Genomic DNA, 72,089 nt, shown 5'->3' on the forward strand with positions numbered 1-72,089 from the left:
ACTCTGGCGTCTCTGTAGTGGTTAAACATAAGATATAATTCGTCTTGTGTATATCTAACGGGCGATTTTTGGTCTCGTGAATCTATCATTTGTTCCCTGGCCAATCGTTTTGGCTGAGGGGAAGTTTCATAACTTTATAAGCTATTTAACTTTACCGTTGTATGGTTAGAGAGCGCTGACTTTGTATGTTTGACTGAATTGTTTGCTTTATTTGTATAGCTTCTTGTACCTTTTACTTATACTTTTATAATAGCTAATATTGATAAAACTGAAGTTTAACAAAAAGAGACTGGGTTGAGTTTTGTCATTTTAAATTTTAATACAACGAAGATGATCTGTAATGTTGTTTACTGCAACATCTGTTGTTTAGTACAAATGCACATATTGCCTGGACCATATTAAAATGTTTAATATTTTTATATTATATTTAAAACGAAAAGAGGCAGGTTTGTGTTTTATATTTCGTGTTGTTATAAATAGGCAAATATGCAGTGAATATAATCAATACGCGTTGCCTGAACCACATTTGTGTGGCTATAATGTTTAAGATTTCTTTAAATGAAAACGAAAAGAGTTAGTATGGTGTTTTATAACATATTTCGTTGCCTAAAATATACAGAGATAACCGGAGTAGCAGAGCGAGCTGAGTGATCCTTTACCCATATATGGATTGGCCAGAAGGTGGGCGGGGTTAGGATTTCCCAAGATTTTCCAAGATGGTGCCGCCCATACCCCCCCCATAAACGGCTTCAAAACCGTTCTTCAGAAAGTCTATGGGTGACGTCACAGACGCTTTGTCCATATTTTTTACAGTCTATTAACATAACACAAGATCTAACACAAACCTTGGGCCAACTATCTCTAGCTAGTCCCGAACTTGAGAAAGCGTCCGAACGGTCAATAGGGCGATGGCTCGTGGACGTTGGTCCGCGGACGGTGCGCGCCGACCCCCCGAAATTTTTGGGGGGTCGGCCGACGCCACGAGCCGACCCTCCCCGGGCGGCCGACCCACACCGGCTCGACAGGAGGCCCCCGAAGTCCGAGTCCCCCCAATGCAGTTCGGCCTTCATCCTCAGTGTGGCGCCACATGCCCCCGTCCCACTAACCCACTATTTTGTCCGATTGCCCACTAAAGTGACCAAGTGTCCAGTTGCCCCCCCCTTGACCTCTAAGCCACGCCCCCGTCCCACGAACCCACTATTTGTCCAATAACCCACTATATTGGGCAAATGTCCCGTCGACCCCCCCCACCCCACTCCCAAGCCACGCCCCCGTCCCACGAACCCACTATTTGTCCAATAACCCACTATATTTGGCAAATGTCCCGTTGACCCCCCCGACCCGTCCGAAGCCACACCCCCGTCCCACGAACCCACTATTTGTCCAATAACCCACTATTTTTTTTTTATGTTTTTCCGCCATTCATTCAATAAGCTGCAATTGGACACAATCCCACCTGCAATCTATTGAATGGGATTTCAGACAGTTTCTTTGGTAGACATTTTAATTAAAGTTCCTGTCATGATAAAAACTATTTCACTGGGGGGATCACGTGACCCTTCGACGGCGATGCAGGTTTAGTCTTTCGCTCTGCTCACTTTGCCATAATTTGTATGATCCTGTAAGTAAAATTTGAACCACTCTGCATTGGACCCGTCATGAGTGCTAAGGCAGACAAAGGGGATCGGAAAAGAGAGATTCAGCAATCGCCAATTAAGAAAAAATTCAGAGATTCCGCCATCCCCAGAGAAGACCTCGACGATGCTATTGCTAGCCGCATCGAACTAGCATTTAAAGAGCAGCAAAACACGTTGAATTCGGTTGTGAATTCGGCAGTAAGAGACGCGATGGACTCTGTTTTGATTCCAGTGTTACGCAAACTGCGTGAAGACATGCAAGCGACCAACAAGTCTGTTAAAGAGCTAAGAGAGGAGTTTGAGGCCAGAGATACCGCGGCGAAGCAGACCTCTTAAAACCTCTTTCTGCAAAAACTATTTGGAACAAGGAATTATCTGACTTTAATTTATCTGTCGACTGGGAGAGGGTGTGGTCTAATCTCAGTTTAACATCTAAAAATCTGGCTCATCGTCTTATTCACTTCAAAGTCATTCATAGAGCATACATAACTCCTTACAAAAGATTCAAAATGAAGCTACAATCGAATTTCAACTGCCATATATGTAATACTACATCATCAGGTACCTTTCTGCATATGTTTTGGGAATGTCCTATCACTTCCAGTCTATGGACACATGTAAACCTGGTTTTATCATCCTTACTGCAAATTGATTGGTCAGTTAACCCATGTTTATGTCTTCTTAATGATGATTCTGGTCTTTGTATAAGTTTGATGCAAAAAAAAAAAATGTTGTTTGCTGGTTTTACAGCTGCTAAAAAGACCATAATACAGAACTGGTTTACACCGCATATGTGTGGGAAAACATATTGGATCCGTAGCCTCCTGCAAATAGTGTCTTGTGAATATACAACAGCACGAATCAATGGGGCCAAGCCTTCTACCATTGATGCTTGGCAGTGCTTTCTCTTTGGAATACGTGACTGTATGGAGGAGTGACTTCTGTGGTTTTTTTTTTTCTTTTCCTTTTTCTCTGTCCTCCCCCTTCTCACTCCTTTTGATTGGACATTGAGATGTTGAGTATGTGTCTGTTGTTTTATTTTTATTTATTTACTTTATTTGATTATTTTATTTATTTATTTATTATTATTATTTTTTTTTATTATTTTTTTATTATATACATATATGTTGTGTATGAAAAAAAAAAAAAAAAAAATGTTGATAACAAAAAAAAAAACTATTTCACTGCACTCAGCAGGCCCCCCAGAGTCCGTGGCACCAAGTTTCATCCCGGAATTCCACTGTCCGCGAAACCACTGTTTTGCACAATGGAACAAATGCTACGTGGGATCTCCATATCTCAGCTCAGGAGAGGTGTAGAGAGCCAGGACTCGCACTCCTGTCTGCGCCTCACCGCCCTCTATCAGAATCCAAATTTCGAGAAGATCCGAGAAACTTTATTTTTCGACCCGAAAAATCTATAATAGTCGGTTTTTTTGGATCGAAAAATAAAGTTTCTCTGATCTTCTCGAAACTCTGGATTCGGATAGAGGGTGCTGAGGCGCAGACAGGAGTGCAAGATTGGAGGCTCTAGAGCCTTCCAGAGCTGAGATATGGAGATCCCACGTGCCATTTATTCCATTGTACAAAACAGTGGTTTCGCGGACAGTGGAATTTTGGGATGACACTTGGTGCCACGGAATCAGGGGAGCCAGCTGAGTGCTGATAAATGGGTTTCATCAAAATATTTTGAAAGCTAAGCTTAAAAACCACCGTGTCCGCGAAACCACTGTTTTCCCGCCAAATAGTGGTTTCGTGGACACTGCATTTGTATGCAAATTAAGCACTGAAATGACTTGAAGGTTAGATGAATGTGTTCAGTTGAGTGTGCTTAGTACAGTAGAGGTCGTTTAATTAACGAGAATTGATATGACACATGACGGGAGAGCAAAAACACATAAATGTCCCAGATCCAACCTATTTAGTGGCTGCCAAATAGTGGTTTCGCGGACACTGCATTTGTATGCAAATTAAGCACTGAAATGACTCGAAAGTGAGTGTGACGTGCTCAGTCGGGTGTGCTCGGTACAGTAGGGGTGGTTTAATCAAGGAGATCAAAAAAAAAAAATTCAGTCACCATCCACATTCTTCAGTCACCATCCACAGTCTGTGGTCTCGTCGTGAACGAGGGATGGGAAAATGCTTAGAAAGCGGCTAGGGCCCTCAAACTCTGGGGCCCGACTCGAGGGCACGGGACGACGGAACTCGCCGAGTTTCGGGGTCCTGCGACCTTCCGTCTCCTTACGGACGCGCGTTCCGTTCATTTGACCTTTTTGACCCCTGTCAGCGTATGACACTTTTGAACGGGGCCTCGTTCGTTTTAAGTAATGAGAACGTGTATTAAACCACCCCTGGTGTACTAAGCACGCTCAACTGTACACGATCCACTAATTTTCCGGTCATTTCGGTGGTAAAAAAAAAAAAAAAAAAAAGGTCCCGGAAGCTAAAAACAGTTAAATGAACACAAATGAATACATTTCTGTTCTTTTGTCGTACGTATTGAAAATCAGACGCCGAATATCAAAACTAGGTGCTGTGAGCTTTCAAACGACATATAGTTTGTCAACGTCACTTTAGGTTTAGACTGAGAAAAGACTGTTTTAAATGTGAAACGCCAACATTTCTGCTGTGACTTTCCGGGACCTCGTTCAGTGCAAAATACAAAATGTGTGTTTTTCACCCTTTTTCGGCCTTTCGACCCCTGAACGAGGTCGCAGGTCCACCAAACTTTTCAACCCGCTCCGGGGGGCCGTGACGAGAAGGAAAACGGCGCCCCCTGGTGGATCGGCCCTTTCCAAGCGGTGTTAGGGTCGGACAGTGTGCTAGGTCCTAAACCTGAATGCATTTTTGTGCAAAAGTGAGCACTGAAATCGCTTGAAAGGGTTAGTGGAACGTGTCCGATTGGTGGTGTGAGAAAGACAAGAACACAATGGACACAGACACCCAACTTCAAATTTCATTTCATTTATTTATAAAAAAAAACACAGAGAAAAGACAAACAGAGAAAAGACGAACAGACAAATCAAAACAAACAATCACTCCACTCATCATCAAAATCGGGGGCAAAGCTCTCGTCTGAAAAACAAACAGAAAAATCAATTTAGTGGACCACCTATCGAGTAACTGCAATCTTATTGTGAAGATAAACGGATTCATACACGTGAGGGCCCCTGGGTCCTCCTCCTCCCCGTCTGCCGGAAAGGGCTCGTACTTGGGCAGGAGCTCATCTGAAAAACAAACCATCAATTTAGGTCACCACACTTATCGAGTAACTGCAGCACCATTAGGATTGTGATAATAAAAACGGATTCGTACTCAGGAGGGCCTCCAGGCCGTCAGGGCTCGACGGCCTGCCCGGCAGCAACTCCTCAAAGACGGGAAGAGGCTCCGCCAGGCCCTCAAATCTTTCAAAAAGTTAGTCTGATAAAAAATAACATAAAAAATGTAGCTGTTAATAACTAATAATTAATTTGAGTTACTGTTAGGATTGTGACGATAAACGGATTCATACCAATTATGGCCTGCAGCTCCTCATCCTCATCCTCGGCTGGTGGTGGCAGGGCCGCAGCTGGTTGTTCCGGCTCGGCTGCTGAGGCGAGCACTTGAGGCGGCAGAGCCGACACCTGAGCCGGTCGGGCCTCTGCCTGGGAGAAGTCGTCGACCATAGGGACGGCTGGGTCGCTGTCGCGAAGGAGCCGCAGCTTCCCCACGGTCACCGACCTCTCCAACGCCCGCACTGCCATGGACCTCGAGCGGGTCTGAAAACGTAATAAAAAACACGACCGCACACGTTAAATTGACAATAAACAGACGGCTGTTTCACACACTGATTTAAAACAACGGGTCAATCACGATCGTGTCAGTTTTAACAGTGGACTTACCGTCAAGTCCCGGTGCCCATTGAGCAGGTGCTTCTCCGGGTACTTGACGACCTTTCCGCAGAGCGGGCAGGCCAAGTTGGCCAGCTTCACCCTGCGGCGGGCAAATTTGGTCGGACACCTGATAGCTGTAAGAAAAGATGTGTCAAAAAAGTCCAAACACACAGTGTGTGACACAAAATGATGTGATGTGCAAATTTGTAACATTTTGTGATGGCATAAGGAACTACGATCAATATATATCGATCAACTCACCCACTCTTAATTCGTTTGTACATCTTTAAAGAATAAAAAGATACGAGTCAGCTTCTGACATGTTTGAATTCTTGTTAAATAAATAAAACAATTGCAATAAAACAATTCCTGTGCCCTTCCGGGACCTCGGCCTTAAATGACTACCCTGGATGGATACATTTAGGCCCGAAAATATAGCCCACAGCTCATTAATTATGCAAAATCACGGTGACCCCTGGGCACGCCCCGATCGACATACCGAAAGCACCGGTCTGTAGAGCGAAGGCAAAAATATTCCCTAACCCTAACCCTGATGTAGTAGAGCCTAATATAATTTTTTCTCAACGCCCAAACAGGCGTGAGTTGGTCTGTTTTAATTTTTAAATGTCTCCCTTCGTCCAAACAGACGTGGGTAAGTTGTATTGATGCCCCTCTCACTTTCTCACTAACACCTACCATCAGTTTTTCTTGCATCAAGCCCTCAATGGCGTACCCCACGGTGATTTAACCCTCCTTTTATATTTTTATACATCTCTCTGGACATTATTTTGGTCCATCCTTGCGTGTCTGTGTTCGAAGCGGCCAGTTGTGTTAGGGCCCGTGCATAACCAGACTCAGACCTTAGGTTTGGGGCTTGGATCTTCATTTCCCCTAATCCAGCCAGTGCCTGATACTCTGGACTTCGTTCACGGCGCTGGGGTGTTCCGAGTGATGTTTCTGAGTGTATGTGTGGATTTATAAAAAATAAAAAATAAAAAACAAAAAGTTTTATAGCAGAAAGATGATTTATGACGCATTATTTTATGCTGAAAGGTGCTTGTGTGACAGTTAGAGGGGCCACGCCCCTTTTTGAAAGCCATAAAGCTGAGGGGATTAGAGACAGTCATTCAAAATCGCCTGATGAGAGCTGTGGTCGAGCTCGAAACGCGTCGCGAGATGTCCCTGAATGACGCAGACTGTAAAACATAAAATGGCCTCCATCATTTGGTGTGTGGTGATGTAGTAGAGCCTAATATAAATTTTTCTCAACGCCCAAACAGGCGTGAGTTGGTCTGTTTTAATTTTTAAATGTCTCCCTTCGTCCAAACAGACGTGGGTAAGTTGTATTGATGCCCCTCTCACTTTCTCACTAACACCTACCATCAGTTTTTCTTGCATCAAGCCCTCATTGGCGTACCCCACGGTGATTTAACCCTCCTTTTATATTTTTATACATCTCTCTGGACATTATTTTGGTCCATCCTTGCGTGTCTGTGTTCGAAGCGGCCAGTTGTGTTAGGGCCCGTGCATAACCAGACTCAGACCTTAGGTTTGGGGCTTGGATCTAAATTTCCCCTAACCCTAAAACTGACATTTTCGGCCCTCTAACATTAATTGGCGAGTTGGAGTGATATAGAAAGGTCCCAGGGGCCCCAAATTCGGCACGGTGACCCCAGGGCCCACCCCGAGCGACATACCCGAAAGCGCCGGGCTCTAGAGCAAAGGCTCTGAAATTATTTAATGGGCAATTGTCATCCATAATCGCCCTACGATCCATCAGGGGCACTATGCGTCCAATGGCAGCTTATTTGTATGGGCGTTTTTCCACGAACCCCCTATTTGGACTACCTTCCCCAGGGTTCTTGAGAGGCTTCTGTATTTGTCTTCAGTAACAGTGGTTGCACCTGGTTTTTCCACCTTCTCATGATACCGTCTCTGCTGTCGTTCTTGAATCTGTGCTCCATAAAATTCAGACAATTAGGCTTTGTTCAAACAGTGCATCATCTGGTTTGATTTTCAGACAAGAGAAAAAAGTTAAAACCTTATCTGCCGTATTTTGACAAATGAATGTGTTTGTTTTGCTCTTCAAACTACAAATAAACTAAATGGAAGAGTTGGGTACGGGGAAAATTGCTGCCTACCTGAATGAAGCCTTAATGTCAAATAAGTTAATGTCAACCTCTGAGAAGAAAAGTTCAAACTTTCAGTTAACCACTTCTGATCGTAACCCTGATCTGCCTCTAGATTCCCTTTACCTTTGGAAATAGTATAATAGACTGCTGAAGTTCTTGGGGAACTCAGTAGCATTCAAGGCCATCCGTCTTCAAACCCCTTCACTGCACTATTTCAGACTCAATGATCTTGCAACCAGGCAGTTAAACAAACATCTTTCCAGCTATCTGATATATCTTTCAGTATTAAGTTCCGAAGATGAATGAAGACTAAAATTTAATCTATTAAATTTATAATTTCATTATTTAATATTATGTATCTGTATTATTATTCTTTATTCGTATTCATAATCAGTTCTATTATCTTATGAAGTTCAAAATACATGAGTTAGACTATAGATTGCATGGACACATGTGTTTAAGGATCATATTTTAAAAACAAGGAGGGGAGCTGGGAGAGTTATATATTTTGCTTAGAGGTATGTGTGCAATGCAACATTCACTGAGCAGAGATGTTCCACTAATGATGATACTTCAGTTGGCATGTTCTTTGGAAAAAGGAAAGGAATGTTTCAACTGATGCAAATGTACCACTAATGTATACACAGAGGGAAAGTGGATTGTACCACGTGTAAGCATGACAGGGTATCTGCACAATTTTTAAAGTCAAATTTAAGGCTTTTTAAGACCTTTTTAAGACCTGAAGAAATCAAAATTAATACCGTACATTAGGGGTGCGCAATATTGACAAAAATATGTCTATATATTTTCTAAGTTTTGTTGATAATAATTAGATGATATTTTTCTGATTGTGTTTTTGTACTGGTATCCCGGCTGGTTTAGGCCTGTTGTTGAAAGCAGACTCACGAAGATATTCATAATTTTTATATTCTATAGTGGTCAGTTCACAGCATTGACAGAAATTAACATTTTTATTGAGGGGCAATATTTGCCACCTTAAATTGATTTCCAGGGGCATTTTCACCTATATATGGACATTGTTTCTAAACGTATTTAGAGGTATGCATCACCTTTTATGTCAAATTCTAACATTCAAATTAAATTAATTATTTAATTTGACATTGGTACTGTGTTATTCTAATTTAAATTTAAATCCATCCTTGCAGTGCAGAGGTGACACAGAAGCGGCATCTAAACTGGCATTACTATATTTACACTTCATTTACAATTGCATAAATAAAGCTATTCAATATTTAAATATGAAATGATTTATAATTTTAACATTTTAATTAAAGGATACTTTAAATATGAAACTGAAACCACCAGTAGGTGGCGGCAAGTCACTGTCTTAAGCGAGTTGTTGGAGTCAACTGATTTGTTCAAAAGGCTGATTCATTCAGAAATTGATTGGTCATTGAATCGTTGAAAGGATTCGTTCAAAACGCGGATTTCAGTAAAAAAAAAACAACAACAACAAAAAACAACATCGCTGTCTGTTGGACTACGGCTTCATTATGAAATTCTCGTCTGCGAAATAAAGTGAAAATTGACAATATTGTGTCCAAAAAGTAACTCACAATATTAACTTTATTTTTAATTTAACTGTTGTATAAAATAAATAGCACATTTGCAGTTGTGCAAAGGAAAACGGCACTCTTGCTCATGTGATATTCTAATATAACAACATAATATGATATAAATATAAGACAAAAACTCATTTAGGGACATCTATAACTACACTGACACATCACGCAGTGAAAGCAAGCATGAGAGAAACGCGATGTCAGCTCGCACTCGCAGTGCCTCGTACATAGTTAAAACAATGATTACAATATCATCATAGTTCACAGACAACATCGCACACTCCTAAGCACATAAAGAATGAACTTAAATCAAACTGACATTTACTCGTTTTCTTCTCTCCTCTCGCGTGCAGGAGACAGACGTAGGCTAATACTGCCTTAAGTGACGCGAATTGTCATGTGAACAAGCAAATCCACCAAGATAGATTTAAAAAAAGAATACGTAGGCCTACGCTAATTAGATTTCAATTTCGAAAGCATTTAGATAAGTCAAAGTGTCATCTAAAATTTAAGACCTTTCATAAGTAAAAATAAGACATTTTTAAAAAAAACATGATTTAAGACTTTTTATGGCCTTAAATTTGAAAAATCTAATTTACGACCTTTTAAGACTTTTTAAGGATCCACGGAGACCCTGCATGAGGTATGCTTTCCATTTTTAAACATAAGCAACATGTTTTTCTATCTTACAAGGAAGTTGAAAGTCACTCAGTGGTGTATATAAGCTCAATCTTACTGTACTACGGCAGAGAAACATTCGGAACACATAGACCTGACACGAATACAACATCTTCTCAAGTTTCTCTCCTAAGCTGACGAATAAAGATTTTTCTTGGCAAGATAACTGGTGTCCGGTTCCATGAATCAAATAATAACGGGGGAAAAGGCTTAATTCTAAGTCTACAATGAACAAAAGTCTTACAGGTTTTGAAAGACATGAGGGTGAGTAATTATTGACAGAAATGTAATTTTTTGGTGAACTAACCCTTTAAATGACTTAATGCTTTTGGCTTGTCCCATGTTGTAGTTTTTGATTTTCTAAACTGTATATAACTCTGTACAAGCCTAGAGTGGCTTCGTTCCCTCCTTGCATAGTTTTGTACTTGTACTAAACATGTGCTAAACAAAATAACAATTAAAATCCTACAATGTACAACATACAGGTCATGTAGTCATTTAATTTATTAAATCATTAAATGTAAAGCTGTGTAACCCTGTTACTGATAGGGTAATTTAAATAATTAATTTGGACCCTTTCTATGGCATGACAATTAAAAAACCTCATACCATAAAATATTGTGAAAGTACCTGCTGCTTAAGGGCTTCCTGATAGCTAACCACACTTTCCTTGGGCTGCTGCAGCCTCTTGGAAGAAAAGAACGCTGGTTCTGAGGGAACAACTCCAGCACGGCTGATCGGTCTATGGAGAGACAGAGACGAGCATTATGTTATTCGATTATATTCTGGTATATCTGAATAAATGTTTCCCCAACTGATACCTCAATTTACCTTGCCATTAAAAAAGCAACTAAAACATTATAAATCTATTTAGAAATTCATATTTCCACAGTATTTATTTTGTTTAGTCATTTCAATATGGAAGTTAAGTATGAAAACATGTGTCTACTGTGTAAGGCCTCCAGAGGGAGGCTGCAGAACGGGCCAATGTGCTTCTGGAGGGATGTGTGACTGTTGACCCCCTGCTGGTCCATCTAACACACACACACACAAAAACATCATATTAAACAGGGATTCAACAGCTAGATTTATCACAAAATAGTCAGGGAATCCAAGCTAGAACGCTAAAGCAAATATAGGCCACTCACAGTAGGCCAGATTGGGGTCTAGAGGATTTCTGGCTCCATAATAGTAATATGCATTATCATAAGGCGTTTGATAGGAGTCAGGGATGGAGGGACCCAAAGGAGGATGCACACCTGTAATTCTGACATCAGAGAACAGAAATATTTCATTAAATATGCAACAAAATAGTGCCTATAGTATTATTGAGGCATATTATAAAATACTTTCACTTTTGTTATTTCTTTTATCTTTGTTTTTTCAGTGCAAAATCTAAGAACATAACCAAGCGGCAACATTCTAATCTGAAAAATGAAGCCTACCTGGAAGTGCGAAAAACTGCAATACATCGAAAATCCGCTAGAGGGAGGTCCCAAAAGGGAGCAAATGTCCATAGACCACCATATTAAAATGTCCGTTTTCACAGCATAAATACATGTTTTTACAGGTTGGTCCCATGGACTTTTATTGTATTTTTCGATAGGTTCCGAGGGCCTGACAACTGTGAGGGGGGTGAATTTTTTTCTAACTCGTTAGTTTAGATCGTATTTAGATATAAAATGTATGACAAATAAGGGCGTGGTTAACTTTGATTGACAGCTTGATTGACAGCCTCTAGATTCCCTTTACCTTTGGAAATAGTATAATAGACTGCTGAAGTTCTTGGGGAACTCAGTAGCATTCAAGGCCATCCGTCTTCAAACCCCTTCACTGCACTATTTCAGACTCAATGATCTTGCAACCAGGCAGTTAAACAAACATCTTTCCAGCTATCTGATATATCTTTCAGTATTAAGTTCCGAAGATGAATGAAGACTAAAATTTCATCTTTTAAATTTATAATTTCATTATTTAATATTATGTATCTGTATTATTATTCTTTATTCGTATTCATAATCAGTTCTATTATCTTATGAAGTTCAAAATACATGAGTTAGACTATAGATTGCATGGACACATGTGTTTAAGGATCATATTTTAAAAACAAGGAGGGGAGTTGGGAGAGTTATATATTTTGCTTAGAGGTATGTGTGCAATGCAACATTCACTGAGCAGAGATGTTCCACTAATGATGATACTTCAGTTGGCATGTTCTTTGGAAAAAGGAAAGGAATGTTTCAACTGATGCAAATGTACCACTAATGTATACACAGAGGGAAAGTGGATTGTACCACGTGTAAGCATGAGGTATGCTTTCCATTTTTAAACATAAGCAACATGTTTTTCTATCTTACAAGGAAGTTGAAAGTCACTCAGTGGTGTATATAAGCTCAATCTTACTGTACTACGGCAGAGAAACATTCGGAACACATAGACCTGACACGAATACAACATCTTCTAAAGTTTCTCTCCTAAGCTGACGAATAAAGATTTTTCTTGGCAAGATAACTGGTGTCCGGTTCCATGAATCAAATAATAACGGGGGAAAAGGCTTAATTCTAAGTCTACAATGAACAAAAGTCTTACAGGTTTTGAAAGACATGAGGGTGAGTAATTATTGACAGAAATGTAATTTTTTGGTGAACTAACCCTTTAAATGACTTAATGCTTTTGGCTTGTCCCATGTTGTAGTTTTTGATTTTCTAAACTGTATATAACTCTGTACAAGCCTAGAGTGGCTTCGTTCCCTCCTTGCATAGTTTTGTACTTGTACTAAACATGTGCTAAACAAAATAACAATTAAAATCCTACAATGTACAACATACAGGTCATGTAGTCATTTAATTTATTAAATCATTAAATGTAAAGCTGTGTAACCCTGTTACTGATAGGGTAATTTAAATAATTAATTTGGACCCTTTCTATGGCATGACAATTAAAAAACCTCATACCATAAAATATTGTGAAAGTACCTGCTGCTAAAGGGCTTCCTGATAGCTAACCACACTTTCCTTGGGCTGCTGCAGCCTCTTGGAAGAAAAGAACGCTGGTTCTGAGGGAACAACTCCAGCACGGCTGATCGGTCTATGGAGAGACAGAGACGAGCATTATGTTATTCGATTATATTCTGGTATATCTGAATAAATGTTTCCCCAACTGATACCTCAATTTAACTTGCCATTAAAAAAGCAACTAAAACATTATAAATCTATTTAGAAATTCATATTTCCACAGTATTTATTTTGTTTAGTCATTTCAATATGGAAGTTAAGTATGAAAACATGTGTCTACTGTGTAAGGCCTCCAGAGGGAGGCTGCAGAACGGGCCAATGTGCTTCTGGAGGGATGTGTGACTGTTGACCCCCTGCTGGTCCATCTAACACACACACACACACACACACACACACAAAAACATCATATTAAACAGGGATTCAACAGCTAGATTTATCACAAAATAGTCAGGGAATCCAAGCTAGAACGCTAAAGCAAATATAGGCCACTCACAGTAGGCCAGATTGGGGTCTAGAGGATTTCTGGCTCCATAATAGTAATATGCATTATCATAAGGCGTTTGATAGGAGTCAGGGATGGAGGGACCCAAAGGAGGATGCACACCTGTAATTCTGACATCAGAGAACAGAAATATTTCATTAAATATGCAACAAAATAGTGCCTATAGTATTATTGAGGCATATTATAAAATACTTTCACTTTTGTTATTTCTTTTATCTTTGTTTTGTTGTTTCAGTGCAAAATCTAAGAACATAACCAAGCGGCAACATTCTAATCTGAAAAATGAAGCCTACCCGGAAGTGCGAAAAACTGCAATACATCGAAAATCCGCTAGAGGGAGGTCCCAAAAGGGAGCAAATGTCCATAGACCACCATATTAAAATGTCCGTTTTCACAGCATAAATACATGTTTTTACAGGTTGGTCCCATGGACTTTTATTGTATTTTTCGATAGGTTCCGAGGGCCTGACAACTGTGAGGGGGGTGAATTTTTTTCTAACTCGTTAGTTTAGATCGTATTTAGATATAAAATGTATGACAAATAAGGGCGTGGTAACTTTGATTGACAGCTTGATTGACAGCTGATAAAGAGCATAGGCTCGTTCCAAGGAGAATGACAACATAAGCAGCGCCATTTTTTAACACAGTTGAAATATAATACTACTGTTTTTGAATCATGAAATGTAGTTTTAAGAGTTTTTCAGGCGAGAATGTAGTTGTTTAAAGCTCAAATCTGTGGTTTATTTATAAAGATTTATGAAAATTTTATCCAGATTGTGAGATCCAGCAATGACCGGGCGCTCGGCGCTCATGTACCCCGCCTGGAACAGCCTTTCCTCAGCTAGTCGTTCTGACGTTTGCCGCCGACTCTGGCGTCTCTGTAGTGGTTAAACATAAGATATAATTCGTCTTGTGTATATCTAACAGGCGATTTTTGGTCTCGTTAATCTATAATTTGTTCCCTGGCCAATCGTTTTGGCTGAGGGGAAGTTTCTTAACTTTATAAGCTATTTAACTTTACCGTTGTATGGTTAGAGAGCGCTGACTTTGTATGTTTGACTGAATTGTTTGCTTTATTTGTATAGCTTCTTGTACCTTTTACTTATACTTTTATAATAGCTAATATTGATAAAACTGAAGTAACAAAAAGAGACTGGGTTGAGTTTTGTCATTTTAAATTTTAATACAACGAAGATGATCTGTAATGTTGTTTACTGCAACATCTGTTGTTTAGTACAAATGCACATATTGCCTGGACCATATTAAAATGTTTAATATTTTTATATTATATTTAAAACGAAAAGAGGCAGGTTTGTGTTTTATATTTCGTGTTGTTATAAATAGGCAAATATGCAGTAAATATAATCAATACGCGTTGCCTGAACCACATTTGTGTGGCTATAATGTTTAAGATTTCTTTAAATGAAAACGAAAAGAGTTAGTATGGTGTTTTATAACATATTTCGTTGCCTAAAATATACAGAGATAACCGGAGTAGCAGAGCGAGCTGAGTGACGCTGCGTCCTTTACCCATATATGGATTGGCCAGAAGGTGGGCGGGGTTAGGATTTCCCAAGATGGCGCCGCCCATACCCCCCCCCATAAACGGCTTCAAAACCGTTCTTCAGAAAGTCTATGGGTGACGTCACAGACGCTTTGTCCATATTTTTTACAGTCTATTAACATAACACAAGATCTAACACAAACCTTGGGCCAACTATCTCCCCCAGGGTTCTTGAGAGGCTTCTGTATTTGTCTTCAGTAACAGTGGTTGCACCATTGCCCCCAAACCCTGCTCGAGCTTCCAGACCCAGGCCTGATGTGTTAGCCAATCGGCTTAAGACAGTGCTGTGGTTCAGAGTCGGGGACTGGAAAGCAACACGAGGTCTCTCGGGAGCTTGTGGAAGTTTCTCTTCTTTGAGCCGCCTGGCAGAGTCATCCCTGAAGACCCCAAGACCCAGCGATGGTTGGTAAGGCACATCCCTTCTCCTGTCCTCGTATTCCTGGGTCATGGCACCAAATTGTTTGATTCGGTCTGCCTGTGGGAAACAAGGTGATATGACTGTAAATAGGAGCACAGCAGTTGTTGCATAGCTATGGGTGCAGTGAAAATGTGTGTCAAAGCCCAGGACACTGGGTCAATCTCAAATTCTGTCAAGTTCCGAAGTGAATAGGGCTGCACAATTAATCGAATTTCTAATCGCGATTATTGCAACGTTGCACGAGAATACTTTTTGTGCGCAAAAACAAACAAAAATAACGACTTTATTCCACTTTTCATTTCCTTCTCTCTGGGCCTCGGGTCTTTTTGCGTAGTGTTTAAGCGTAGCGCGTCTGTGTTGCACGTCACCACGTATCACACATGACAAGCGTCGGCCAATAGTGAGCCAACGTGGTGACGTGCAACACAGACGCGCTGCGCAAAAACACTACGCGAACCAACTAGAGGTCCAGAGAGAAGGAAATAAATAGTGGAATAAAGTCGTTATTTTTGTTTGTTTTTGCACACAAAAAGTATTCTCGTCGCTTTATAAACTTAAGATTGAGCCACTGGAGTCACTTGGACTATATTAACGATGTCTTTAATACATTTTCTGGGCCAGCAAGTTTCGGTTCCTTAGAAGCCTATGGATGAGTTAGACAACTCTAAGATTTAATCAAAAATATCTTAATTTGTGTTCCGAAGATGAACGAAGGTCTTACGGGGTTGGAACAACATGAGGGTGAGTAATTACTGACAGAATTTTCATTTTTGGGTGAACTAACCCTTTAACTTTTTACTGATGATCACATAAAAATGTTTTGTATTATTTAGAAATGTTTAAATATTAATTTGGAAAGAGGGAGAAACCTGTTTTTAGCGGGAAGGGAGAATGGATGGGGTGGGTTAGGACTGCATGATAATAATGGAACTAATAATCACAATTATTTTGCTCAAAATTATAATAGTGATTATTAATGACCATTATTCTCAGTTGAGAAATTGCAGAAAAAGAGACAGTTAATATAAATTAATTGCATAAATAGCCTATCAAAAGGGGTAAAACGGCCATTTTGAGGTCTGAGATGGTCCACCTTAATTTAAAAAAACTACGATAACTTCATCAGAGGATTAAAATCTATACAAAATGCATGGGTAGATAATTCTTAACACGCTGAATGTGGTCCAATTTTTCCATGTCTGTCTGTCTGTGCGATCATGGGCATTGTTACATTTATTAGTAAAACTAATAATACAGCAATAAATAACGCACTATTTATAGAAGTCAGAAGAACACACCTTTACTTTGAGCTTGTCTTTATTCCTCAACCATTCTCCTCTTCCTTTTTTCAGCTCCAGAAAGATGGCGTTTGGATGCCATTTCTACCACAGTTTAACATATTATTATTTCAATTAACTAAAAATAGCATTGCTGTATGACTACGACTCTGACGAGACTTCGTGACGTTATGACAGACAAGAGGCAATCCAAATATGTGAAGTCGATATTACCATAGAGATTATAATATTTGGTATTTTATTTTTGACAGCACATTTTCTGTCATGCAAAATACCTCATATAGGCCTAAGAAATTAAGCATTACTAAAGGGTATGAGCACCACAAAAATAAATAAAAAATGTCTCTTGTTTCTAAAACGTGAGCATTTTGGAGAGAAGTGTGGTGGAATCCGTGTGTGTGAATACTGTGATAATTACGGTACTCGAGGTCTCCCACTATATCTCGGGCGGTATTATGCAAATTAGCATGTGACGAGCTACTGTGTATATTTCTTATGTTTTCGTATTTTATTCGTTCTATTGTTATGTATTTATTATCTTTTTCGGAAATTTGTCATGTTTGAACTATACAGAGCTATCCTTTTTATGTATGTTGTAGGTCTGGGTAATTTATTAGATACTCACCGTCTCTGTGAACTGTATCATGATTAGTCAGGTCCATGCAATGCGTCGGGCTAAACTGCCTGCCAAAGTCGAGATGCACGCACTCGAGTGAATTCTCAATATTATGCTTAATTAACGATTTATAAAATATAATATATATTAGTTACAGGGGTCCCCTCTGGCAAGACGGGGCCCTAGGCGACCGTCAATGTCGCCTAATGGACAAGGCTCTGCCTGTAAATCAAGCCGCATCGCTGAACTCGGAACTAAAATTGACGCGATCTCTGACAAGGCCGATCTTGCCGTTACAAACTCCAGTGTGATGAGGATCAAGTTACATCGCTAAAGACCGAAAACAAACAACTTTGGGAAAAGCTGGATGAATTGGAGGCGTACAAAAGACGGTGGAACTTAAGGATTGCTGGTATCCCTGAAGTGGAAGGTGAGCATGTAAAGATGGCTGTGATGGAAATATTGCGCTTTGTTTCACCATCTAGCAGATGTTCTCCAGTCTTCCATCGATGTGGCCCACAGGCTTGGAAAGAAAGGGCTCGCTCACTCATTCAGCCTCGTCGTATTATTGTGCAGTTCACCTCTCGCACGCGCCGTGGCCTCATCTGGGCCGACGCAAAGCGTTCCGAAATTCTCAAACAAAAGAATATCAGGATAACGGAGGACTTAACACAACGCGCAAGGGAGGCTCGAAACAAACGGTGGCCACTCGTGAACCAAGCTAGACTGGAAGGTAAACGTGCAGGATTTCAGGGTTCAGCTGCCATCATCGACGGGAAGAAAATTACAGTTGACCACATATAATAGGGGTTATGCGGAACGCCCAACGTTCGAACCGGAAAACGGGTATAAACATTTCCGGTTTGCATTACCGGACGCATCCAATAGCATCCAGCTGCAGCCCCGCAGACTCACCTCTGGCTAGACACCACTGGCTGGACACCAGTGGATAGACAGCCTACGTCATTTCCATTTTCTCCGTCATTTCCGTTTTGCCGCTAATTTCCGGTTTCACCTCTAGATGGACAGCAATTGTATTTCCTATTTTCACCTCTGGATTGACATATATTTATTTTATATTTTCACCTCTGGATAGACAGCATATTTAGTTCTCACCTCTGCATAGACAGCATATTTAGTTCTCACCTCTGGATGGACAGAATATTTATTTTATATTTTCACCTCTGGATAGACATATATTTATTTTATATTTTCACCTCTGGATAGACATATATTTATTTTATATTTTCACCTCTGGATAGACATATTTATTTTATATTTTCACCTCTGGATAGACAGCATATTTAGTTCTCACCTCTGGATGGACAGCATATTTAGTTCTCACCTCTGGATGGACAGAATATTTATTTTATATTTTCACCTCTGGATGGACAGTAGGCTATATTTATTTTATATTTTCACCTCTGGATAGACATATTTATTTTATATTTTCACCTCTGGATTGACATATATTTATTGGCAAGATAACTGGTGTCCGGTTCCATGAATCAAATAATAACGGGGGAAAAGGCTTAATTCTAAGTCTACAATGAACAAAAGTCTTACAGGTTTTGAAAGACATGAGGGTGAGTAATTATTGACAGAAATTTAATTTTTTGGTGAACTAACCCTTTAAATGACTTAATGCTTTTGGCTTGTCCCATGTTGTAGTTTTTGATTTTCTAAACTGTATATAACTCTGTACAAGCCTAGAGTGGCTTCGTTCCCTCCTTGCATAGTTTTGTACTTGTACTAAACATGTGCTAAACAAAATAACAATTAAAATCCTACAATGTACAACATACAGGTCATGTAGTCATTTAATTTATTAAATCATTAAATGTAAAGCTGTGTAACCCTGTTACTGATAGGGTAATTTAAATAATTAATTTGGACCCTTTCTATGGCATGACAATTAAAAAACCTCATACCATAAAATATTGTGAAAGTACCTGCTGCTTAAGGGCTTCCTGATAGCTAACCACACTTTCCTTGGGCTGCTGCAGCCTCTTGGAAGAAAAGAACGCTGGTTCTGAGGGAACAACTCCAGCACGGCTGATCGGTCTATGGAGAGACAGAGACGAGCATTATGTTATTCGATTATATTCTGGTATATCTGAATAAATGTTTCCCCAACTGATACCTCAATTTAACTTGCCATTAAAAAAGCAACTAAAACATTATAAATCTATTTAGAAATTCATATTTCCACAGTATTTATTTTGTTTAGTCATTTCAATATGGAAGTTAAGTATGAAAACATGTGTCTACTGTGTAAGGCCTCCAGAGGGAGGCTGCAGAACGGGCCAATGTGCTTCTGGAGGGATGTGTGACTGTTGACCCCCTGCTGGTCCATCTAACACACACACACACACACAAAAACATCATATTAAACAGGGATTCAACAGCTAGATTTATCACGAAATAGTCAGGGAATCCAAGCTAGAACGCTAAAGCAAATATAGGCCACTCACAGTAGGCCAGATTGGGGTCTAGAGGATTTCTGGCTCCATAATAGTAATATGCATTATCATAAGGCGTTTGATAGGAGTCAGGGATGGAGGGACCCAAAGGAGGATGCACACCTGTAATTCTGACATCAGAGAACAGAAATATTTCATTAAATATGCAACAAAATAGTGCCTATAGTATTATTGAGGCATATTATAAAATACTTTCACTTTTGTTATTCCTTTTATCTTTGTTTTGTTGTTTCAGTGCAAAATCTAAGAACATAACCAAGCGGCAACATTCTAATCTGAAAAATGAAGCCTACCCGGAAGTGCGAAAAACTGCAATACATCGAAAATCCGCTAGAGGGAGGTCCCAAAAGGGAGCAAATGTCCATAGACCACCATATTAAAATGTCCGTTTTCACAGCATAAATACATGTTTTTACCGGTTGGTCCCATGGACTTTTATTGTATTTTTCGATAGGTTCCGAGGGCCTGACAACTGTGAGGGGGGTGAATTTTTTTCTAACTCGTTAGTTTAGATCGCATTTAGATATAAAATGTATGACAAATAAGGGCGTGGTTAACTTTGATTGACAGCTTGATTGACAGCTGATAAGATGAAAGATTTATGAAAATTTTATCCAGGTTGTGAGATCCAGCGATGACCGGGCGCTCGGCGCTCATGTACCCCGCCTGGAACAGCCTTTCCTCGGCTAGTCGTTCTGACGTTTGCCGCCGACTCTGGTGTCTTTGTAGTGGTTAAACATAAGATATAATTCGTCTTGTGTATATCTAACAGGCGATTTTTGGTCTCGTGAATCTATAATTTGTTCCCTTGCCAATCGTTTTGGCTGAGGGGAAGTTTCATAACTTTATAAGCTATTTAACTTTACCGTTGTATGGTTAGAGAGCGCTGACTTTGTATGTTTGACTGAATTGTTTGCTTTATTTGTATAGCTTCTTGTACCTTTTACTTATACTTTTATAATAGTTAATATTGATAAAACTGAAGTTTAACAAAAAGAGACTGGGTTGAGTTTTGTCATTTTAAATTTTAATACAACGAAGATGATCTGTAATGTTGTTTACTGCAACATCTGTTGTTTAGTACAAATGCACATATTGCCTGGACCATATTAAAATGTTTAATATTTTTATATTATATTTAAAACGAAAAGAGGCAGGTTTGTGTTTTATATTTCGTGTTGTTATAAATAGGCAAATATGCAGTGAATATAATCAATACGCGTTGCCTGAACCACATTTGTGTGGCTATAATGTTTAAGATTTCTTTAAATGAAAACGAAAAGAGTTAGTATGGTGTTTTATAACATATTTCGTTGCCTAAAATATACAGAGATAACCGGAGTAGCAGAGCGAGCTGAGTGACGCTGCATCCTTTACCCATATATGGATTGGCCAGAAGGTGGGCGGGGTTAGGATTTCCCAAGATTTTCCAAGATGGCGCCGCCCATACCCCCCCCCATAAACGGCTTCAAAACCGTTCTTCAGAAAGTCTATGGGTGACGTCACAGACGCTTTGTCCATATTTTTTACAGTCTATTAACATAAGATCTAACACAAACCTTGGGCCAACTATCTCTAGCTAGTCCCGAACTTGAGAAAGCGTCCGAACGGTCAATAGGGCGATGGCTCGTGGACGTTGGTCTGCGGACGGTGCGCGCCGATCTCCCGAAATTTTTGGGGGGTCGGCCGACGCCACGGGCCGACCGTGGATAGCACTTTTATGAAAATGTTTTATTCTTGTTTTATTGAGTCAGTTATTACTTTTACATTTGTGTGCTGGTATGGATCGCTTAATCTGAAAAATAGAAACAGACTTCAGGGTATTGTTAAAGTGTGTAGTAAGATTGTCGGCACCAACCTGACTGATTTAAACAGTTTGCATAAAGCCAGGACTCTAAGGAAGGCTGAGTTAATAATAAGAGATTCCAGCCATCCCTTGCAGAATCTTTTTAAGTTGTTACCTTCTTTACGTAGATATTCTTTACCGTTTTGTAGGACAAATAGATTTAAAAATTCTTTTGTACCAGTTGCTATTGGGTTTTTGAATAACTAATTATTATTATTATTTTATTTTATTTTTTCTCTGTACTGTTTGTTTTTGTGTGTTTGTGATTGTATAGATTCTGCTGGCTGCAAAACAAATTGCCCCTCGGGGATAATAAAGTTGACCTGACCTGACCTGACCTGACCTCCCCGGGCGGCCGACCCACACCGGCTCGACGGGAGGCCCCCGAAGTCCGAGTCCCCCCAATGCAGTTCGGCCTTCATCCTCAGTGTGGCGCCACATGCCCCCGTCCCACTAACCCACTATTTTGTCCGATTGCCCACTAAAGTGACCAAGTGTCCAGTTGCCCCCCCCTTGACCTCTAAGCCACGCCCCCGTCCCACGAACCCACTATTTGTCCAATAACCCACTATATTGGGCAAATGACCTGTCGACCCCCCCACCCCACTCCCAAGCCACGCCCCTGTCCCACGAACCCACTATTTGTCCAATAACCCACTATATTGGGCAAATGTCCCGTCGACCCCCCCACCCCACTCCCAAGCCACGCCTCCGTCCCACGAACCCACTATTTGTCCAATAACCCACTATATTTGGCAAATGTCCCGTTGACCCCCCCACCCCACTCCCAAGCCACGCCCCCGTCCCACGAACTCACTATTTGTCCAATAACCCACTATATTTGGCAAATGTCCCGTTGACCCCCCCGACCCCTCCGAAGCCACGCCCCCGTCCCACGAACCCACTATTTGTCCAATAACCCACTATTTTTTTAAAATGTTTTTCCGCCATTCATTCAATAAGCTGCAATTGGACACAGTCCCACATGTAATCTGCTGTATGGGTTTTCAGACAGTATCGTTGCTGGACATTTGAATTACAGTTCCAGTCATGATAAAAACTATTTCACTGCACTCAGCAGGCCCCCCAGAGTCTGTGGCACCAAGTTTCATCCCGGAATTCCACTGTCCGCGAAACCACTGTTTTGCACAATGGAACAAATGCTACGTGGGATCTCCATATCTCTATATATATAAAAAAAAAACGCTTCAGTGCGCCGACGCACTGGCAACGGTTAACAGGTTAAGAAAAGTTATTGTTTTATTGTCCATCTTTCATAGACACGTTTTGGTAACAAGGAGAACATCAAACCTGCTACCAAAACACAACCCAAACAGACCAAAGGCAGGCTATATTTCAATACATTTATAATTTTATAATATATATAATAAAAGAGGAGCATACTGAACCTCAGACACAAAGCACAGGTGTCCTGACATTCCATCCTAGTACCCGTCAGATTGTCCTACCAGGGCTTACTGCGCATGCGCACATCAATATTGCGTCAATTTCGTCACGCTGAACAATAATATTTTACTACTTGCGTGAGAACTTCATCTGAGGTAAGTTTTTTTACTATTTATGATAATTTTAGCTAGCACCATTGATCATTTTTCATGAAAACGTTAGGCTAGATATGGGCATATGATTTGATTGTTTTAGTGTAAAATATAAACACACACAGACGATATGGGCGGGGCATATGATTTGATTGTTTTAGTGTAAAATATAAACACACACAATTATGCCAAAATGTCCGTTTTGTCGAGTGTCACCATAAGATCAGTCTTAAATGAATTAAATAAAGTATCAAATGAGCGTAAAGAGTGTGAGGCGTGTGAGATCCGCGTATCTGTCATCAGCGGCAGGTCTTAAAGTGACAGCAGTTTTCATTCATAAATATATATGCCAAACTCTATGCTGTTTCTGCATTCATTTGGAGATCGGCTGTTAAATTATTACATTATAAAATATATTAAATTTAACTTTAATGTTTGTAATTACGATTAATCACATAAAAAATTCCAGCAGTTGTGGAGTTTTGGTATTGCATGTATGTGAATATATTTGCACAAGTGGCTTCAGATCTGGAAATGTTGTAATGAATTGAATTAAATCATCTGTCAATTAATGTTTCAGTTTGCTGAACAATACCTGCTGACAGGAACGATCAGCAATGTTCAGACTACGCCTGAAGCGGTCAGCTCAGCACGCATGAAAGTAGCCTGCACACTTCTTGGATGTCGAGGTGAGTGCTGTTTTAATTCTGTAATACCGTAGTAATATTGTAATGTACAGTATGTCATGTAGTACACCTCTGTAGATGCTATCTTCACTCTGAAAATTGTATTTAATCAAGTAAGAATATCCAAATATACAGAGGGGATAGAGAAGAAAATCATAGAGTTGAAAATAACTTGAAGGATGCAAAAAGTAATGCAAGAATGATTTAATGTAATTTCAGAACAGGTCTGACATAGTATTTTTCACGGTGTTAATGTTGACATTTAGTACACTATGATATGATTGCCCAATGAATTCATATTTATCTTATTAATGTTAACAAATTTATAGGTAATGCAGAGGAGTACTGTGTGCTTTGCAGCATGCTGGAAGACGACCCCAACGAAAGCATGATTGAAATGGTATACAGCTTATAATACACACACCCCAAAAGCAATAGTTTAACTTTATGTGCCATGTTTTTTTGTGTGTGTAGAATTTTGTTATTTAAATGCTAAATCATTTTTTGTTATTTAAATCTTTTCATATTTTTAGATTCTATATTGTTTTAGATGTACTAATTTACAAATATATTCATCTCTTTTATTTTCAGGTACAGTGTGAGAGCTGCAATAGATGGGCACATTTTAAATGTTGCAACTTCAACAGCCTAAATGTGTTTATGTGCAAAAAATGTGTGGTTTAGTTTGAGTGTATGTGCATTGATAACACTCTGCTGCACAATGTGGTCTTATTTAGTTCATATTTATATTAATAACTATTTTTATTGTTTTACTTGTTTTGTATTGTACCTCTGTTGCATGATTTTGAATTTTTGAAATTAATTTGATTATCTCTTTTCTATATTGTTCTGCTTGATTATAAATTATCTCAATAACTAATCTTATTTCAATTTACATAATCAATTTATATTATCATCTGTTTTTGGGTAAGTTTGTAACATCTGTCCAGGGACTACAGGTTAAAAACTTACAGATCATCCCATCTGTTTATTTCATACTGGTAGGACAATCTGATGAGGTATTTTGCACTGTAAAAGTATCCTACCCGTTTATTTCATACTGGTAGGACAATCTGATGGGGTATTTTGCACCGTAAAATCATCCTACCCGTTTATTTCATACTGGTAGGACAATCTGATGAGGTATTTTGCACCGTAAAAGTATCCTACCCGTTTATTTCATACTGGTAGGACAATCTGATGGGGTATTTTGCACTGTAAAATCATCCTACCTGTTTATTTCATACTGGTAGGACAATCTGATGGGGTATTTTGCACCGTAAAATCATCCTACCCGTTTATTTCATACTGGTAGGACAATCTGATGGGGTATTTTGCACTGTAAAATCATCCTACCTGTTTATTTCATACTGGTAGGACAATCTGATGAGGTATTTTGCACTGTAAAAGTATCCTACCCGTTTATTTCATACTGGTAGGACAATCTGATGGGGTATTTTGCACCGTAAAATCATCCTACCCGTTTATTTCATACTGGTAGGACAATCTGATGAGGTATTTTGCACCGTAAAAGTATCCTACCTGTTTATTTCATACTGGTAGGACAATCTGATGGGGTATTTTGCACTGTAAAATCATCCTACCTGTTTATTTCATACTGGTAGGACAATCTGATGGGGTATTTTGCACCGTAAAATCATCCTACCCGTTTATTTCATACTGGTAGGACAATCTGATGAGGTATTTTGCACCGTAAAATCACCCTACCATAACCTAATAAAAATCTTCGGCAATGTTACACGGAATTATTTTATGTAGTCACAGAAGCGAAGCAGAAACGCGCAGTAGGATTTTACGACGAGGTAGGATGAACCGATAGATATGGCTATAATTTTGCGCTACGGTAGGAAAATCTGACAAGGTAGGACAGATCGACAGAACACCGGGTCGGCAAATGCCCGTATGTTGTGACGTCATATTTCTGTCAATAGATCCTCAGAAATATCACACATTGCACCTTTAAAGCTATTTTTGTGACAGTAACGTCATATAATATTATAATATTGAAAGTATTGATTTTAGAAATATCTTATTATGTGTACACAACATATTGTGCTTTTTTATATCCACAAATCTAATGACTAGGCAATTTTAAATCCTATTAAAATAATAGGATTTACACATTCATTCCATTTGCTGGTCCAGCAACCAATCGCATTGCATCTCGCGTAAGGCTAAATCAGTGTTGATCTGAAACCAGCCGTTAATAGTTCTTTTCTTTCCTTAACACTTGCCAGGCTAATGTCATAACTGATCCCAGACCAGTGGTTAGAATTACGTCAGTCGTCCAATCAGAGAGCTCCATGTCACACAGCAGCAGGTTCAGAGTGGAAAGGTTGGCAGGAAGAAGAAATGGCAGCCGGCGCGCTGCGGCGTTGGCAGTGACCAAAATGGCAAATTTCTCGATAGACCATCGCTCACACGTACACATATTACTTTAATATGAGGAGTTTATTTTAAAATCTGATAGATTTTCAACTAGGAACGCGTTTAAAGACGCATGGCTTTACTGTATGAGATGGTGTGGCGGTTTTTGCACGCGCTGCTCTATATTCAGCGCGCGCTGCTAGCCTGGTTCCGAGTCCACATCTGGAGATGGAAACGGGCTGTGGTGGGGTTATTACTGCCCCTTGCCCTCGGCTTTCATAATCAGAGAAAGGCTGGAGCAATTGGCAAACGGTCTAGCCGCCGGGTTCGCTGGGGAGCCGAAGGCAGGACGTTAGAAAAGCTGCCCATTCACGTGGGGTTATTGATCACCGAGGAGGAGATCCACTATACTGACATTGCCAATCTAGTGGTCTGGTGCATGGCAGTGGGCATCTCATATGTCAGTGTGTATGATAATCAAGGTAAGACTCATCGAAGTTCGCATTGAATAAAGGGAAGTGAATTGCTGTCACATGCATCCAGTCACCTGCTGTTTCTTCAACACTCATGATGATGACTTGAGCAAAGACTTCAATTGACACATTTAACGTATTAGTGATGAACTTTGTGTTCAGATGTGATTGCATTAATGCAGAAGTTTCACTTTTTATGCCTTATGTTGAAGTCAAATAGTATGGTTATTGTTGAATGGTTTCGTTTTTATGACATGCTTTAACTAAAAATCTGACTTTATAATACCATTATTTGCGTTAATAAGTTTCTTTGAATCCTTTTAGGAGGTTTTGAATTAATGCATATTACTCAACTTTTATTCTCATCTTTACAAAGTTACAATGTGTCTGGTCTATTTCAAAACATTCTCTTTCAGCTCAGTATTTCTCAATGAAGCTAGGGGAGTATGTGATATGATTAATTTCTTATGACCTGAGACATATATTTTATGACTGCTAAAAGTGTGGCAAGGGTGAACCGAGATCTGAATCACAATCACATTGTTAATAATGATTCTCAATTTAAAGGTCATAATTACCTTCTTGTTCATTTATGCCACCGTGGAGTGGACCAAGAAACCAAGTAGCCAGTGTTTCTCAACTAGTTTTGCTTCTTTTCTCCCCCCTTGTAAAATGTAAAAATCCTATTAATTTTGCTTTATTGATTTGAATGTTCTTTAATTTCAGTTCATTATTTAGCTTGGATTATTCCCTGTCAGAACATACCTGCGTCCCACCAGTTGAAAGCCACTGATCTAAACTCTTATTGTCAATAGTGATTCATTTAAAAGACCAGCAAATTTAATTCACTCATGTAATGTTCCTCAATTGTCGAGTCTAAATTCATCTTCTGAAAGTGTGATGTTGCTGACAATATATTTAGATGACTCCAGCATCTGTTATATCACTGACTTCACAGCATGTTTTTTTATAGTAGTTTCTAACTCATGGATGAAGAACATGGAGAGTTTCTCTCTGAAACTGTATTGTTTATGGGACTGGGATATCTTTAGGCCATCATCTCTTTGTCACCCTTGTTTCATAGGTGTCTTCAAGAGGAATAACTCCAGACTCATGGAGGAGATCCTGAAAAAGCAGCAGGAGCTTTTGGGAATGGACAGCTCCAAATACTCAGTGGAGTTTTTGAAGAACGGTACAGATAAACAAGAGCATCAAGGTGAGGTTCAAAATCTGAGAAAATTACTGTTGCTTTTTTTCGAGACACCCACTGTGGGTGGACGCCAGTACAAACCGGTTGGATCAGAAGATTTCGTCTAGGATGACTGCCGGTTTTGTTCCTTTATGTTCCTCTGTGACATCATGTGAATCATAATGATTAGTTGTGTTATCTGTATTCATGCCTTGGGTTAGGAAACACAGCAGGTTAATTCGCCACAGGCTTTGTGGAAAAATGCAGACACTTTTATGCAGTTTTTATCCGGAAGATTCATTGTTGCCAAACTCTGTAGGTCAGGAAATTTGTTTTACTTTTCCCAAATGTGCCTCAAGCAAGTCATCTTTTGAAGACTATGGAACCTAATCCAGAGCAAGACGGGGATACATGGGGAAAACCCACTTTGCTTATTGTTTCACACCTAGGCAATATATTTTTTAGAGCTCAACTATAAGGACTTTTTTTTTTCTGCAGACCCAGTAGGACTAGTAGTTCAGAATTTGCCTTGAAAACATGTTTATACCGTTCAAAAGTTAGGGTCAGTACGATTTATAAAATTAGATTTTTAGGAAGAAATTAATACTTCTAATTCAGCTAGAATGTATTAAATTGATCAAACCTGACTAAGTTATTACAGCTACCTTATTTTGTAAAAAAATGCTGTTCTTTTGAACTTTATATTCATAAAAAAATCCTGAATATTTAGCAGCACAACTGTGTTAAGCATTGATAATATTAATAAATGTTTCTTGAGTACCAAATCAGCATATTAGAATGATTTCTAAAGGATCGTGTGACATTGAAGACTGGACTGAGTGATGAGAGTAATGGCTGCTGGTAGTTCAGCTTTGCCATCACAGAAAAAAATATATACTAAAATATAATACTATATGTAATAATATTTCACAGTATTACTGTTTTTACAGTATTTTTGATCAAATAAATGCAGCCTTGTTGAGCCTGAAGGGGCTTCTTTCAAAAACATAAAAAATCTTACTGACTCCAAACTTTTCAATTATATTGTATTTTATATTCTTTCTATTTATTTAGCTTTTCTTTGAACCTCTGTCATCTGCATGATCACCAAGGCTTTATGCACATGTACTAAATACTGCTCTGACTCTAGTTCAAAATCTGTGACTGATCATTTTATCCCTCACTTTTTCCATCTTCAACGACATATTAAAATATCGTTGTAACTTTTTGTATGGGCTTGTTCGCAAGATGTGAAATAATTGCTGTTTTTAGCTCAGTCTCATCACACGTCTGTCTTTAACAGGTAGACTGACTTTAAGTCATTTTCTCAATTTCCAAATGGAATAATGACCATGCATCACTTAGGTCTTTTTAAATGTTTTGTCCACACTTTACTTAATAAACAAATTTTTTTTCTGTCTGTCTTTTATAGTTTTATCTTGTCAGTCAGTGGTAAAGGTCTTATCTCCAGACGATGGGCGGCTCAGTATCGTCCAGGCAGCCCAGCAGCTCTGTAGGGCCGTCGAGCAGAAGGAAAGGACATCCAAAGACATTGATGTCAATGTGCTGGACTCATTACTCAGAGGTGAGTAGCAAACTAGCAGTTAAATATGAGCATTTAGTCCTGTGATTTGATTCCAATCAAAAAAAGCAAAAAAAACATTAAGACTTATCTACAGTTAGAAGCAAATGAGCCGATTCCTTTAACTGTTGCCAATTGTTTTCCTTTAAGTAAATTTATTTGTTATTTATCTGCTCTGTTACAGGCCAAGCTGGCCTTAAAACATAAAATATATATATATAATAAAAAAGCTGTAGCCATTTGAAATTAAAGGTAACCACTGCATTTTATCATGATCCAAGCAAAGATGCTGATCGCGTGAGGGAAGTGCGCTTACTTCTCTTTGCGCAGCTCTAACAGACAATCTTTTAATAAGGACACACAAAGCCTTATCACGCTTTTGATTTTAGTTTGTTTGACAGCAAACGTGACATTAAAGACCTTTTGTGTTATTATGAGAAGTTGAAATATATTTTCAGGCAGCCAAAGTCTACTTAATGAATGGGAAGCACTGAAATCTAGTTGTGGCGGTCAATGTTGATATTGTGGTGGGCTGCCACAAATAAATCAATGTATGGGAAACACTGAATATATATCTGGAACATGATAACGTCAGATTCACAATTACCCTTAATTGTAACGTAGAAACAGGCATATTCTGTAAAGCTGCTTTGAAACGATATGTATTGTGAAAAGCATTATACAAATAAATATGAATTGAATGATGGCAAATATTTACATCACATATCACTGCTCTGTTATTGCAGCTCGCTGCACTCGTCCTTAGGGTTGAGAATATTTAGGCAGCTCACGATCCAATCCTATTCTGGGAGTCACGATCGGATTCCAAAACAGCTCTTGATCTACAGTTTTTCTTGTGAATTATTTAGTTTACTGACTTTAAATAAAAAATGTACAAATAAGTTTAAGATTCAATTACTCGTGTAGTCATAGGTAGCTACGTTTTAAGATAATTACAAATTAAATCCAAACAATTGTATGTTAAGAATATTCATATAGTTTCAAAACATGCTAAATACTATAGAGGAACAACGAAACATATTATCAGCAATAAACAGAGTGCCTTCAATAGCTGAACATTTTCCATTCGAGAGCAATGAGTGATTTTTCTAATAGGCTGCGTTCATGCTGATGTACAGCTCTGTTTTGACACATCAGATCTTTGTCCTGTCTGTCTAATTCCTTAAGACATAACTGTGTTTACAGTAATTTTGCATCATAAAAGCATTTTGACGCATGCAGCACAGCCACTTTGCACGAGCAGAACCTTTTGTCTGCTGTTTCTATGGTCTCCAAGATCATCTCAGTTACCAAAAGAAGCCTGTATTGTTCTCGGTATTCATCTTCAGGCTCACCCTCAAAGAGCCGTTTTTCATCCCACTGATGCATGTTTTTTCCCCATGCAGAGTCGGAAAACATACCTGACCCAGACCTGGTGCTGAAGTTTGGCCCTGTGGAAAGCACACTTGGTTTTCTTCCCTGGCACATCAGACTAACAGAGATTATGTGAGTATGTTTATGTATCGATGTATTTGAGCAAGCACAAACTGTGCAGAGTAGACTTTAAAATCTCGAATTCAAAATTTAATTTAAACCTAGAAATAAACAGTCAATTTAGGATTTTGAAAAACATACAACAAAGAAATATAAAAAAATTTTGTGAGAGGGATATTGTGGGATCAGTAGCTTGGACATAGTTCACATGTTCTGCATGAGTGCGTATGGTGGCATTTTGCCTGGAGAGTTCACTTAAATCCTTATTGAGAGATTATTAGCACAGATTAACAGCTAAACCTATCTACACTGGCACACTTATCTCTGGAAACTTTCCAAGCGTGTGATGACGTACAGCTCTGTGAGATCACTGCACACATAGACTTGCACTGCATTGCATCATTAGCACTGTCACTGTACTTTCCCCTGTATCTGACATGCTTCATCTTAAACTAGTTTAAACAGCAGTTTTTGTCTAATTAATACGCATGGAGTTTTTGCCACATCAGATTGTCAATGTAGACTGTGCTTTAACGAATGATTGCTTTTTTTGATTTGAGTTAATTGCAGAAAATGTTGTAAATAAGTGTTCCATTTAATTTCAGTAGGTCTGTGTACATGTTTGTTTTTATTAAATTATAATGCATTATTGCATGTATTATGTCAATGTTAAATTACATTATTTTATATGAAAAAAGATACTTTTGAAAAAAGTCTGAATCAAGCTAATGAAAATAATGGTGAATTTGCACTGTTCAAGACTGTTATTTTTTTGTTTCACTAGAGGGCAGTGTTTCACTGTGCTGTTTTTACTGCATTATTAGCAAACTTGATCATCTGTTTAGTTTCCTTTCCGTGTGTCATGACTGATTCAGTCTTGGACGGTGTTTGTTTGGTGCCTGATAACACATCTGAAGACTGTTAATCTGTCAGCTGTTGCACAAAAAAAAAAAAAAGTTTTTGATTTTATCAAAAGTTTAAGTGATTACACGAAATTGATTTACAATTATGCATCTACATTTCAGGTTTATAATTAGCTAGATTTTGATTGTCATCTTAGTTACCCCGAGGAAATGGATATAGTCCAACCACGTCTGATCATGTTCATTCCAATAAAATTAAACGTGTACATTTGGAAATAACTGAAATTGTGTAATTTACTTACACTACCGTAGAAAGGTTTGCGTTTTACATTTTTTTTTGTATAGCAAGTATAGAAATGTACGTTATAAAATGTTTTACTTTTTTTTTATTTTTTTTTTTTTTATATAAATGCTGTTTGATGTTTTTAACATTGACCATAATAATAAATGTTTCTTGAGCTGCAAATCAGCATATAAGAATGATTTCTGAAGGATCATGTGACACTGAAGACTGGAGTAATGATACTGAAAATTCAGCTTTGACATCACAGGAACAAAATACATTTTAAAACATAGTCAAATGTTTTCTATTTTAATATTTACTATAATTACTATTTTGATCAAATAAATTTGTCCTTGATGAGAATTCTTTCAAAAACTGAAAAAACAACAACAAAAAACGCACAGAACCCAAACTTATGAATGAGTTGAGTATATAAAGATTCATATATAAATATATTTTTCCCAAACACAAATTTTTGTACCTTTTTTATTGAAACTAAAATAAAAAAAAGCAACATTTTATTTATTTTACTGGTGTGTTGCTGTAGGATTTATTCTCTCTCCATTTTTCTGTCCTCTCCACCTGTAGCTCAATGCCGTCCCACATAGACGCCTCTTACGACGACCTACTCGGTGCTCTGCAGTGCTATGCGGTGTGTGAGCAGCGGCTGGGCAAGTGAGGAACAGAACTGGGACTGGGTCCGCAGAGAAGGAACTGGAAGAGCGAGAGGGGATGGAGGGGGTCCATCCCTCTCTTCATGTTTACAGTACAAGCACTGGAGCCTCAGTGCCAGCAACACGCTACTGCTGCTCTTCTCTGTCTGGATCATCTCTGCCCCTCTCCGCCAAGCCCTGCTGGGCGTCTCTCTGTGTGTGTGTGTGTGTGTTTGTGGATGTGTGAGTCTCCGTGAGTAACTTTGCGCAGAAACGTTCCTTGGTCGTATCTCTGGACACGGTCGAATGATGACAGTCTGCGCCAGTGCACTGAACTCTACAGAAGTCGCATACAGTCATCCGTCTTTCGCTGCGTGACTTTTGAGCCCTTGGAGAGGGAAGCAGAATAACGTACTCTTGGTGAACTATACGATTAAATGCACTTCTAGTTGCACAGCTGCTTTCAGACAGTGAAAACGTGCGAGGGTTTTCTATTCGACGAATCTTCTGCATGCTTAATCTGTCATATCGCAACTCCATGAAGGCTTTCCAAGTGCGCTGTAAAGGGTTGTGTGTTTGTAATTGTGTTGTTTGAATGTGCGCGAGCATGCCACAAATGACACTAATTAGCATCAAACCCCGAAGTTTGTCATTTCAAGTGCGTAAATTGATTGCTCTTCATTGTCAACCCCTGAAAGCTCTCGTTGTTTGTGATGGCTTGTGGCGCTAATTGTTTTTATTTGATTTTACTTTCTAATCAGTAAATATTGTTTCATTCAAAATTCTGTTGTTTTCTCAGTCAAGATCTCTGTGGATCAGAAATGTTTCATATTAATATTTTGTGAGATCCGTGATGTGTTTTTTTTTTTTTTTTTTTCATAAAATGCCACAGACTTTTCATCATGCAAGGCCCCTATGAAGAAGTCTTAAATGTGTAATTCACAGGTTGCCATTGGAAGGGTTTGTTTGCTAGTGTCCAGCGTGAATGTACAATAAACGTTACTGATATCCTTTAACCGTAGTTGTACTGAGAGTGGCATTGATTCTTCTGCAGTGGAGTCGACGTGAAAAGAGGAATGATTTTCTGTTGCGGTTTCCTGCTTCTGACTGGTGTGCATATTTTTCTCTTAACTTGAATTTCATCTGACAGTTCTTCATCTGGCTGGCACTTTTATCCACAGTGACTTGCATTCAGGCTATATATTTTATCACTATGCTCCCTGAGAATTGAGCTCATGACATTGGCATTTCGAGCCACATGCTCTACCAGTCACAGGAACTGTAGTGCTGTCTTGGCTACTCTATAGTAATATAGCTTTTTGTTCATATTGTTCACATACAATCCTGTTCAAATGTTTGGGGTCGATAAATACAGTAAAAACAGTGATATTGCTAATAATGTTACAATTTAAAATAACTATTTTCTGGTTTAATGTTTTAAAATGTAATTTATTCCTGTGATGGAAAAGCTGAATTTTCAGCATCGTTACTGCAGTCTTCAGTGTCACATGATCCTTCAGAAATCATTTTAATTTGCTGCTCAAGAAACATTTCTTATCAATGATACATACATACATACATACATACACTATTTTTTGAGAAAAGAACAGCATTTATTTGAAATGGAAATCTTAAACACCTCCATGTCCAAAAATGCAGCTTCTGAAGTAGTTCACACTTAAGTCAGTGAGGACAGGAGGTGTTATGAACATCTGGGCCACCGATTACATCCCGAGACTTATATTCATGGCTTCTGTCAGGTGTCATTTACTCCTTTTTTTTTTTGAGGTAAAAGACTGTGAAAATGGTTATTTTGAGAAGGAAAATGCGTTTTATGGTTCAATATCTATTATTCGAATCTACAGCCAACTACAGAGTTCTGCTTTTTATGTTCCCATGTTCTCATAGAAGTTTCATTATGGATTGTTGCTGGGATTGAAAATACCTCGTTGCATTTTTAAAAGCATGTTCGCCTCAGGAGGACGGAATAACGCTGTAGATTAACATAAACTTGGCTTCGAGGCTTTAGATTTTCAATGCAGTTTGAAATTCAGTCTACATGTCCCTCATCATCTTTAATGTATTACAAGCTTTTCCATATTTATTTATTGCTATTTTTCATATCACTTAGATTTCTTTTCATATTTTTTTAAATGTGGATTCACAACCAGTCAGTGTGTGTGGTTCACAAACCGCAATTAGCAAGATGGGTTTATTACCTCAAGCCTCGTTGAATCTAGTTTTGTCTTTTGTGTCTCTAAATCTTTCATTTTAATAATTTCATGTGAGTGGCTGAATGTGAAAAATCAATTTTACCAACTGTTAACTAATGATAGCTGCACTGAGGGAATCTTCTGAGAACAAGGAGCCTATGTGAAGATGTTTGCGAGTATCTGAAGAACAAATTGGCGTGACCTACCTGCGAATGTTGGGAACAAAAGAGTGTAGCTGGTCACTGGTGTACAAGTCATTCTGATGGTTGTTTTGAATAAATTTGAGGTGTGGCATGGAATTATGCACTGTCTAATTAATAAATTCATATTACACCTTTGTTTTAAATGATAATGGAAACTTGAGTAGACAAGATGTTCACTGTTTTGCTTGCAGATGTCATAAATTTGAAGCCCAGCAAGATATTTGTGTGATGAAATGCACTGTTTCTTTTGTTGTTGTTGTTGTTGTTGTTGTTTTATCAAATATGTATCAATTTATTTTTTATGTAAATCTGAAATTTTAAATGTTATACAATTTGTTTCCTTGGAAATGTATTGTATGTAGAGTTTGTATACAATTATAAGTTTTATATAGTCATATATTTTGTTTCCGCTTGAAAAATAATTTTAATGATCAGTATCATATTTTGACCTTTTGATGATATGATGAACATCGGATGGATGGATGGATAGTGCTGAAAGGATAGACAGATAGTTAGTCCTGAAAAGGATAGATAGATAGATAGATAGTGCTGAATAGGATGATAGATAGATAGATGTTCTTACAGATATAAATTAACTCAAACGTATTTATACCTTGCAAATAACATTTGTATGAAACAAATAAAGCGATTACATGTGTTTTGAAGTATACCTACCAATTTAACGTCTACTCCAGTCCTAGGAGGACTTTAGTCTTTACGACGCTGCGGGAGGAAAAGGCCAGAAAATTTATTAAACGCTTATAAATTAGTATATAATAAATTCATATTATTTATATCTATTATTATTTATATTATTTATATTTATATCGCTTGCTCAGATATTCTTAACAAAAACGTATTAACTAAAACGTAGCTTTATATATTGCAAATAACATCAGAATAAAACATATAAAGCGATTTAAAAAGTAAAAAACAATGTAGTTAACCTACCATAGTCTACTCTTGTGGGCTTTCATCTTCATGATGCCTCTGACGGTCAGTCACAGAGCCGTTGTATGAGGAGGTGTGTGGTTGTTTTTTTGGTCAGTAGCCTACTGTATTTAGATTTAAAATTGGCTAATTTTCCCAGAATGCAATGTAAAATATACAGTAACATGCTGTAAACAGCTTATACCGTAAGAAAATGTTAAGAGTAATAATGATGTGAAAAATGACAAAATCTACAGTAACATAGCCTACTATATTCCCATTCTACAGTAGGGAATTGTTGAGAATACAGTAATATTATTGTGAAAACAACAGAAATCATTTACAGTGAGATTATTTGCTAAAATCATTTAAGTTTTTTTTTTTTCTCATTATTGTACACACAGCACCCCACATTGACAGAAAAACACAGAATTGTTGACATTTTTGCACATTTATTAAAAAAGAAAAACTGATATATCACATGGTCCTAAGTATTCAGACCCTTTGCTGTGACACTCATATATTTAACTCAGGTGCTGTCCAATTCTTCTGATCATCCTTGAGATGGTTCTACACCTTCATTTGAGTCCAGCTGTGTTTGATTATACTGATTGGACTTGATTAGGAAAGCCACACACCTGTCTATATAAGACCTTACAGTTCACAGTGCATGTCAGAGCAAATGAGAATCATGAGGTCAAAGGAACTGCCTGAAGAGCTCAGAGACAGAATTGTGGCAAGGCACAGATATGGCCAAGGTTACAAAAAAAATTCTGCTGCACTTAAGATTCCTAAGAGCACAGTGGCCTCCATAATCCTTAAATGGAAGACGTTTGGGACGACCAGAACCCTTCCTAGAGCTGGCCATCCGGCCAAACTGAGCTATCGGGGGAGAAGAGCCTTGGTGAGAGAGGTAAAGAAGAACCCAAAGATCACTGTGGCTGAGCTCCAGAGATGCAGTCGGGAGATGGGAGAAAGTTGTAGCAAGTCAACCATCACTGCAGCCATCCACCAGTCGGGGCTTTATGGCAGAGTGGCCCGACGGAAGCCTCTCTCTCAGAGCAAGACACATGAAAGCACACCTGAAGGACTCCAAGATGGTGATAAATAAGATTCTCTGGTCTGATGAGACCAAGATAGAACTTTTTGGCCTTAATTCTAAGCGGTATGTGTGGAGAAAACCAGGCACTGCTCATCACCTGTCCAATACAGTCTCAACAGTGAAGCATGGTGGTGGCAGCATCATGCTGTGGGGGTGTTTTTCAGCTGCAGGGACAGGACGACTGGTTGCAATTGAGGGAAAGATGAATGCGGCCAAGTACAGGGATATCCTGGACGAAAACCTTCTCCAGAGTGCTCTGGACCTCAGACTGGGCCGAAGGTTCACCTTCCAGCAAGACAATGACCCTAAGCACACAGCTAAAATAACGAAGGAGTGGCTTCACAACAACTCCGTGACTGTTCTTGAATGGCCCAGCCAGAGCCCTGACTTAAACCCAATTGAGCATCTCTGGAGAGACCTGAAAATGGCTGTCCACCAACGTTTACCATCCAACCTGACAGAACTGGAGAGGATCTGCAAGGAGGAATGGCAGAGGATACCCAAATCCAGGTGTGAAAAACTTGTTGCATCTTTCCCAAAAAGACTCATGGCTGTATTAGATCAAAAGGGTGCTTCTACTAAATACTTAAGGGTCTGAATACTTAGGACCATGTGATATTTCAGTTTTTCTTTTTTAATAAATGTGCAAAAATGTCAACAATTCTGTGTTTTTCTGTCAATATGGGGTGCTGTGTGTACAATAATGAGGAAAAAAATTTACTTAAATGATTTTAGCAAATGGCTGCAATATAACAAAGAGTGAAAAATTGAAGGGGGTCTGAATACTTTCTGTACCCACTGTAGATATATAGATAGATAGAGCTGAAAAGGATGGATGGATAGATAGAAGAAATAAATAAATGTAAGTACATTTACAACATGAAAATATAAATACTGCAATAAGTAAATTTTATTCAGTGTAAAAAAGAAAATACGGTAATAAATAAATGTAAGTATATTTATTAATTGTAAGAATAAAATACTTAATAATAAATAAAAACATAAAGCACATAAATACATACATGTAATGAATGATAGATAGGCTAGATGATAGATTAGTTTAAACAATGACTCTACACAGTGTCTAATGAAATGTGAACCATTTGAGGGCTTCGTTGAGGAATACAGTATCCATATGGATCTTAAGTCTCGTATCCTTGTGGTCCCATGGTCCCACTTTACTGAAATTGAAGGAGAAGAAAAACGAAACAAAGCAAATCAACATACACTGACCATACAAGCCTTTAATTGATGGATTATGATATTTTCTGTGTCTATCAGAATGACCTTCATGGTGTGTTATATGGAGCTTTTTGTTCAAAATCCTTTGTTGTTTTTATTGTACGTGTTTCCAATAAAGCAAAAGCCCGCGTGGACCTTCAGTCAGTCAGAGAAACTCATCGACCGAGCTCTATGGTGTTCCTCCCCCCGTGGCTAACAACAGAAATATTGCAGCAGCACGCAACACCTTGAATAGAAACAAATCGATTGATCACCAGAGCACATTAAACTGAAGTGCTTAGAAAGAATAATTTAGACCTGTCTACAAAAATAACGTCTTGTAGTGGATTAGCCAAAGTCTAAATTATCATTAGGTTGTTTTAGGGAACACACAACAGTCAAGATGCATTAGTGGACTCATAAATCCACTCAAGGACCCGCTTTATGAGCTCTGCTGTTCCCTCCTTTTTATTGATTTGAATTTGTGCCTATTTATAGCACAGACATTGTCAGGTCGTTGTCTTGTTATAGGGTGTTTGTCTTCTGCTGCTCGACAAAGCAGTCATGTTCCAGACCAGTCATGGGCCCTCAGCAAAAGGTAAAGGTAAAAAGGTTATATATCAGGATCCTGCAGGCTGCATGAAAGTTTAAATAGATTTGGAACCCAGTCTTTCAGTCAAGAAATTGATTTTAAGATATTGGCTGTGTTTGGAACAGCATACTAACATACTACTATTTCTGCAGTATATACTATGTACAGCACACTGCACACATTTCTGTTTGCATTAACAACTTTTAGACGTATGCAGTATGCACTCAAGCTGACATTTAATTTCCATTGTGATGATGAATGAACCAAAAAAATTTACGGCTGGGATTTTTAACATCATCATTTTTAAAGTCATGATATCTTCTCTCTCTCTATCTCTCACAAAAAAAAAAAAAAAAAGCATTCAAAATGCTAAATAAGTATTTTCTTATGCCTAAAATGATAACAGGATGTCACTCCAAAGCAACCCAATGAGGTCATGTGACAAAATAGCATGCTTAAAATGTTTATCTAAATAAACACTGCAGTATATACTTAAAAAAAAAAAAGAGTTGGCACTTCCAAGATAGACATGAAGGTGTCCTATATTGTTGACATATGACTTCATCAAGCTGCATCATGTGTCCAGTTATCATCTTGAAAATAAAGTAATGGTATATTTTTGGACAGGTCAATTTGTGCTCATTGCATTGTGGTCTACGAACGATCGATCGCCCAGTAATGATTGCACCTGTTGTTAGTATTAGTCTCTCAGTGAACTCTCTCTGTGGTTCAGGCGCACAGAATATACTCTACACTTCGGTTTCTCACACCTTATTCACAGCAGCGCCATCTTTGATTTTTAATGGGAATGAAAGCGAGGCTGTGAGGGACAGACATGCATCTCTTCAATGGGCTGTAGCCTACTGTTATTTAATGTGTTTTTGTATTGTTCTGCTCATGAAACACTGGAAAAATATCTTTCCAAGAAATTTCAGTTGACAAAAAACTCCCGACAATATAAGCTGTGGAAAATTGTAAGTAATCTAGGAGCTTTATACAGCTTTTTACAGCGGATGCCATTGGAAACACGGCAAGTCTCTCCCTCACAGCCTCACTTTCATACCTGTCATGGCGCTGCTCTAGGTCTTTTATGAGAGTGAATCCTGTCCAGCGTGCTGGCCACTGGTTTCCATGACAACGGAGGGGTGATGGGTGGTCAAAGCCTGTATGAAAACAGTACTTTCTCAACCTAAACCGGCTGATATTGAACAGACTAATCTATCATTAGTGGATGTTGATTTAAAACTCAAAGTATTTTGAAAGACGGAGCTTCAAAACAGAGCTCCAGTTCTATAACCATTAAACACAAAGATGTGTTGCAAGTAAAGGCAATCTATGTATTGATTTTGAACAAAAGCATCCATAACTGTTGGCGTTTTGGCAACACTAACAAGCCTCTCAGCTTAGATGTGTATCCCCCTCAGGACTGGCTAACTGACCGCGGGCTTCTGTTTTGACATCTTGGTGAACAGGGAATTGACTTTCAGTGTTTCCTCATGGCAAGATTACATTCTCTGAAGAGAAAGCTACAGAATTCATTTAGTTGTGTGTAAAAGAATCAATAACAGTGGATACTTAATTGTTTCTTTCCCTATATCTAAAGAAAATACAGAAATAAATGAGAAAAATTAAGTTTCAATTGAATTTTAAAAGTTTAAAATGACAAATATTACAAATATTAAATTTACCTTTAATCTCTCTTTCTCTCTCTCTCTCTCTCACACACACACACACACACACACACACAAACTCATGTTGTGTTTTCGTGTTTTATGGGGACTTTCCATAGACATAATGATTTTTATACTCTACAAACTGTATATTCTATCCCCTCACACTAACCCTATAAACATACCCATCACAGAAAACTTTCAGCATGTTTACATTTTCAAAAAAACATCACTATATGATTTATAAGCCGTTTTCCAGACTAAAAAATGTCCCCACTAGGAAAAGGATTTCGGATATTGCCGTCTATGTGTGGACATTTTGTCCCCATAATGTAGGGTTTACGTGGACACACACACAGTGCAAACCTTATAAAACATTTTGAATCGTCATCTTGAATGCACACGACTGCAGAAACTGCCAGAGTGGATCAGCTTTTCTCTCCAGATCATCTATCTATCATTGTGTGTATATGTGTGCTTTATGTTTTTATTTATTATTCAGTATTTTATTCTTATAATTAATAAATATGCTTACATTTATTTATTACCACATTTTATTTTTTACATTGAACAAATATTTGTATATTTACTTATTACAGTATTTATATTTTCATGTTGTAAATGTACTTACATTTATTTATTACTTCCATTTATAGTCTTTTTTGTTGCTTATTTTCTAAATATCCCTGCGTGTATTTATTATAGTAGCCTACTTATTTTTTACATTTATTAAATCTACTTGTTATATTTGTTTATTACAGCATTTATTAAATCTGATTATATTTATTTATTACAGCATTTTATTAATGATTTATTAATCATTCGTTAAAAAAATAAAAATAATAAAATCATTCCCATTGGTTGAAGCGTTCCGTTGGAAGCAGCGGCCTCTAGCGGCCAAACTGTCTATTTCACTCAAAAACGCACCGCCTCCCAATGATCACGGCAGTCCTGCTCTGGCGTTCAGAAGATGCGCACCGAACCACCGGGAAACATCTGCTCAGAAATCAAACAGAGAAACAGGTGCTTCATCTCGCATGAATCTGTAACATCCAGCGACCTATAGGAGCCTCCAGCATCACCTCCTCCTCCTCCACTTACTGGAGATACATACACCTGTTTATTCTCACCTGCAATATGGAGAGCTGGAGCTGGTCGGAATAACCAGAGCCTCAGGAATGATCACTGCTTACTGATTGAGCGCTTTAGTTTTCAGCTTTAGAGATGATGCCCGAGCACCAGAACCATGTTGTCACCACCATCGAGACCATTCCATCAGAGACCGTCACCGCATCACCATCGGTGTTTCAGAGGATGAAGAAAGTGTTGGACAGGTAAGAGAAACTACTGGAGATATTGGATCAGGATATGTTTGGGTTTGCCCTTACATGCCAGCAGAAATCTATTCAACTTTGCCATGCTAAGCACATTTATTGAGATGTTTATTTTGCATTGGCACCTGGTTTGCTCATCAACATCAGAGTAAACCGAACCCATATATGTTCTAGTGGCCACATTAGAGTTTATAATAGAGCATCCATATGTAGGCTAATATTGTTTGTGATAGCTGATCAAAATAATAAACCTGTTTTATATCTTTATTTTAGTCTGTCATCATATAGATAGGTGAAGCAAGTCCTGTTTTTACGTTCATGAGCAGGGCAGGTTTCTTTTGTCATGATCTCTACTGTTCAGTTGGACAGTGATTTATGAAATATTCATGTTCTAATGGCAAATACTGTAATTGCTTATTGATTCCTACAAAACGTATTTCCAATGCTGTTCCTCTGTCTGCATGCTTGCAGTGAGCAGTACAGATTGTCTTTTTTGTAAAAGTCAGGATTCACTTCATCACGGTGACGGAAAGGTCTCGAGGAGAAATGCACACTTTGCCTCTTTTGTCTTGTGATGTGTGCGTCCATCAATCACAAGTGCTCGCAGACACCAGAGGAATTCTCTCTACAACGCTTGCTCAATTGTGGCCACAGAAAACCTGTTGTGTAATTAAACAGAACAAAAGAACAATTTGGCCAAATAAAACTGATCTTGACATCTAAAATCTAATCTTGATCCAGTTCTGATGTTGCCAAATTCAGGTTTAGTTTAGGTGGGAGCCAATGTCAGAAATTAACTTTACTCTTCCAATTGATTACTTTTTATAGTGTTTTATTAGCCTGGGAAAACCCAGACAACTTCCGGCAAATTTAGATTTGCTCTGCTAGAAGTCTGGCAAAGAGCTCATTCAAGCCCATTTCTAATCCGTCGAAATCACGGCACCAATCAGAAACGTTGGGGCGGGCTTTACACGATGACGATCGCTCTGATTGGTTTCATCAGAGAATGTCTAATATGGCGAGAAGTTTCACTCTCACTACACTTCCGGCTTCTGAACTGGTTGCAGTTCCACTCTGATTCCATATGAGGGCGCTCACAGGACGAGTGCAGAATGAATGGAGGTCAATGGCGGTATACCCCTCAAAATCCACTTTTCTCAGGATATAATTTTTTGTCTAGTAATTTGAATGTTGTATTCGAAAGGAGATGCAAAGAAATTACACATTGCTGGGTGTTAGATTTTTTAGAGTCACTTATTTGCTTTAAAAAAGTCTTTCAAAATGTCAATGACGTCAGAATGCTGACGTCATTAGCAGAATGCTAGCATGTTATGGGCAACAACAACTCAACCTGTAAGAAATCAAAACGACATAAGTACTCGTTCATTCAACTTTCGACCTAAAACCCATGTTGAACTTGCAAAATCTACAATCAGATCTGAGATTTCTCAACGGCAATCGGGTGAAAGAGACAAATTTAGCCGTCTAGCCCCATTGACTCCCATTCATTTTGCACTCATGGCGAGCGCCCCCAGTGGAACTCTGGTGGTACTACAACCAAAATTCGGTACAATAGGGCTTAATAGGGAGTGGACAGGCTCTCCGTAGACGGGCTCTGGTTTCATCCAATTGTGCCCAGAGGCATTTGAGCGACGTCCGTTGGTGAAGCGCACCGACTTTTAAATGCATTATTATATTCAAATTGAAAACACATGAGGACAGTCTCCATGAAAGACCCACTGGCAGATGAACCTGCTACTACATTTCTCTCCGAAACGGTAGGAAATTAAATTAGATTTAATAGAGGATTTTAACTGTGATAAGATGATTGACAGGGCAGTTTACATGACAGGATGCACGCGACCGATAAAGGTGACGAAGTAGTATGTCCCAAAGCTTGCCTACTTTTTTGCTACACATTCAAAAGTAAATACCTTTTCTTCACAAAAAGAGTACATACTTTTATGGCGTAGTGTAACTTAGGCGAATTGGGATGCAGCATATGGCTTTACACGATGACGATCGCTCTGATTGGTTTTAGGTCTATCCAATAGGGCTTGGGTGCCGCGTTGCATTCTGGGACGTGGCGGCCATGTTGATGGCATCGCGGATGTAAACAAACAGCAAGTCGAACGAGGAGAAGCAGCAGAGTTGGGAGAAAGAAAAGAAAGAAAAAAGATGTTAAAATCCCGAAAATGATGTGGAATTTACTGGGGTACGTTAAATAGGGAAGCCAGGGACCGGTATGTGGACAAAATGGGCACCATTAACGGTTTGGATCCATATGAAATTCCCAACAAAGAGTGGAGCCCCGAAGACGACTTGCTGCCGCAGTTTTGCATAACAGACATCTTCGACTACCTTGTTTGTGGTGTGAGCGCCTACACTTCAGAACAGTTCCGAAGTTACAAGTCATTGGAGTCTCATGTGTAATTCACAAATGGAATTTAATACTCTCATAACATTAACGTTAGCCCTTCCAGCGGACCTGTCAGTCTCTGTACTGTTGTCCTGTTGCTACCCCCTTGCCCTTCCAGATGTTTTCAAAGCATCGTTTTGCTTACTTGGGATCAAACTTAGCCTTTGGCCTTTTTAAGATAACAGCGTGGTTGTTGTGAGAGCACGATTTCACGCCAATCTGTAAGTTAAAGTCACGTTAGACCTAGCTTCACAACTCGCTTAGTTAATGCAGCAGTTTTGTAGTACGAATTTTTGCTGTCAGCAGAGGGATAGCAACAGAAAGATGAATGTTGACATTTTCATTTTTGGGACATTTTACAGGAAAATACTAAAACGGCAAGACAGCGGGAAAAGAGCTCAAATACGTGACGTGAAAAACCCGGAAAAAACAGGAGGGTTGACAGCTACTAACTACACTTTTTTTTTTTTTTTTTTGCCGATTTTGTCCACATACCCGTCCCTGTCTTACCTATTTAACGTATCCCGGTAAATTCCACATCCTTTTCGGGATTTTAACATCTTTTTTCTGTCTTTTCTTTTCTTTCAACTCTGCTTCTCCTCGTTCAACTTGCTGTATGTTTGGCCACGCCAAGTAATGACGTCACAATGACGTCTATTGCGCCCAGAGGCATTTGAGCGACGTCCGTTGGTGACGCCCCTTTGGAAATGAGTTATTAATGAAGCTTTGCCAGACCATAACTCAGTTACTACTGAGAATGGTCTGGTTTTAACCAGGCTAGTGTTTTATTATTTTCCATCAAAACCCATCATGCTAGCACAAAATTTGCATTTAAGACTGTGTGGATATGAATTTATTACAGGCCACTATATGGTGTTGCAGTCTCACTGAATCCAATACTTATTGATTCTAGAATAGAATCATATATATATCTTTTTTTTTTAAAGTCACTGTTTGGATTTAAATAGGCAAATGCTTACGAGTCTATGATTGGCTCATTATTGCTGTGATTATTGTGTTTCTAGCATGTTCTGTTTGGCAACAGTTCTTCTAATCCTAATTGATGGAGTTTGTAGCTTTTCATTTCTTAAACAACCATGCAGGAAGACACATTATGCTCATATTCCAGGATGAAATTGAAAGTCTTTGGGATGTTTTTCAGTGACTTTACAGAGTGCTAGACTCTTATGGCGCTTTTCCACTACACAGTACCGGCTCGCCTCGACTCGACTCGCCTTTGTTTGGTTTTCCACTGTGTAAAAGTTGTACCCGTACCTGCTTCCAGGTACTTTTTTTCGTACCACCTCCGGCGAGGTTCTAAGCGAGCTGAGGCGATACTAAAATGTGACGTGGAAACACGGCAGACTGCTGATTGGTCAGAGAGAATCGTCACTATTCACTTCGTCATCATTACACGTGCCAGACGGAGCATCCTGAATAAAAAACAGCAAAAACAAAAACATCCAAAAACAGTATACACTCGATTTCCTCCATTGTCCTGTGTGTGTGGGTAGCGGGTGTGTGTCGCGTAGAAGATTAAGTCACGGCAGTTTCCTGCGGCGTCGCTATGATGACCAGGTACTATTGTGGAAGTACTATCTGCAATGGAAAACGGAGCGAAAAGCGAGCCGAGGCGAGTCGAGTTGAGCTGGTACTGGTAATGGAAAAGCGCCATTACATTGTCAATACAAGATCTTGACCAAAAATGTATGCACCTCTTGATGGAGATAAATGATGTGATGTTATTTCCATCAAGAGGTGCATACATTTTCAATGAATTTAAGGTCTGGACTCAGAGGTGCCAATTCATGTGTGAAAATGATTCTTCATGCTCCCTCCCAACCATTCTTTCACAATTTGAGCCTGATGAATCTTGACACTGTCATACTGGAATATGAGCATAATGTGGGTTGTTTAAGAAATGAAAAGCTACACATATAACATTACAAGAAACATAATAATCACAGCAATAATGATCCAATCATAGACTCTAGGTATTTGCCTATTTAAGTCCAAACAGTGACTATATATATATATATACGTTTCCCCCACTGAAATATTGAGGCACATTTGGTGGCATTTCTGCCTCAAGCCCTGGTTAATTTCCGATCGTAATTTGGACGTTCCACTTTTGAATGTGTCAAAGTGTTCCTCTGACTTGTTCGAGTTGTTGTGTTTGGTAATTTGCGTGTCTGTGTGTGTGAGGGTATCCGGACAGGAGGGTTCATTGGCTCCAGTTGTGTGTGTGGTTATGCAGAGAGGACGACAGCTGGTAGTCCTAGGTCAGATGAGTCAGGCGGCCCACTCTTTCTCTCTCTTTGCCATCTGCTGGTCCTTTTTATCCCCGCCACTTGCCTTTATTTCCCAGAACAATATCCCAGGAGGTGGAATCTGTGCAGGGGCAGATCAGGTTGCACACTGGGTGCTTCTGTGCCCATTGTGAACCTGCCAAAAGTAGAATCTGCTCTTAGGGTGAAAGTGAGGCTGTTCTGACTGAGGAATCTTTTAACCAGTAGGATGCACCATTCCACTGTATAGAAATGAACATATTTAGTGCCACATCACTACTGTTATTGCTCATACCCCTAAACGTATGCACTAAAATGTACTGTGAAACTTCCGATACTATTTGTGATACAGATTAGAGTGTTGCTTCAAATAAAATGGCTTATTTAGATAGATAAGAGTTATTTTGATCAAATCACACTTTATCTATCTATCTATCTATCTATCTATCTAGACCATTATATATAGGCTAAGAGGCTCTTTTTGCCAGTATGAAACCACATAGCACTCCGAACACCCTAGCAACCACCAGCAACGCCTTATTAACCACCTCGAACACGTTAGCAACAACCTAGCAATGCCCTATTAACCAGCAGTGCGATACGAAGCTTAACTGGCCCATGAATGGAGGAAAGATTCAGATTGCATGAATAACCCTCAAGGTTGTTTTACCCTGGTTGATTGTCTTCCATTTAGATTCAATAACCACATAAAGGAACCGTTCACTCAAAAATTTGAATCCTTTATGCTTTTTGGAGGTCTGGAGCGACTAGTAACTGTTGCATGGTGAGAGCAGCATAATGCTCACATTTTTATAATTCACATATAGTTCACATTATAATACATTTTTATAATTCCATGGCAAAAAATAACACCCTTTATTTTGTGTGAACTTGTATCAAGGGTAAAACCTGCCATGTTACTGCTTTTCACAGTGTGCAACGGGGTTGCAGAAACAATGTGACATAATAAGATATAAAATATGCAACGTCTATTAATTCCCCATGGCATGTTAGGAGCAGCATTAAAAAGGAGTTTGTCCTCCATTACCTTCGGTAGAGCTGTTTTCCGTCCTCACCTCAAAATGTGTGTGCGTAATGTTCAGCTGAAAAACAGATCCTTTGTTTCAATGATTAATATTGTGCCAGTCCACAGTGATCTCAATCAAAAAAATTTTTGGGGGGGGAGCAGTTCTTTTCTCTGACACATGGACAGTGAGGACAGCTAAGCTAAATCTAATTACATTTAGTCTGTAGAAAAACCCATTTGGTTCACATGGCAAGCAAAGTAAGATTTGCTTAAGATATCTTTCTTGCATTACAGCTAATAATGTTTGCAAATGGATGGACGTTGTTTAAGGGCGGAATTGATAATGTTTTACAATGGATTATATTTCTCTGAAATTGATCTACCCAGCAGTCCCAGCGAGTTCTGTGACATCTGGAGGGGTTGGGCATCTTGGTAAAATGTTAAGTCAAATGCAGCAGCCGTGCTACATTTTTAACGCTATTCTTAACTTCTAGTAATACTAAAATAATAGCTTGTATTAATTTGTTTTCAGTGTTAATTATCCCATAATTTACTCTCCCCTCAAGCCATCCTAGGTGTATATGACTTTCGTATTTCAGCCAAAAACCAGTGAAAGGGTGACCTCTGACCCAACGTATGACGTAGCTTCTCTTCGAAATCTCTTTCGATATCGAAATCCTCCAACATTTTTCTTTAAGAATTCTTGCTTTATACTGGTGTGTTCATACTTGCCATGTTTGGTCCGATTAAAACGAACCCTGATGCGATTGCTCTGTTAGTGCGATTCATTAGAATAAGTGTGAATGCTCCCAGCATACGAACTCTGGTGCGGTTCGATGAAATATGAATGCAACACGGGCCAAATACATGTAAACAAACCAAAAACGAGACAAGTCAAGACTTTTGAAAATCGTGTACTAGTGTGTGCTCAGCATTAGTTCTCCTGAAACGAAGAGCACACACACCGCAATGCTTTCTGCTAGTCTACAGCGTCCACATGGTAGGTTACTTGAAAAATAAATAATCAGAATCCTTGGCGCAGAATGCTTTTTTTGAATTAAACAGCCTCTTTGAACCCCACAGATTCTGCTAGTCATACTGGTTTTTCACGTTGTCAGAGTTGTTAAGACGCAACGTAATCCTCGAAGAAAGTGTCTCCTTTTCTTAGCAACCGGGGAGATAATACATGGAATGTGCATGGCTCATTGAGGAGGGGGAGGGATGATGTTATTGTTCTGGTGCAGCCAAGCTATTCACATGGCTTCGTGGACTTCCTGGGTATAACAGCGCAACTTTGTTCCCATTTCCTGTGGCACCATTACTGCTCGCCGAACAGCTGAAATCATGAGAAATGTTCAATGAAATGTGCCATTCATCCCTCCGAGGCGAAGATTTAGATGCTGAATCCTTTTGAATCCAAGTTTTCAATTTGGATCTTCATAAGAAATTATTCTAAATTACAATTTAGAATAAATTAATCAGATAAGATCAAATCAGATAAGCTCCAAAATTGAATCACAAACTACTCGTTCTATTTGCGAGCTTTGGAACACAACCATTTCTTATATAGAAATATCGAAATGTTGCTTAAGGCTTAGAACTCACTGATCCAGTATTTCTCCGACGTGAAGTACCCTCTCAGAATAACAGAGGAGCAGATCTGATGATTTCTGCTCCCAGAATGGCTATTCCGGGCCTTGTGGCACGATGTAATTGGCTGTTTAATCATGTGGTGGTAATCAGGTCAGAGGAACTCACATGGCTTGACTTGGCAGGAGCTGTTAAAATTGAGTTAACATTCAGTCTTCGTTCTGAAATTCTCCTGATAATGAGCCTCATAGTTTTGTACGCAGCTTAATGCCCATTTATTGCTTTGTGGAACAGTTATGAGCAATTTAATCCAGGCATCTTAATCGGCTTTATTTTGGCTTAGCTGGACCCTCTTTCAACTCCTTCCTCCATGCACTTTAATGTCTTTATTTCACTTTTTGGCAAGGACGATGAAGTGCTGCATTAAAATGTATTTAGCATGATTCTGTACTGATAATAATTATGTTTTCATATATATGACCATTTTCTGTCAGGACCACTATCGTCAAATACGATTGACAATTAGCATACAGTTAGGATTGGCGGTATGGTTCTGTTCTGGGCAAGAACTCCCTGCGCATCCATGCAGAGCTAAGAGCAGGGAGAGCAGCAATAACCCCCCTTAGGGTAAACAGAACAGAACCAACATGAATGTATTGCAGATATCATTAATTCAAGATTTTAAAGTAAAACATAATTCGAGAATTGATTCTGATTCAAGGGGAATCAGAATGCCATACTGACTGACGAGAGGAGGAGCTGGGGACGGAGGAGGGTAATTCGCTCCTGAGAAACGCGATAGCTGCTGATAATACTGAAGGAGCTTATATATGTATACAGCATAGACAGTATAAGAAGTGGACAGAGCCATCTCATTGGAACTCAGTTGAGACAAGTGAAGCCCATTTTTAGCGATTTGTTTTTAATTTTTTTAGCACTTCCGTTCCTGACGCGCAGACTCAAACCGACTCAAACTAAGCTTGATGACGTGAGCAACCTGTCTGACAGATGTAAATCTTCTTGTAGCTGTGCGTGCAAACTGCCAACGTTAATCTTGCAGAGACGGCGAGCTTGAGCAAAGAGTTATTTGGCGTGAGTGAGCAGGAGTAAGTATTCTGATTAATTATTTTGACGGTATAATATATCTATGGGCTTCTCCCTTGACGTCCCCCCGATTGCCTGCGAGCTTCTCCTCCTGTCTGTACGGTAATTTCTCTACTGTGCGACAGAGCCTATTTTTACAAAAACTGTTTCTACAGGGCCATAATGTAACATAGAAGGTAATGGAGCCCTTTATACATAGAAATAAATAATGAACAAATGGAGTCTTTAAACGCCTCAGATGTAAAGTTATTCGCTGTCAAAGTGACGCCAAAATGAATGGGAGTCAATGGAATGCTAACGCAAGTGAAGTTCTGCTACTAGATGGCGGCACGCGGCCGGCTTCAACTTCCGGTCGATGGATTACCCGCCTGGTATACAGTGATAGTCGTCGTATTCCTATAGGTAGACGTGGATCAGCTGAGAGTCAGCTAACGCGAGCTTGACTAACGTGACCTGCCAGAACTGACGCTATGCTTAAAGGATAATTCCGGTATTTAACACTTTGAGTCTATTTTGTAGTTTGTTTTGGATGAACAAGAGTGGTGGACAAAGAAATTTTGACAATGGTTCCTGTCTCGACTTTTTGACTATTTTAGAATTGCCCATGTCCGCTTGAGAATGGGAGTCTATGGCCATGCACAAACATGTCCTTAAAACAACCCTTAACGTTCGTTTTCAAAACTGTGCAACTCACCGAGTGGTTAGTGGTGTTCGTTGATGTTCCAAAACAAGTAGAGTAGCGAAATACAATTTCTGTCGTGTTTTATTTGGCATTTTGTAAAATCCCATTGATTTCTGTTGGAGGACTCATTGCGCGTTGACATTACTGCGCTACCGGGAACGGAAAAGACACTTCAGACTCAAATATCGAGCGGAAGTTTATACGTGGTTGTGAGGTATCTGAAAAAATAGTTCCACTATAGAAAAATAAACGGATTGAAATCATACATTGCGCCGATATATTTGTTTTTAATCATCAACGAACACCACTAACCACTCGGTGAGTTGAACAGTTTTGAAAACGAACGTTAAGGGTTGTTTTAAGGACATGTTTGTGCAGACTCCCATTCTAAAGCGGTCATGGGCAATTCTAAAATAGTCAAAAAGTCGAGACAGGAACCATTGTCAAAATTTCTTTGTCCACCACTTGTTCATCCAAAACAAACTACAAAATAGACTCAAAGTGTTAAATACCGGAATTATCCTTTAATGTTGTTGCAAATCTTTATTATTTTCATTCTCAAACACAAATGGAGAAATTTTGAATGATGTAGTTATTCTTTTCCATGCTATTATAATTAGGATTGAGGATGTTTAAGCTTCAAAAAGGACACAAAAGCACTATTATAGCATTATAAAAGTATGTGCTGTATTCCAAGATTTGTGAAGCCAAATGTTAGGTTTGTGTGAACATACCTAATATTTTTTTATGGATATTTACAGCATAAATCAAAATGTATACAGTGAACACCAATGCATGATCTATAATACATCACTTCACTGTTTTTAATAAATTGTAATACAATTAGAGTTTTTGATATATTTAAAAATGTTTAATTATGTCATTTTATTTCTGTTATGGCGAAGTATTTTGAAAGCTAAATTACTCCAGTCTTCAGTGTGTATAGATAAACATTACCTTTAAAAAATTTGAATTTTGAAAAAAATCGAATAAAAAAATTAGCAAAAAGTAAACGTTTCTTAAAATGTTTATTTAAAAGTCTTACAATTTCTTTATTACAGTCCCTTAACATGTAGATACCAAAGAGGGGGGTCACTGTAATTTTGTCAAGTAATACATGTTCCTGGATCAATATATTTTGTTGACCCTGGAAAATTGAGTCCTAACCATATCCCTACCCCTTAAACCAGTGATCTCAAACTCAATTCCTGGAGGGCCACAGCTCTGCACAGTTTTGCTCCAACCCTAATCAAACACACCTGATCCAGCTAATCAAGTCTTCAGGATTACTAGAAACTTCCTTGCAGGTGTGAGTTGGAGCTGGTTGGAGCTAAACTGTGCAGAGCTGTGGCCCTCCAGGAATTGAGTTTCAGACCACTGCCTTAAACCTAACCCTATCCATAACTTTTGACAGTTATGACAGAAATGACAGCTGAATAACACTGATGTAGAAACACCTAACCCTGGTTGTAAGCCTAAACTTGACAACTGTAAAAACTGTAAACTTGCCCCTCAAATCTGATTGGTTGATTGGAATGTTGTTCTACGATCAACAAAGATGTTGATCAAGGAACATGTTTTACTTGGTGAAATCAAGTTCACCAGAACAGCATAGATATTAATGGGTTTGTGGGTGGTCTAAAAATAATGAAATATCACACATCAGCTCAGGAGAGTGGAAAATGTCTGAAAATGTTGCCATTTCCAAACTCAGCAGTTGGTTTCTCCAATAAATCTTTTGGAGCGCTGAAGTTATGTGTAAGGCAACGTTTACACGGAAACGATCTGAAGAGAAACCGCGAAAGTGATCAATTTTTATTCTGCGTTTAGACGAGCGTTATGGGGGGGAAATCTGCGTGCATATGGTGACGCAAAAGTGTGTGAAATTCAATGTAGTATGCACTCCAGGCGGCTAGGTGGCAATGTGAAGCACTGATCGGTGCCTTTCACTGTCTAGCAGACTTTTGCGTTTTTACTGTTTAGACAGGAACGCGACGGTGGAGCGTTTTTAAGATTTCCACTCTGGAGGGTGGTTTCACTTTTTTGCGTTTTTAAGCCCCAAAAACGCTGTCGCCGTCTAAACGAAAGGCACATCTGATAAAATATTTTTACGTGTAAACAGGGCCTAGTGTGTCAGTGATGAGTGTTAGATGCTTTGCCCAGACATGTTGTGGATCATACTTGGATCTATTCTGATTGTGTGTAGAGGTGACGGGGAAGCTGGCTTTTGACAATATGGCCAAATTGAAGATAACAGAAAAAATAAATGAAATAAAAATTATTTTCCCTCAATTAATTGCCCCTCACAGCATTGCAGCAAAGTCAAATATCATCATTCACTTGACGTCTGATTCCCTCCAGTGAAACATGATTAATCGAGGTGAATTCAGGAGTGACGCCCTGTGTGTCAGTCTGCCGGTGAATGAAGGACGGCCAGGATTCAATTTGTCTCCGCATGGGGCACTGGAAAGCAGGTGCTTTGATAGGGAGGATGGATAATCTTAGTGTGCTTCATCTTGAAAATTCCACTCATATTCCCCAGCTCAAAAACAATGGCACCCTCAGGCCTCAAAGGGGATATGTACACTTTTCATAGAACCTGAGTTTATAATATTTCTTGCTCCTATAAACAAAGATTTAGTTTTACATTTCCTTTCTGACTGTTTTTGCCACTGTACACTATAGTTTAAAAGTTTAGGGTCATTCTTTTTTTATTATAAATAAATGAATACTTTTATTTAATGATGCACGATATATCGGCCACCATATCGGTATCGGCCAATATACGTTCATTTTTTAATGTTATCGTTATCAGACTGGTAAGATAATTTGGTCGATATCCTAAAGCCGATAAATAATGGATTATTACCTTCAGCTGAGACACTTCAGATGCTATCATATAAGCTACATAAAATTTTTATTTTTATTTTTAATCAGGCTCCAGGGTGCTTTCACACCTGCCTCATTTAGTTCGGTTGAATCGCACTAGAGTTCGTTTTCCCCGTTGGTGCGGTTCGTTTGGGCTGGTGTGAATGCGGCAATCGCACTCGGGTGCGCACCAAAAGCGGACCAAACAAGCGTACCGAGACCTGCTCGAAGAGGTGGTCTCGGTACGCTTTGAAACGAACTCTGGAGCGGTTCGTTTGTGGTGAGAACGTGATCCGACCTCGAACAGAACCAACTGCCAAAGAAATGCGCATTTTTGGACTAAACCAGTTGCCGTAGTCAACTGCGCTGTGATTATGGGATGAGGAGAAATGTTTGTTGACAGTTTGCACTCGCGGACAAACTTGGAGTTGTGAGGAGGTGCGGAGCCTGATAGAAATTATTAACAGCCGCATCCTCGCTTCATTCTCAAATATTATTGTTTGTCTAAAGTGGTGTAAACTATAATAACCTATGACCAAGGATACAATCAGCCCACGCAGTCGTCTCTCCATAGTAAACGGTGGCGTGTTATGCACGCGTCGCCTCCTCCTGAAGTGACTCGCCGCGTGCATTGAATACAATTTTTTTTTTAAGCCGCATCCTCGCTTTGGACAAACTATATAATAAACTATGACTAGGGATACAATCAGCCCACGCAGTCGTCTCTCCATAGTAAAAAGTGGTGTGTTGTCTGCCGGATGTTCCTCCTCTTTGCTTAATTCCGGGAGTTCTGTTGGAATTTTCCCGCACGTTAATTCTGACAATCGAAGTGCAGTTATGAAAATACGTTCAAGACCCATCTGGCCAACGAGTGATGTGGATGTTGTCACATGACTGCATTTTGGTTCGTTTCATAAACTGATCCGGACCAGAGCGATAAGTGTGGTGTGAAAAGAAACCAAAACGCCTGAAAAATGCTACAAAGTATCATTTTTCTCCCTTGGTCCGGACCAAATGTACCGAACTACAGATGTGAAAGCACCAAGAATTTGGATTTAGATTTATCGGCTAATATATCGGTTATCGGCTTTCAAATACAAAGAGTTATCGGTATCAGAAAAAAAATTCATATCGATATATCCCTACTTTTATTCACCAAGGATGCATTAAAATGATCAGTAGTGACTGAATTTCTATTTCAAATAAATGTTGTTCTTTTGAACTTTCAATGCATGAATGATTTCTGAAAAATGATGCGTTATGTTTTCCACTAAAACATAAAGCAGCACAACTGTTTTCAACACTGATAATGATAAAATGTTTCTTGAGCATCAAATCCGCATAATAGAAATGAGACTGAAAATTCAGCTTTGCATCACAGGAATACATTTTCATAATATATTCTTGCTGAATTTTTGATCAAATAAATGCAGCCTTGAACATAAGAGACTTCTTTCAAAAACAATAATACAAAAAAAAAATCTAACCCATCCCAATTTTTTAAATGGTATTGTACCTTTAATAGTTCTGTTTGTGGCCTTTGTTGTGAGTGACAGACCTCTTTTCCAGTTAAATTAATGAATCACAGTCCCAAGCTCTTTTAGTTCTCTGTGGCATATCTACAAAAAAGGAGGGAAAAATGTGAATTTTTCACATGGGTATTTTCATAAGGGGTCAGTGACAGAGCTGCCGCATCTGTACGCATCCTGTCAATTTTAAAAGCTGGTCATAATCTACACTGACAGACACTTTTCATCACTGTGACTCGAGTGGTACAAAAAGCTTGAATGTTTGTCATGCAACACTTCCTTCTACTAGAAACCACTTGAACTGAACTGTCCTCTCTGGTGACTTGAGTTATTTCAGTGCACTGGAGCTGCATTTTTATGGTGGAGTCTGATACTTAGAGGAGAAATTCTTGGTAAAATTGTGCACCTAAATGTCCGCTTTAATGGAAATAAAACTTCAGTGTACTATTATAGCTTAAAGGGAGAGTTCACACTAAAATTAACATTGTCATCATTTTCTCACTCTGGTGTTGATGTAAGGCTTTATGGAGCACAAAATAAGACGTTTTTTTTTCATGTCGCATACACTTGTGTATTTTCTGGGCAAAACAGAGTGAACTGCGGCGCTAACACAGTCTCACGAACTCGCACGTCACATAGCCGTGCACAGGTCAGGATTTTCATTCTTCTTCTTCTTCTTCTTCTTCTTCTCTTGATTAATGGCAGATTGCAAACATCTTTTAGGTGCATACCGCCACCTACTGTACAGGATTTTCATTAAATAATACATAAAATTGAATACTGTATACCCCCAGAACACTTAGAACAGATGGCATGTGTGTCACGATTTGGTCTCGTCTTAGTGTCTTTGTCATGTTTCATGTCTGTCATGTGATCCCCTGTTCAAAGTCATGTGATCCTGCCATGTGTTCCCTTGTCTGATGTGTCATGTTGTCATTGGTTCATTGTTTCATTGTTCACAGGTGTCCCTTGTCAGGTCATTAGTCTTGTGTATTTAAGCCCTCATGTTTGCCATGTGTTTTAATAATAATAATAATAAACTTTATTTTATATAGCGCCTTTAAATGTTACTTCTCAAAGCGCTTTTCACAGACAAGGATACAATGAGAAGGAAAAAGTTAATCGGTAGATAACAAGCGAAATAAAACATCAAAACAATCAAACTCAACATGCAACTAACATACAAAATATGCAATCAACCAATACACTGCTAAATCAGATAAAAGCAAGTCTAAAAAAATTAGTTTTAAGCAAGATTTTAAAAGCATTAAAAGATTCAGCATGTCTAATCTCATATGGAATAGAGTTCCAGAGTTTTGGAGCAAGGGAAGAAAAATCGAGTAAATGACGAGTAAAGGTGAGTAAATTATGACTTAATTTTCATTTTAGGTTGAACTATCCCTTTATCTTTCAGAACTGACAACTCCCCAAGACCACTTATTGAAATGGCATTAGCACATAATTGCCCACATGTCAGTGATAACTGTCTGGTTTGATTTTAGCAGTGTGTGTAGCACATTTTTAGCACAGATTGTTTTGTGAACCGGTCACAATGTACAGCAGGTTTCGCTAAGAGGTGGGAAAAGAGTGTTTGCATAGACCTCTTAATGGTACATACACCTGTTATGGTTTTTGGAACAACAAAATTGCACATTATAAACTGACTTAAGTGCCTATTATATATTTTTATATTTACTGTTCGAGTGCCTTGATTATTAGCCTTGAGTTTTCTTCTGGGAAGGTACATGTCGCAATATTCCTCATTTAAATAATGATGCACGCAAAAAAACAGTGAGGCCTGGTTGAGTTGCATTAGTAGTGTGTTGAAACTCGCAGTTATGGTAAGCGGCATGACATTTCCGAAACACACTCGAAGTAGTGACCAATCACAACACGCTGGTCCAACCGACCAATCAGAGCACATTGCACTCTGTCCAGAAAATGTTTTTTATTTTTATCATAAAGTAGTTATATGGTAATTTCAAGCTTGAATAGCAGAGCCTCAGAAACTACACCTCTTAAAGATTAGAGAAAAGGAAAGACTCAGTGATTTATCATGTCTTAGGGGTTAATGAAAGGGCTGGACCATCCCTGTTTGTCTTGACACAAGGATTTCATGTTCATTTCCTACTGCTTAAATGGAACACAGTCTCCATTTCCTGTCCCCTAGTGTCCAATAAACAGACATTATGACTAAGACATTTCAGTGCCATTAGTCAATATCCGCCACGGATAAAATCTAAGTGTCAGATGGCACACTGTCAATGCAATAAGGCATCTGTAAAATCTAATTCTGAGTGGTTTACTGATACTCGGATGTGTTAATGCCCAGCTATGAGGATGTTTCTTCAACTACAGGTACTTTTAAGTCCCAGGGTTGAGATTTTTTTGTAGATTATTATTTTTTTTTTACACTTGCTCCAGACACATACTTTCAATCTTAATATATGAAAATAAATCATATACACATTTTTTTTATAAATACAAATTGTGATAAAACTAAACTATTTAAATAATTATTTATGATTTGTGCTTATTGTGTTGAAATGATTTATATACATTTTTTTGTAAAGGAAAATATCACTTGTGAACTGAATATATAATAATTTTTGTCATATTATGCTTTAAATGATTACTTATAAAAAGTATTAAACTATGATTCAATTGTGTGTTTTAGCATACATATAATGCTAGCTATGAGCAAGGCAAAATAGTTGGCCATTTTATTACATTTATTTAAAATATAATTTCCACAACAATATGAACATGATATGAATATGATACATTTGAGATATGGTGGAAATTATGTACATGTCCACAGTTACACATTGTAAGTGGACAAATGACATAAATTAATGAGAGCTTTTTTAATGTATGAGAAGATTTCTTTTCTAAAAGGCCAAAAGTGGCCATAGTTGAAGAAACACCCATGCATAGACTGATATATTGGATGAGGATAAAGATTTTTATGCCAGAAACATTTGAGCATTTCTGTCAGCTTTAAAAACACCCCGTCAAGTCCAGCCTGCCAGGAAATTCTGAGATCAGAGTCAAAGGTCATTACAGAGAGGATGTGTCGCTGAAGATGGCAGGAGTCCAATTTTCCGGCCCTGTTCGCCCATTTAGCGGTGTCTTCATGACTGCCAAGGAGTGATGTAAGGCGAGGAGCATCCGCACATAATCAAGGCATTGATCGCACTGGGGCTGTTTGAACATTTTCTCCACACCTCCAGTGGTCGTGCAGACTAGACGATCACACTGGAAGAACAGAAAATGCTTTTCCGCTCCATCCGCTCCAATGTCAAATTGAAGCCAATGGAGTGTTATTCTGACAAATGACTGTGTTTTTTGATAAAATCCTTAGATCTATTTAATGTCCTTGATTTTTCCGTATATATTTTTTTAAATATACTATGTGCGACATTAAGTGCTAAAAGCTGAAGTATTTTTTATTTTTAGACTATTTTTGCATGCTAGTGTATTAATCTTACTATTTATACATGATATATGCATATTGTGCACAGAATGTACATTTTCTGTATGCATGAGTGTCGGAAGGCAAATCGTGCAGTATAACCAAGAACACTACACATTTTAATATATCCCACAATGCAATGTGCTTAAACTCCCATTCCCAGTGCAACAAATGAACCAGAAAATAAAACGCCAACAGCTTTATTTTGACTCATTTGACTGCCAAAAAAAGAAGAAATTTTAAATTGATTTAATAATACTCTTTATTTGGGAAGTAATTTGGCATGTTGTCAATACATAGCGTAATATTCTATTTATTATTTCATATATTTAAATTTTATTATAAATAGGTAACACTACAATAAGGTCTCATTTGTTAACATTAGTTGTATTAACTAACGTGCACTAACAATGAGCAATACATTTTTTACAGTATTTATTCATTTTGTTAATGTTAGTTAATAAAAATAATGTTTGTTCATGTTAGTTCACTGTGCAATAACTAATTAACAATTCAACTTTTGATTTTCACAATGTATTAGTGAATGTTAACTACAGTAATTAACCTTATTGTAAAGTGTTACCTATAAGTAATATGTTTAAAATATATTTAAAGGAGCCGTATGTAAGATTGTGGCCAAAATTGGTACTGCAATCACTTTCAAATTACTGTAGAGCGGTGTATCCCCTCCCCCCTCCCCCCTGACTCGAGGTTGCCAGATAGGCTGCAGGATCCAGCAGGAACGTTTGTAGCTGCAGCTGTGGTAACTAGAGCTGAGCTGGCAACCCGGATGCCGAAACACTACTGACTTCGTGATTGGTAGATAAGGTGGAGGGTGGCGCTTCAGGCCAAAACACAAGATGACAACATCAACATCAGTTGAGGGCTGCAACTTCACTTTTTAAATGACAATATCCTGGCCGGACTACTGTTGTCGGTGATATAAGTATTTGAAATGAACATGATTTCTTAATGTCTAGTGACATATCAGGGCCATTTTATGATTAATTGAAATACATTTCTTACATACAGCTCCTTTAAAACTATGTTATTTAATATATTTTTATTTAATATATTTTAAATATATTTAAAAAATCTATTCATATAATAATGTGCATATCAAACATCAATCATTTTCTGACTGTTAATTGCTACTGTGTCATGTCGCCTTTTGCTTTCAGTGTTTTTGCTTGTCAAATTGCTTGTTACTGGAAACCAGTAACTGTGTTAGTCTCAACAAGTGGCTTGTTTCTAGGGTTAACTATGCTTGCATCACTTATATCATGTCATGCACTGAAAGACCTGAGGAACTTTTCTATGCATACTGCTCTTTGTAATTTTTTGATTCTGTATCAGCCCTGAGAGTTTTCCCAAGATGCACTTAGCATGCGCAGACACCTTTTAGCATGCACGGTGAGCGCTCCAGACTCTGCTAGCCGTGTCCCAGCAGAGCAGCAAAGCTAAGCTGAGCTGAGCAGGGCCGTGAACGTGGCTTCACTGATGAACGGGGATCTCTGGGCAGAAGCAGGGGGTCGGATCATTGACTTGTGGGAACTCATTAGCCCACCTGGCAAACCTTAAACTACATTATTATTCTTCTGTGGTTTTCTCCTTAGCCCTGATTCCTCTGATGGAATGGGTTCATATACTCCCATCACTGGTTAATGTGGTTTAGGCTTGACTAACTGGGTCAGGCTTCAGGAGCCACAGCTAAAGACCTTCATCTGCTCTCAGGAGTAAATGTGAAACAGTCCCTGAAGGCACAGATTAAGAGAATAAGACTGAAAACTAGAAAGCTGGGAAAAAGAGAAGACAAGGGCTGAAGAGAAAGTAAGAAAACACGAAACCTTTTTCTGCAGTTGGTGGTGAATTGTGCTTCAGCTTGTGTACCAATCCGTCTTCAAATTTGGCGTATTATACTATAAGTAAGTTTTGTTATGACAAATTGCTTGCATTTGTTTGGTTAAAAGTGTCTTTTAAATTATTAAACATGTATTACTATTCATTGGGATTTGCCTGGCTCAGAACGAGGTGAACAGGCTATAAAATGATTGGTTAATATTTTTTTTTTTGCCCATGCATCCTTAATTATGTGAGCAGAGAGTTGGGGAAAATATATTTCAATGAAATATTATGACTGTATTATAGAATAATGTGCATCATTATTTTTCATGAATCAGGTTAGAGACCAGAGACATTTATCAAGAAATTTATTTTATAAAGCTGAAATATAACTTTTCAATGTTAAAATACTTTACCTCCAGCTTAATAGAGTAAAAACTTTCAACTAATAAATATGATACTTCCCTAATTGATTAATCACACAGTACATTAAAACAATTGTTTTGTATTACAAGTTTTCTGAAATGTTATATTTGAATGTTAAGTTTTCAAATACACTGTCTAATTAAATATGCACTAATATGCATACATTTCCAGAACAGAAATCTGACCATTGGACAAAGCTTGTTTCATTTTCTTGACATATGACAGTTCAAGGTTTTTACAGAGGGGATTTTGGATATCTCCATAAATCAGAAATGATTGTCAACAGCCAGACAACTTCACCATGTTTTTAGGAATCAAATGTTATCATATTTTCATAATAAATGTTTGAATATTCATTGTCAAAACCTTCAGAATAAAACTGTAAAGTAGAGATTTGTTGCTCAGTGCATGAGAAAATAACTCATTTTGAGGAAACAGACATTAAAAATATGTATTGTGTTTGAAATATGCAGATGCAAATAGATAAAGTGTAATATAATAAACACTTAAATGTGTATTTTGGATGTTTTCTTTATACTAGTCTGAAAGCAAAATACTGTAGCCCAAAATCTTAAAAAAAATGTTACCAGCTTTTTAACTATTTTAACTATAAGCCATTCTTTGGTTGATTTGCATAAACATTGGCTCAGTTCATTGAATTTGGGCTGAATTTCAGTTTGACTAATAGTGGGAAACCTGTTTGAAAACAGTAATTCTTTTTGCAGTTCCACTTGGCAATGCTAAAGAGCGCAGAATTTCACACTTGACCTTTAAAGAACGAAATTGTTAAATGAAGCGGCTTTCGCCCCTCACCCTCTCAGGCTTGTTCAGTAAGGGCTTGTTCCGTTTAGACATGCTGCGCACATGGTTCATGAATAGACGTGTTTGTGAGGAAGCGATCCTGTGAAATATCAGCCCTCTCCTTGTGGGGTCATGAATGTGGGAACAAAGAGAGATTCTGTGTATGTGAGGAAGAGGATGTCATCGCACATAAGACCCATCAGTTATGCATATTTTTAGGCCGGAGAACATTCAGGGATCTCAAACTCACGCTATTGGTTGAAACAGCCTATGAATGGCTTATAATTGACTCTGCATATTAAGATGGGATAGGAAAAATATATGCATTATACCTTTAAAAATTGAGGTTATTGATACGGTTCTGTGTATATGTATAAAAATATACAGTATATTAATTATAGAAATTGCTATTATCTTAAAAACATTCATTTCATCAACATATAAATTGTGATGTAGTTTGGAGATGCCATCATCAAATACGTCTTGATTTGCATAAATCAAAGCAGTGTTAGCTGCTATAAATGCTAGCAATATAAATGCAGTTTCCCTGATGTGCCGTTGTGGAATTGTGTGTGTTGTAGCCGCTGAAGGAAATGCTTGTGTTTGGATTAAATATGCAACTGTTGTAGCAGGTAGAGAGATGAAGGTCTCTGCCAGCATAGAGACACCTTTTCACATCTGACAGCTCAGTGCCAGATATGGAATGATGGGATATTGAAGGACTGCAGGGTTTGTTTTAGGCTCAAAGCCGGTGTGTTTGGCCTGACGACTGTGTGTTTATCATGCATGGAGTCACTGATCATGGATGCATCCTTTGCCTTGGATTGTAACTTCCTGTTTGATGAAAGTGTTGTTGCTTGTAGGAAATGTTGGCAGATTTCTTTGCTGGAAGACTGATGAAATGGTTGTCTTTTTTTTTTTCCTACCTCATAAATTTGCTGCCGCCTTAGGGGGATGATATATGTGTTAACTCGCTGGTTTTCAAAGGTTCTGCTAACTTAGATTAAGTTAAAAAAAAATAAAAAAAATAATAGCTTGTACACATCCTATCAGGAGTTTTTATTAGAGACATTTTCTTGTATATAGTTGCAAATTCAGTTATTTTGACAAAATGCCAAGGGCTGTGCACTTCTCAGCATGCGTTCCCTCCTTTCTGCTTCATCTTCAATAGTATTCCCGCCAGAGCGGAGAACTGCTGGTCGATTCTCCGGCCGTGGCTCCCGCTGGCTGATGCCCCTTTGGAGATGGTAAAGTGGCTGCACTCCAAAGGCTGCTACAGAGATGAATGATTATCCCTGGGCTGCTGGATGACCTGCGGCCGTATAATTCCCATCTGAGTTGACGCAACTCCAGCTTCACCGCCCCCTCTCTGGCTTTTTCATTTGTTGGTGTTTTTGATAAATAATGCAACCTCACCTATCAGCATCAGAAGTCTGCAAGGCTTTCTTTGGAGAATTGAGCTGCAAGGCCAGTTAAATAGGGTGGCTGTCCTTTGGCCTGCTTGATTATACTGGGTGTTCAATGCAGATAAAGTGTGTAATCTATTTTTAATGTTAGAAATCTTCTTCTATCCCAGTTTACCAGATGACTAGTGCTGGTAGTGGCACAAAAATGACAGAAACCTATTGTAAAGCTACTGTAGTTTTTGACTGAAATACTTGTTTATGTAAATTTGTTTTAATCATTGCTTTTTTAAATTAATCGTTCTCTGTAAAGTGATCAGCTAACTTAACTTAAAAAAGTGAGGAAACCCGTTGCCTTAAAATTAAGTAAATAAACTTCATGCGCAATTGAAAAAATTACGTTGTGTGGAATTGTCAAGTTCACGTAACTTAATTTTTTTTATAATTAGGTTACTAGGTTATTTACTTAATTTTAAGACAATGGGTTTCCTCACTTTTTTAAGTTAAGTCAACTGATCACTTGTGTTTGATTGAATGGTTCATTTATTCATTCATTCATTCATTCAAAAGTTTGGGGTCATTTCAGCTAGGCTACATTTATTCAATCAAAAATATAGCAAAAACAGTAATATTACAATTTAAACTGTTTTCTATTTTAATATATTTTAATATGTAATTTATTTCTGATGTCAAAGCTGAATTTTCAGCATCATCTTCAGTCTTCAGTGTCGCAAATTATTTTTTAGGATTCAAATATATATATATATTTTGGTAACAATTTAAAAGTCTTGAGTTACTTAAAGTAATGAGTTAAATGTTTATACGTGTACACACACACACACACACACACAAACACACATAGATTGGACATTAAAGGGATAGTTCGGCCAAAAATGATATTAAACCCATGATTTACTCACCCTCAAGCCGTTCGAGATGCATATGTCAATCTTTTTTCAGACGAACACATTTTCAGTTATTTTAGAAAATGTCTTTGATCTTTCAGTGGTTATAGTGTGAAGCTATGGGGTCCACCTCCTCCAAGTCCCAAAATGTGCATGCATCCTTCACAAAAGTAATCCATCCGGCTCCAGGGGGATAAACGAAGGCCTTCTGAGGGTAATCCGTGCGGTTTTGTCGTAAAAATATACATATTTAAAACTTTATAAATGAAAATAACTGGCTTCCGGTAGCGGTCGACGCGTGTTCACGGAGATGGATGCTGGCGTATGACGTAGGACGTAGCGTAGGAAGCGTCGTGACGTAGAACGAACGTAGAGTTTTGTTTTGCTCTGCTCTCTGGCTGCGCTGTCACGTTCGTTCTACGTCACGACGCTTCCTACGCTACGCCGAACTATCCCTTTAAGACATAAACTGTAATTATGTGAGCTGTATAACAATTATTTACATTTATCTCTTTGCTACACATTTAAAAATGAGTAACATGCCGGTTTGCAACAACATGAGTGAATAATGATAGACTATTCATTGGTGAGTGAACTGTTTTATGTGTGCACAGTCATGAGCATATATTATGTGTGGGCGTGTGTCCGCATGGACTAATTGGTGTGCGTGTGTGCATTGAGACTGCAAAGCGTTGCGGCAGACTGGATGTGTAAGGAGTGTGTGGATCTCCTTATCTCATGACCCTCTCTGAGACTGTTTCACAGAACCACTGAAGCAGGAAATGTGCTGTAACAGAGGACAGTGATTGCAGCTTGTATCCAGTCAGCAAGGATTGTACCTGAATGCAACTTTCTGAAGGCATATATCATTTCAGTGTAAGTCAGGTTTGAGCCCAGAAAACAGTACAATCAGGCCACCCCTCTCTTAGATGAGAACTATACGGTTGATTTGAATAATTCATGAGAACGGTATGCCTGAGTAACTCCTTATTACCTTGTAAGAGCAGGTAAATTATTCAGAGAATGAACATCTTGGATTATATTTCACAAAAAGATGAAATAAGGTTTGCGATTTAGTGTCTTGTGAAATAGATTTGAGGTTAGGATGTACCCATCGTGCTCATCGATATTCTTGTCAGCTAGGAGCAGCTTCTTTCTCTATGACGATAAGAAATGAAGCCGCAGAAATTCTGGAGCATCACTTTTGTTCATTCACGTACAGAGATTCTCAATCTTTCTTTTCAGAAGGGTTGTCTTATCATAATTACTCGTCTTTTAGAGAGGGTTGGAGAGGATGCACCCTACAGAACGATTGAATTGTATTGAATTTTGGTCACACTTTATACTAGGGTACAATTCTCACTAAAAATGAACTATTAACTATGACTTTTGCCTCAATAATCTACTAATTACTGCTTAATAGTTAGTTTAGGTATTGGGTCTGATTAAGAGATGTAGAATATGGTCATGCAGAATAAGGCATTAATATGTGCTTTATGAGTACTAATAAACAGCCAATATCCTAGTAATATGCATGTTAATAAGCAACTAGTTAATAGTGAGAATTGGACTCTAAACTAAATTGTTACTGAATTCTTTAGTGCCTGACGCTTTTGATTTCAATTGTACCTTTGTGACAGCCGATTCGACCCAATTAAGTAATCAAGAAAAGTGTAAATTGTATCATTTTGTATCTACTTGTATCGTCAATTTTTTGCACCACTGTTTTCATTGCTGGACCAAGGCCAATGAGATTTATGCAGTACTCCATTTGGATGTGTAGCCTACATTTTATAATTTCTTTTAAATGGAATGTTTATTGGTTTTTAACAGAAAATAACATACAAATGAACACATATCTACATTATATAAAACAAATAAGCAAACAGTGACATGTTAAACAGCCGCTCACATGTGAGAACAAAACATTGAGGAATTAACTATTTTATTTCATTATATTGTAATTAAAGGGATAGTTCACCCAAAAATTAAAATTCTGCCATCATTTACTCACCCTCAAGTTGTTCCAAACCACAGTATGACTTTCTTTCTTTCTATCTAAAGAAGATACTTTAAAGAATGTCTAAAAACCTAACAGTTGACTATGACCATTGACTTCCATAGTATTTTTTTGTTTTTAATACATACTATGGAAGTCAATGGGGCTCATCAACTGTTTGGTTTCAGACATTCTTCAAAATATTTTCTTTTGTGTTCAGCAGAAGAAGGAAAGTCATACAGGTTTGGAACAACTTGGGGGTGAGTAAATGATGACAGAATTTTCATTTTTGGGTGAACTATCCCTTTAATAATCACGGTTACATTATTAAAAGAAAAAAATTAGCTGATTTTGATAGAACTGTGCATTTAGTCAGTCACTGATTTGTCTTGGATGTTTCTCATTAACCTTTCCATCAAGCCTTATGTGTTTTTAGGGGCATTTATCATCAAGTTTTATTTGTATGATGTTCATTAGTAGTACAGACCTCTACTTCACATGGAGAACCCCGCTGGAGTTTCTGCATTCGCTTTGAAAGAATGATGTCACTCACTAATGAACATCTATTTGATTAGTAAATGATAGTGTCTGTTGCAGATAGTGAATGTATAATTAATCAGGTCATGATGATGCTAATCTTGAAGGTAATTGCTGGGATTTCCATGCTAATTTAGGTAGTAATCATCTTCAAACCTAATCAGTATGAACAGACTGAAGAAATGATTCACATAAAAATGAACAATCTGTCATTATTTACTCACGCTTATGTGATTCCAAACTCGGATGATTGGAAAAACATTTCACCTTAAAAATGAAAAATGTCATTATGTACTCACGCTCATGTAATTCCAAACCCGTATGGTTTGGTTTCTTTATTGGAAAAGTTTTGAAGAATGTACTTTTGTCACTTTTCACTATCCTGTCTCAAAATCATGAGCACTATGAAAGTTACTTCAGGAGTTTTGTTCCAGTAATGCATAAACTAAAAGTTGATGGAAGTGTCTGCTAATGTACAAGTTTGAATTTGGTGAATCTGCATAATGCAACTACTAAACAATTCCTAGTTGTACGATGTCACTTGTATTCATCAGTATGTCATGTGATGGTACCAATTAAGTAGTCGTGCTGCTTGCTGAAGGTTTCTGATTGACAACGAAGCTGTGATCACTAGTAATTTTTTGTGCCATTTGACAGGCATCTCTGCGGGATGTACGTTAATGGTTGAATAAAAGTTTTATGTGCTTGTCTGCTGTCTTCTGCTCTTGGTCATGACACCTCATCTTGGTTCGCAGCCAAGTATTGCTGTCTTTTAGACCTCTAATTAAGTTTGATGAAGCACTGCGGCATCCCATTATACTTCAAGTCTCATGCTCTAACCATCTTTTTCCCATCAGGCTGATGTGAAGCTCATTATGATTTAACTTTTGTTTTAAGAGTGCCTGCCAATGTCCGTCTTCTTTGAAACAGTGACTGCATTCCAATTTGCAAACTATCTGTATGTTACAGTATGCAAGATAAGGATCATCGTGTCTCAAATCATAGTGAGTTGAAAATAGTATGTCAAAACTGACAAGGAATACTAATTACACTGAATTTTCGAAGCATGTTCATGCATTATGTTTAGGGTAATATTTACATTTATTAATTTGTCCAAAGCACCTTACAATTAAAGAGGCAATAAATACGAGAAGTGCTAGTAATACAAAATTTCAGGCATCACTCAGGATAATACAAGCTAGAGTAGGGTGGGATTAAGAAATAGTGAGAGACAAAGAAATATTTAAGTTAATTCACCAAAAATGAAAATTCGGTCATCATTTACTCGCCCTCATGTCGTTCATCTTCGAAGCACAAATGAAGATATTTGAATGAAATCTGAGAGATTTCTGTCCCTACATTGACAGCTACGCAACTACCACTTTGACGCTTCAAAAAGTTCATAAAGAGATTGTAAAACTAATCCATATGAATCGAGCGGTTTACTTTAGTCCAAAGAGACTCAATCGCTTTATATGGTGAACATATTTAATTAGGCTTTTATTCACATATAAACATTCATTTGCGCGCACATCAGATCCGGTACACTGAAGCCTAAGCATGATTGCTTGACGTTGGAGAACAAGTGAGGTTCATTCTCATATGTTACGCAGCACGTTTGAGATTCTGCAAGAACAAATGAGGTTTGATCTTGTGCGTTAAGTACGGTTCAGCTTTATGTTCGCTGATCACTGTTTATATGAGACTAAAAACCTAAATTCAATCAAGCCTCTTCAGACAATTTGGACTAAACCGCTCAATTCATATGGATCAGTTTTACAATCTCTTTATAAACTTTTTGAAGCGAGAAAAAGTGGTAGTTTTATGGACTATCAATGGAGGGACAGAAATCTCTCAGATTTAATTTAAAATATCTTCACTTTTGTTTTGAAGATGAATGAAAGTCTCACGGTTTTGGAAAGACACGAGGGTGAGTGATGAAAATGTTTTGATTTTTGGGTGAACTAACCTTTTAAGTGCAGATGGAAGAGATGAGTTCTCAGCTGCTACTTGAAAATTTGTCAGGGGCTCGGCTGTCCAAATAGGATTGGAAACATCAGTCTACCAGCAAGAAACAGTAAACAAAAATGTTCTTGACAATGATTTTGTGCGTCTTTGTGATGTTACCATGAGGCACTGATCAGTTACCGACCGCAGGTTCCTGGAGGGCATGTAAACTCGTAAGAGAGACAGGAGGTAAGAAGGGAGAAGAGCTTGTGGCCGTGCTGTAGGCAAGCCCCAATGTCTTGAACTTGATGTGAGCTGCAACCGGAAGCCAGTGCAAGGAGATAAACTGTGTGACATGGGCTCTTTTAGGTTCGTTGAAGACCAGCCTAGCCGCTGCGTTCTGAGTCAATTGAAGAGGTTTGATTGCACATGTTGGGCATTGCATTAGTCCAGACAAGGACCTGGACGAGAAGTTGCTCAGTAATTCTTTCTGATGCTCTACAGTGCAAACCTGCATGATTGGTGGTCTTTGAAAGTCAGCTGGTCATCAAGAATTACCCCAAGATTCCTGGCCGAACTCGATGGGATCGTTGTTGCTGTACTAGTGCTGTGAAATTGTGCTGTACTGACGGAAGTGACTGGAAAGACAAGAAGCTCTGCCTTTGCTGAGTTGCAGGTGATGTTCTTTCATCCATGCCAAGATGTCCTCCAGGCAGTCTGTGATTCATGCAGGTGCCGTGGGGTCGTCTCGTTGAAGTGGAAAGTAGAGTTGTGTGTCATCAGCATAGGAATAGTAGGATAAACCATGTGCCTGTATAATGGGTCCCAGTCATGTAGTGTATATGGAGAAGAGGAGGGGCCAAAGAATATTACCTATAACCCATAGCGCTATGGAAGATGGTTAAGACTTTCTTTTGTCTTTCATTCACTTGTCACTTATAACTATTTACAATTTTTACCTGTATGGAATAGTAAATCAGTTCACCAATTAACAGGTTTCGGCAACCAAATTGGTGACCAATGACTGATTTAAAACATGAGTAGCCTACTAAACTCAACTTCTTCATTATATGCAAGTTGATTGGCACTTTTGCTCTAGAAGAACTACAAAACGGTATAGCTTGTATATTTCAAGAAACATATTCGAAAGCATCCGCTCAGCTTGAGTTATGACCCTGTGAGTGTGAATGGAGACAGTGGTTATTTGTGTGCTGCAGTATATGAAGGATGATTTATTTCGTGACTACAGCTCTGTACTGAGTGAAGTGACCATTGAGTTGTTTTCTGGCAGCATGGTTGGATCTCACAATGGCTCTCTGCTACCCAGTATGCCAACTGAACACAGGCCATGTTGTTTTCTGCTTTCCGAAATGTGGGGAGTGTGATTTTGGGAGGGAATGGTCAGGTTTATTTTGCCGGAAGTGACATATGCCCTATTGTGCAGTGTTTAAAGTCAGTACGAGGTGAAAATTGACCTATTTTTGTGGTATTGGATTATGCTATTTAGTCATTGTTTTAGCTACCTCTAATTCATTCTGGCTCCTTTTTGGTTTGTGACACCCACTTGTGCCATTCTGTGCCACTCAATGATTTGAGTATTTTAAAGGGTTAATCTCTTGAGTCTGTTAAAACCTATTGGTTGTATTCCAGTATAATCTCAGTGTGAGGTGCTTATTAAAGACTTCAAAAGGACATTTTTGCATTTATGTTAATTATTTTGTCACTGAAGTTTTAGGAATATTTTTGGTTTCACCCAGGTAGTCTTATCTGAACATTAACTAACTGAAATGTGTCTAACAGCGTTATTTATTTTCTGTATGATTGGTATCTCACAATAAAGAGCCTCTTGACCATCTCATGTCCTTGAAAGATATTACTGTACCTGATTTAGAAAAGACAGCATCAGCACAAAAGTCAGTCTATCTCATTAAGTTTGTTTACTTGTAATCAACGTGCTAGATGCAGGACATTCAATTGGAAAAAATTTGGATTAAAGGAGAACTCCGGTCAATTTTAACATTGAGCTCATTTTTTTGTACATTTGGAGTGCTGTCAATACAGAGAACAACGACAAAAATGTGCGAGTTCACGCGCATAGGTTTAGTACCTATGATCACGCGCGTGAACTCGACAATCGACTACTATGGCCTTCCACCGAAAACAGGATGTAAACAAAGGTATGAGCGCTGGCTGAATTAACTTCATTTTTATTAATATCTCTAGCATCTACTGCAGTCAGATCCACTCGTGTTCACTCGGAACGAATCACTCACATTTTCTGTGCACTTGTAATGACACTTAAAGGATGTTAAGAGGCTAAAAAGCAGGCTTACTACTTGCCCCATTGAAGTCAATAGGGTGCAAATTTTAAAAATAGAATAACTCGGTGTAGGCAACACCGATTTTTGTCGTTGTTCTCTGTATTGACAGCACTCCAAATGTACAAAAAAATGAGCTCAATGTTAAAATTGACCGGAGTTCTCCTTTAATCCGCCAGGAATAGACTGGATCATAAAAAGAATATATTACTTCCCAGAACATAGAGGAATGAAAAGTTCAAGTTTGATTTCATGTTGAAATTTTCCATACTCTGATATATTCGATTTACAACAATATATTTTTGACCCTGGAAACAAAAAAAAAAGCATGTAAAGTCAGGCAGCCATCTGTTAAGTGCTTTTGGCTCTGGACCTTTAACCTGCAACAAGGTGCGTTTTAGCATTTGCATCTAATTTGAATACCTAACTGTATCATCAGGTGGTTAACACAGAGTTTAACAGGTTAATTCACACAAAAATAAAGCCAAATCTGTAGGTCCAAAACTGTTTGAAAGTTTTTTTTTACTTTATTTCTCAGTGTAACACTGACATTGCTTTTCCATACAATGGGAGTTCAGTCACCAACATATTTGTCCATCGACACCATATCTATCAAAAAGGGGAAAAAAAAACAGCACAAAATGTACGGACCACAAATGTTGTCCATATAAATCTTTTACCCTCTGCTTCAGCTCAAGAGCAAATCAAATTCAGTGCCCATAATGCTGGTATTTTCAGTGAAAATGTACAGTAATATCTGGCTTGTTGTCATATAAAGCTATGAAGACTTGTAATATAGTTCATGACTGGACTACTACTTTTTATAACATGTTGGCATAAGTCACCTCTGTT

At 38.4% G+C, this 72,089-nt stretch overlaps 4 protein-coding genes across 5 annotated transcripts in view; 2 read left to right on the plus strand and 2 right to left on the minus strand.

Annotated features, from left to right (window-relative positions):
* Positions 1 to 4,297: 4,297 nt before the first annotated feature.
* LOC311305272 (uncharacterized protein) lies at positions 4,298 to 11,159 on the minus strand. 2 transcript variants are annotated; one of them, XM_084432877.1, is made up of 8 exons: positions 11,050 to 11,159; positions 10,851 to 10,935; positions 10,532 to 10,643; positions 5,518 to 7,461; positions 5,148 to 5,394; positions 4,952 to 5,056; positions 4,795 to 4,863; positions 4,298 to 4,711 (listed from the first exon to the last, which is right to left on the minus strand). In XM_084432877.1, the coding sequence occupies exons 4-6, from the start codon at positions 5,719 to 5,721 to the stop codon at positions 5,052 to 5,054; spliced, it is 456 nt and encodes a 151-aa protein (XP_084289003.1). In that variant the 5' UTR covers positions 5,722 to 7,461; positions 10,532 to 10,643; positions 10,851 to 10,935; positions 11,050 to 11,159; the 3' UTR covers positions 4,298 to 4,711; positions 4,795 to 4,863; positions 4,952 to 5,051. The 2 variants fall into 2 exon arrangements, with proteins under 2 accessions (XP_084289003.1, XP_084289002.1); XM_084432876.1 differs by having other exon boundaries at positions 4,298 to 4,863.
* A 1,723-nt stretch (positions 11,160 to 12,882) lies between these two features.
* LOC311304418 (uncharacterized protein) lies at positions 12,883 to 22,064 on the minus strand (the record flags this gene model as incomplete). Its single annotated transcript, XM_084431413.1, has 8 exons — positions 12,883 to 12,988; positions 13,196 to 13,280; positions 13,409 to 13,527; positions 15,125 to 15,456; positions 19,266 to 19,377; positions 19,585 to 19,669; positions 19,788 to 19,906; positions 21,976 to 22,064. The coding sequence occupies 8 exons, from the start codon at positions 22,062 to 22,064 to the stop codon at positions 12,883 to 12,885; spliced, it is 1,047 nt and encodes a 348-aa protein (XP_084287539.1).
* Positions 22,065 to 26,160: 4,096 nt separating this feature from the next.
* On the plus strand, positions 26,161 to 33,833 carry nus1 (NUS1 dehydrodolichyl diphosphate synthase subunit). The gene is made up of 5 exons (XM_084432782.1): positions 26,161 to 26,757; positions 27,833 to 27,964; positions 29,370 to 29,522; positions 30,926 to 31,025; positions 32,748 to 33,833. The coding sequence occupies exons 1-5, from the start codon at positions 26,409 to 26,411 to the stop codon at positions 32,836 to 32,838; spliced, it is 825 nt and encodes a 274-aa protein (XP_084288908.1). The 5' UTR covers positions 26,161 to 26,408; the 3' UTR covers positions 32,839 to 33,833.
* Positions 33,834 to 41,692: 7,859 nt separating this feature from the next.
* The window catches only part of slc35f1 (solute carrier family 35 member F1), a 118,354-nt gene continuing 87,957 nt past the window's right edge, over positions 41,693 to 72,089 (plus strand). The window contains exon 1 of the mRNA XM_084431464.1: positions 41,693 to 42,077. Within this exon, the coding sequence (XP_084287590.1) occupies positions 41,968 to 42,077 (110 nt within the window). The 5' untranslated portion in view covers positions 41,693 to 41,967. The remainder of the gene's footprint in view (positions 42,078 to 72,089) is intronic.

The sequence above is a fragment of the Rutilus rutilus genome, assembly GCF_951802725.1.
Source record: "Rutilus rutilus genome assembly, chromosome: 15".
In the NCBI taxonomy this organism is placed as follows: domain Eukaryota; kingdom Metazoa; phylum Chordata; class Actinopteri; order Cypriniformes; family Leuciscidae; genus Rutilus; species Rutilus rutilus.

Bases quoted from the DNA above. Each gene is read 5' to 3' on its own strand.
- LOC311305272 (XM_084432877.1), bottom strand. From the start codon at position 5,721: ATGTTACAAATTTGCACATCACATCATTTTGTGTCACACACTGTGTGT. The intron at 5,395-5,517 runs GTAAGTCCACTG...TTACGTTTTCAG, and splicing joins ATGGGCACCGGGACTTGACG to ACCCGCTCGAGGTCCATGGC.
- nus1 (XM_084432782.1), top strand. From the start codon at position 26,409: ATGGCTTTACTGTATGAGATGGTGTGGCGGTTTTTGCACGCGCTGCTC. The intron at 26,758-27,832 runs GTAAGACTCATC...CTTGTTTCATAG, and splicing joins CAGTGTGTATGATAATCAAG to GTGTCTTCAAGAGGAATAAC. The intron at 27,965-29,369 runs GTGAGGTTCAAA...TGTCTTTTATAG, and splicing joins AGATAAACAAGAGCATCAAG to TTTTATCTTGTCAGTCAGTG.